At 36.7% G+C, this 72089-nt stretch overlaps 7 protein-coding genes and 5 long non-coding RNA genes across 13 annotated transcripts; 4 read left to right on the top strand and 8 right to left on the bottom strand.

Annotated features, from left to right (window-relative positions):
• Positions 1-12624: 12624 nt before the first annotated feature.
• LOC131017274 (F-box/kelch-repeat protein At3g23880-like) lies at positions 12625-13856 on the bottom strand. The gene has a single exon (XM_057946002.1). The coding sequence runs from the start codon at positions 13772-13774 to the stop codon at positions 12671-12673; it is 1104 nt and encodes a 367-aa protein (XP_057801985.1). The 5' UTR covers positions 13775-13856; the 3' UTR covers positions 12625-12670.
• Positions 13857-15372: 1516 nt separating this feature from the next.
• Positions 15373-16384, bottom strand: LOC131018230 (F-box/kelch-repeat protein At3g23880-like). The gene has a single exon (XM_057946954.1). The coding sequence runs from the start codon at positions 16372-16374 to the stop codon at positions 15373-15375; it is 1002 nt and encodes a 333-aa protein (XP_057802937.1). The 5' UTR covers positions 16375-16384.
• Positions 16385-20612: 4228 nt separating this feature from the next.
• Positions 20613-21744, top strand: LOC131017273 (F-box/kelch-repeat protein At3g23880-like). Its single transcript, XM_057946001.1, has one exon. It carries the CDS (start codon positions 20615-20617, stop codon positions 21617-21619), a length of 1005 nt encoding a protein of 334 aa, XP_057801984.1. The 5' UTR covers positions 20613-20614; the 3' UTR covers positions 21620-21744.
• Positions 21745-25235: 3491 nt separating this feature from the next.
• LOC131017272 (uncharacterized) lies at positions 25236-28794 on the bottom strand. The gene is made up of 3 exons (XR_009099520.1): positions 28458-28794; positions 26092-26155; positions 25236-25497 (listed from the first exon to the last, which is right to left on the bottom strand). It is a non-coding gene; the product is annotated as an uncharacterized LOC131017272 (long non-coding RNA).
• Positions 28795-31212: 2418 nt separating this feature from the next.
• Positions 31213-34772, bottom strand: LOC131017271 (uncharacterized). Its single transcript, XR_009099519.1, has 3 exons — positions 34434-34772; positions 32069-32132; positions 31213-31474 (listed from the first exon to the last, which is right to left on the bottom strand). It is a non-coding gene; the product is annotated as an uncharacterized LOC131017271 (long non-coding RNA).
• Positions 34773-37188: 2416 nt separating this feature from the next.
• LOC131017270 (uncharacterized) lies at positions 37189-40749 on the bottom strand. Its single transcript, XR_009099518.1, has 3 exons — positions 40411-40749; positions 38045-38108; positions 37189-37450 (listed from the first exon to the last, which is right to left on the bottom strand). It is a non-coding gene; the product is annotated as an uncharacterized LOC131017270 (long non-coding RNA).
• Positions 40750-43165: 2416 nt separating this feature from the next.
• Positions 43166-46726, bottom strand: LOC131017269 (uncharacterized). Its single transcript, XR_009099517.1, has 3 exons — positions 46387-46726; positions 44022-44085; positions 43166-43427 (listed from the first exon to the last, which is right to left on the bottom strand). It is a non-coding gene; the product is annotated as an uncharacterized LOC131017269 (long non-coding RNA).
• Positions 46727-47702: 976 nt separating this feature from the next.
• Positions 47703-48229, bottom strand: LOC131017268 (uncharacterized). Its single transcript, XR_009099516.1, has 3 exons — positions 48186-48229; positions 48005-48097; positions 47703-47911 (listed from the first exon to the last, which is right to left on the bottom strand). It is a non-coding gene; the product is annotated as an uncharacterized LOC131017268 (long non-coding RNA).
• A 748-nt stretch (positions 48230-48977) lies between these two features.
• LOC131018229 (CSC1-like protein HYP1) lies at positions 48978-49812 on the bottom strand. Its single transcript, XM_057946953.1, has 3 exons — positions 49679-49812; positions 49199-49475; positions 48978-49001 (listed from the first exon to the last, which is right to left on the bottom strand). The coding sequence occupies exons 1-3, from the start codon at positions 49768-49770 to the stop codon at positions 48978-48980; spliced, it is 393 nt and encodes a 130-aa protein (XP_057802936.1). The 5' UTR covers positions 49771-49812.
• A 6402-nt stretch (positions 49813-56214) lies between these two features.
• Positions 56215-57470, top strand: LOC131017267 (F-box/kelch-repeat protein At3g23880-like). The gene has a single exon (XM_057945999.1). It carries the CDS (start codon positions 56318-56320, stop codon positions 57317-57319), a length of 1002 nt encoding a protein of 333 aa, XP_057801982.1. The 5' UTR covers positions 56215-56317; the 3' UTR covers positions 57320-57470.
• A 1347-nt stretch (positions 57471-58817) lies between these two features.
• On the top strand, positions 58818-67149 carry LOC131017266 (F-box/kelch-repeat protein At3g23880-like). 2 transcript variants are annotated; one of them, XR_009099515.1, is made up of 2 exons: positions 58818-59040; positions 66799-67149. XR_009099515.1 is itself a non-coding variant. In XM_057945998.1 (2 exons), exon 2 carries the CDS (start codon positions 59120-59122, stop codon positions 60278-60280), a length of 1161 nt encoding a protein of 386 aa, XP_057801981.1. In that variant the 5' UTR covers positions 58818-59040; the 3' UTR covers positions 60281-60363. The 2 variants fall into 2 exon arrangements, 1 of the variants encoding a protein (XP_057801981.1); XM_057945998.1 differs by lacking the exon at positions 66799-67149 and adding an exon at positions 59120-60363.
• A 726-nt stretch (positions 67150-67875) lies between these two features.
• LOC131018228 (F-box/kelch-repeat protein At3g23880-like) lies at positions 67876-68547 on the top strand. Its single transcript, XM_057946952.1, has one exon. It carries the CDS (start codon positions 67876-67878, stop codon positions 68545-68547), a length of 672 nt encoding a protein of 223 aa, XP_057802935.1.
• The last annotated feature ends 3542 nt before the right edge of the window (positions 68548-72089 follow it).

The following is a 72089-nucleotide window of genomic DNA, read 5'->3' as shown; positions in this document are numbered from 1 at the left end:
ATCTACTGTTTTAGTCGTCCGGGAGGGGGCTAAAACTAGTGGGGAGATCGCCCTAGATAAGTAAGTCATAACAAGATTTATATTGATTTAAATTGAAGTTCATTACGATCCATCGAAATCTAGTCCCTACACTACTACAGAAAAGCTAATAGACATTTGGCATTGCCTATTGTCTATTAGAGAAAATGTCTGTTGTTGTAAGTGGTAGTGTCGTTGGTGCTTGAAAAAAGGTGCTGAAAGACCACAGGCATTGCCTGTTGTCATAGATATTTATGACGACAGACGTTGTCTGTGGTCTTTGAGAGCATAGGGTCCGTTGTTGTATCATTAATATTACTATGGTTTTCGAGTAGTGTCGTAGGTGCCGAGTTCTATGGTGTTTTTTGTATATCACACTAGCTTTTGTCTGTTGTCGTAGTAGAAAAACACCCATTTTATTTCTTATATACCACCTCAGTTTTTGAGCAGTGTCGTAGGTCCCAAAAAAATCATGCTCTTTTATAATGTTAAAATCGATTAAATCATATATTTATAAGAATTTTTTTTTCTGGAAATTCAATATTATTTAAAAGCATGAGAAAATCATTTTAATTTTATAATATAATCATTATAAAATTCCAATATTCATTACAATTAAAATTCGTCCAAATCAATTCTACCATATTCCATTACAAAATACTAATATTTAAGCTAAATTCTAACAAAAACTATAACTAAAATGAGTAAACATGATTTGTGGGTCCACTACCAAATAAATTGAATCTTAGCCTTCAAATGAGTTAACACTTGTTGCTCCTTCGTTCCTTTAAAATGTGATACATCAACCAATACATCCAATATTGTCTTCTTTGCCATCACCACTACATACCCTTCACACAATCACAATCAAAATGATCATAAACAAATTAGCCACATGTTGTCATTCTGTCAATACACAATAATTACATTAAAATAATACATGTGTTCCATACTCATCAACAACAATTAACAATTATATATATAGTACGCAAACTCATTTTCTGAAGAATATTCAAAAAGATCCATACAAAATATAACCTCATTAATTCTTCCCAACTATCACAGACAATTAAATCTAGAAAAATATATGCATTACCTTTTACTCCTTTATATATTCTTGAACACAATCTGCCCACTCTGATCGCACTACATCTATCTCTTCATTTGAATGCTTTTCATGAGCATTGAACTGTTAAGTACATATTATAATTTAGAAGATAAAACGAAGACAAATAATTATTAAGATTGTACAATTTAATATACACAATTATTACCAAATTTCGATTAACTAGCTTACCCCTATAAGAATAAAATTGAATGATCCTATTCAAAATGTTTCAATTAAATTAATATGGGAGGATGAATATATGAATCCAAACTAAATCATGAACAATAACAAAATTACAAGATTTAGCAAAATTAGCTTTATTTTGTAATTTTTTTTATAGTTCTTTACACAATGAATTGGATTTGAAATAAATCCTAAAGCATACTCCATATACTTTATCCAATATCTATACTATATTAAAAAGGGAGTTTTCAATTTGAAAACACTATCATGTCAGAAAAATTGTAGAAAGTGCGATTTTGAGAAGAAAAGAATTGTGAGTAATAAATACAATCCATTTATATGGATATTACTATCACAGTCATGGATTAAATCAATATTTGTCACTGAATTGACAGAAAAATCAACTAAACACCAACAACACATTGAGTCGAACACATAACCACGCAACTTGAAATTAATGATTTATATTTATATGACAGAAATCAAACTTGAAAAGTTACAATCCCAATTCCCAACTACTAGACCAAAAGGAGCTGAGCATCTAAAAATTAATTTAAATAAGTTAGATTATTACATACAACAAAAGAAAGATTTAGTGAAGAGTATTAAATTTGTCAACGTCTAATCACCTAAAGAAAATTTAATTCTAAAATAAGAGAAATATATTTGATGGTTAATAGATTACTAATCCTTTTCTTTTTTGAAGGTATTACTTTTCTTTTTAAGAAATACTATAATATTTTTGCGGAACAATAAATGAACGATTATTATTATTATTATTATTATTATTACTACTACTTTCGTACCTTGACAAATTTGACAACTAAGAGAAACTTAACTAAACTTTCACCACCAATTAATAAAACCTACAAACTATACTTAAGAGAAGATGTAATGTTCCAGAAAGTATAGAAGCTGAAATAAAGCTTTTACTAGAAACGAAATAAAAAACACATAACACCCCAGCCATGAGACACTTTGGTGGACAAGGACTCGTTTTTGTTCTCTGTTATAGCAAAAGAAAACTTATGCAACTAAGCTTGATGAAAAAAGATAAACAATTTAAGTGATGCTGCTAAGGCTTAAAAAACCAACATAATTCTATCAAATCTCACTAACTCTCGGTTACTTTGTAGTTTCTTTTAGTTCTACAAATCTTACCAACTCTAAATCAACATAATTTATCTACACTTAAATCAACATAATTCTATTAAATCTCACCAACTTTGATTCCCCCAAATCCCACACTACAACTTAGTAGAAGCTACTGAAGCAACTAAGGAATGTCTTCAGATAGTATCATCTGATCACAGGGGAAAGCAAGGAGATTTACAAACCTCCCTGTGTGGCGTGCTTCAGGTTATTATTCAAAAACTAAGCAGTGCTGAGGAAACTAAGCCTATAATTATGCAGGTGAACTATAATGATGAGGAGATGATAGACTATGGCAACCATCTTAGGATCTACATTTTTTAGGCTTATTCTGGAATTCTTCAAGGATTTAAAGTATATTCCAAAGATGACCTCATGTTACCTCATGCCCCTCATCTCCTGCAGTTTGGAATTGGTTGCAAAAGATGAACAGAGTGATGCTAATGTGACTAAGGCAGCAGTGGCAGCATCACAGCTAAGGATTTGATACTAAATTACAATGTTGTTCAAAGATTTGCTGCATCACAATGTTAAAAGATGAACAGAGTTAGTGACTAAGGCACTCAGCTAATGTGACTAAGGCTAATGATGCATTTGCAGCAGTGACTAAGGCACACAGCTAATGTGTATCTAAGAAGCGGCAGTTAGTGACTAAGGCACACAGCTAATGATGCATTTGCAGCATCACAGCTAAGGATTTGCTGCATCACAATGTTGTTCAAAGATACTAAATTTTGCTCAAATTTGTTATCTGAGTGCCTTCAGACAGATGACAAACAACTTAAATCAACAGCTACATGGGCCCAAGAGATGATAAGGCGAGCATTTTCTGATCGTAGCTAAGGATTTTCCTACATTGCTACTGTTGCTTATGCAATTGTGCTCTCTCTTTTATCTTTTTGATTTGGTAAGGCCATATTCTTGTCTATGGGGGAATGAAAGAAACTGAAGCAACTAAGGGGGTTTTAGGCAAATACTACAGGAGCCGAACAAATCAGGCCCTCTGCCTCAATCAGAACATTAACCTTATCGAATTGTTAGAACCATAAGAACAAAATTACACCCCATAAACTCTGTCACACAAAACCAAGAACCCTAAACGAGGAAGGGGAATAATCAAACTGACCTTCAAAGAATATCGACGGCGGCGGTAGAAGGGCACGGTGGCGGCAGAGACGGCGACTTCGTAAGGAAGGCACGTTGACGTCGCGGCGAGGAAAATGATGGCAGATATTGAGGGAAAGACAACGATTCTCGACGCCCAAGCGACTGGCGTCGAGGGAGAAGGGCGGGCAAACGAGAAGCGGCGATGGGAACAAGATTAACCGGCAGCCGTGCGGCGTGACAAGTACTCCGGCGGCGGAAGTTCACAGATTTTCACAATTGAATTACGAAAAGGGATAATTTACCTTAGGGAAAACTATTTTACTAATGTTTGACTAATTTACTTTGATTTTAGTGTGAGTTTTTTTAATAATTATTTTTAATATTTTTTTTATTGAAATTAGTTGTTTACTTGGGGTAAAATACATCACTTTCTTTGTTAAAGACTCGGTCAAAACGTTACTGATTTTTTTTTTTATAAAACATTTTTTTTTAAATAACACCATACATATGAATATGGACAATTAGGATCAGTGTTAAAAATTGTTTTTAACATCTCATCTATAACAACAGACACGTAAGTCTGGTGTCTATTAACATATTTTTATGCTAAAAGACTACAGACAAACCTAAGACAACAGACAATATATATAAGATAACAGACTTTTACAAAATCCAGTGTAGTATATGCAATGTCGTATCCAATTTCTGTAGTAGTGCTAGGATAACTTTCCTTTGAGTCATTCCCCAATTTATTAACTAAGTTTATATTTTTGTTATTTAGTTTGCTTGCTTTAATTTAACTTTGATTTAACCTTCAATACCTCTTGAACTTTGGTTGTCTAAATAGATTGAAAACAACTTATTAATAATATTTAGAAGTTTAAATTCACCAATCCTTGTGGAATACGACCTTGCTTCCCTTATATTGCAACTACACCGTATACTTGCGGCGTGGTGAAAATATTAGCGAACAAGTATTTGGCGCCGTTGCCGGGGATTGGTTGAGTTTTTACTTTTGATATTGTGAAAAGTTGTTTTTATCTAATTTAGATATTGTTTTTATGTTTGTTTATTTATATGTTTATTTGTTTTTGTTAGAGAAAATTGCTCCACAACCGTAAAAGCGGCACCAAAAATGGATGATGGAAGGAATGAGTTGGTTGAGCAACTCCAACTACAATTGGCGTTGATGCAACTTAAGTTGCGTGTTTTGGAAGCCAAAAGAAATTGTAGGCAACCAATGATCCAAAAAGCCTTCCAACCAACACCTTCCTATGGTGACTTTTATGACATGGGGTGCAATGCCATGGAGTGGCAATCACCATTGGAGTATGAGGACCATTTCAATAGTTGGAATTATGAAATTTCTTATTCCACTCAAGAAGGCTTCCAAGGCGGAAATCGATACTATCAAGAGGAGAAATCAAATTCAAAAGACGATCTCCTTCAATGCTTCATAGCTACACAAGCTTGGATAGAAAAAAGTCTAGCAAAATCGGAGGTTATGCTAGAAGAGCAAAGAAGGTCTTTGGCTACCACTATGGAAAATCAAAAGCGAATTGATGATTTGTGCATGGCCATTAGCCTTCAAAATGGAACCTTGTATGAGGAACCAATGCCAATGCTAAGTGAAGAGCCTCAAGAAGTTGAAGAAGAGTATGAAGAAGATGAGGATCAATTCTCCAAACCCCTTGAAGTCGAGAGCCCAACTTTTCCGACACAACCTCTACAATTTCAAAAAGATGAAGATTTCACAAGCTTTAAAGAAAGCAAAGTCAAAAAATTTGTCGATCCTTACCTCGCCACAGGCGATTCTATGAAGGCTTGCTTCTTTCACTTTTATTTATCTTCACTTTTGATTCTACGACCTTGCTTCCCTTATATTGCAACTACACCGTATACTTGCGGCGTGGTGAAAATATTAGCGAACAGCGGGCAGCTCTGATATGGACTATCAGTGATTTTCCAGCGTACGCTATGTTGTCTGGGTGGGGTACAGCTGGGAAATTGGCATGTCCACACTGTATGGAGAATACAGAAGCATTCACACTACCGAAGAGTGGTAAACAATCGTGGTTTGACAATCATCGAAAGTTCTTACCTCGTAACCATGTGTTTAGGAGAAATAAGACTTCATTCTTGAAGAATAAGACATGCAATGTGGGTCCACCAGAACAAAGATCAGGAATAAAAATCTTGAATCAAATTGAGGGGTTGGGCTTCGTGAAGGTTACCGAAGACTTCGATGGCAGGAACGCTCAACTCGCAAAATATAAACATGTTGGGTGGAAGAAGAAAAGCATATTTTGGGATCTTCCCTATTGGAAGGACCTTTTGATTTGACATAATCTGGATGTCATGCACATTGAAAAAAATATGTTTGATAATGTGTTTAATACGGTCCTCAATGTGAAGGGAAAGACAAAAGATACCAAAAAGTCGAGAGAATAATTGAACATCTTCTGTCGACGGCCTGAATTGAAGAAACTGGATGGATCCCGACTGTATCCAAAAGCATGTTACACGCTTGAAAGGGATGAGAAGAAGATCTTACTTCAATGGATCAAGAGTCTTAAGTTTCCCGATGGGTACGTGTCAAATATTAGCAGATGCGTTGATTTGAACGCCCTGAAGATGCACAACATGAAAAGCCACGACTGTCACGTGTTCATGCAAATACTGCTAACTGTAGCCTTTAAAGAACTTCTTCCTAAGAATGTTTGGGAGGCAATTACAGAGTTAAGTTGTTTCTTTAGAGAATTAACATCCCGCAATGTCTCAATACATGATATGGGAATACTCAGTGAGAAGATATCAGTTACTCTATGCAAACTTGAACGTATCTTCCCCCCGAGTTTCTTTGATTCAATGGAGCACCTACCAGTTCATTTGGCAGATGAAGCACGATTGGCTGGTCCAGTGCAGTATCGGTGGATGTATCCTTTTGAACGATATTTGAGGACATTGAAGAATCATATCAGAAACAAAGCCAAGGTTGAGGGATCCATCAGCAATGCATATATACTAGAGGAAATGTCCACCTTATCTTCATATTACTTTGAGGATCATGTGACTACAAAGTGGAGAAATTTACCTCGCAATATTGAAGAGTCTGTTGAAGAAAATGATGATCCTAACCAACTCTTAATCTTCAAACCAGTTGGACGTCCGATTGGGCGAATGACAAAGAGATACATGGATCCTCAAGAATACATTGCTGCACATATGTATATTTTGAGTAATTGTGCGGAGGTTGCAAACACATATATCAAGTGAGTATTCTTGACTCAATTTATGTATATAAATTTTCGACGTACATAAGTGCTGTATATATAATTTTCGACGAAATGCGATATGTAAATCCTTCACTAACTGAAGCGGAGTTAGAGGGTGCTTTCGACAATGATTTTATGGTGTGGTTTGGCCATTATGTAAGATGCGACAAATTTATATTCAATATACATTTACTTGACTAAAAATGGTCTTGCAAACCTAAATTATTGTGTGTAACAGGTGATTCGCCCTTCTAACAATGATTTGAACCCGTATATCAAGTCGCTTGCAGCAGGGCCTTTAACTGAGATTGAAACATACTCTGGGTATTTTGTGAATGGCTATAGATTTCACACGACTGATCTTGATGGAGAGCGTGCAACTGTGAACAGTTGCGTTTGCATAAAAGGCTCGGTCTATGGTAGAGATGTGCAAAACTTTTATGGGCGTCTACAAGAGGTGTGTGTGCTGGAGTATGGGGGGTATCCAATTAAGAAGACAGCCTTGTTCAAATGTGAATGGTTTGACTTGTCTGCTCGGGGAACTTCTATTGATACAAACTTCAAGTTGGTATCAGTGAACCACACAAGAAAATATCAGAAGAATGATCCGTTTGTTTTAGAGAGTCAGGCAGTTCAAGTGTTTTACTGCCCCTATCCCAGTACGAACCAATCAAAGAAAAACTGGTTGTCAGCATGCAAAGTCAACGTAAGATCAAAGGTTGAAGTCTCCACTGCCGCATCCAACTCAACATTAGATCAACCGTTTCAAGAAGAGGTTGTTACAATTATATCTACCCACACAACTGTGGACATTGACCCACCAATTCTTGTTCATCCCCTCGGTGGAATCGTTGACATTGAAGATGACGATGACCCAGAAGACGACGACCAACCGTTGACATCTGATGACGACGATAGTAATGATGATGACAGTAGTTATGATTAGAAATAATTGTAAATGTACAATTTGGAATATTTGGCAATGTATTTGTTTATGCTTGTTATTCATTTGTGATCAGAAACTTCATGCAATTCGCATACTGTCTATACTTATCTGAATCAATTTCTGTGACAGTCTTGTTATTTTATTTGATAACTGTATACAGGTTGTGTCTATACTTATTTGAATCAATTTGAAATAGGTACCATGTCTCATCGTAGAGGATTTTTGGGGTTTGGTAGTAGGTCTTCTGGGCCTGAGCAGGAGCGACAGTCCTCCTCAGGCTCTGGGCCGTACATTTCTGCGACTCCAGAGAGTTCCACTCCACAGACCGCTGCTGCATCTGGGTCTAGAAGGCCCAAAGGCCGATCAGTGGCTTCGATTAGGGCCGATTGCGCTAGGCGCGACGAGAGGATCCTCTTTCAGAGGAATACTAATGGGTAATTATTTTAATTTAAATCATTATTTGTCTATACCAAGTAATTCTTTAAATTATTTTGATATATTGGAATACACAAACAGTAACTGGATCGAGCCCCCGGGGATCTCCACCAATTGCACGAACTCGTTTAAGAGGATTCCGAACCCAGGCGGGTACACGTGGAAGTTAACTCCGCCAATGGTGCAGGACTTGTATTTTGAGGAATTCAAGGTAATTGAATTTCTACAATATATAAATTTATCATTATATATTTTTAAAATGTTATATTAATTTAACCAATATATTCAACAGAAAGAGTTTACTTGGAACCCTGATGATGAGGCTGATGTGAAAAAAATATGGTTAAAAAATGCCCGCAAAAGGTACAGTGACAACATGAGCGAGTATAAGAGACAACTCAAGGAGAAGACCGAGGCAGGGGAGATGATGGAGACACCGCTGGGCATGTCCGACATCTTTTGGACGGGACTCAAGGCATACTGGGATCAAGATGAGGTTAAGGCCGTTTCCAGGCGCGCATAGGGATGGCAACGGGCCGGATCTGGACCGGGTCTGGCCAATACCAGATCCAGATCCGTTTGCATATACCAGATCCAGATCCGGATCCAGATCCGCGGATCTGAAAATTTTGGATCCAGATCCAGATCCGTCAGATCCGCGGATCCGCGGGTCCAGATCCATGGATCTACTGTTTTCAAATTAAATTCAATTTTTTTTCTTCACAAATCAACAAGCTCATAATCTAACAATAATCAAATTTCATTCCTAAATGGCTGACCAAATCATTAATCTCCACCTTCTCACAAGCTCATAATCTATCAATAATTTTCGAACTAAATCAGCCCAAATCAGAGCATAAATTTCGAAACTAAATCAATCCAAATCAGAATTAAAATTTCAGTCATAAACATTGACAAAGTCAGAATCTAACCTAAGACAATTTCAATTTCAGAATCAAATCAAAATGAACATTTTTTTAATTTCTAACCCTTGATTCAGATCATCCCGTGGTAGACATTGATATGGCTTAACGACGGCGGCGGTGGAGTCTGGCGGCGACCGGACGGTGGTATAGGGAGGGTAGTAGCACGCAGAGTCGCAGGCGGCGACCGAAGATGGAGATGTGCAGCCCGCAACAAGCAGAGTTGCACACAGAGTCGCAGATGGCGGCCGAACTGGAGTGCTCCGAGAAGGTGGCCGGCGAGCTGGAGTGGTCCGAGAAGACGACCGGCGATGGAGGTGAGGCACGCCGACTCCAGCAGGATCCTCGCTGCAGTGCCCTCGTTGTTTTCGGCGATGGAGGTGAGATGGGAGATGGGAGTGAGTGCGGCGAGAGGGAGAGGGAGAGGAGATGGGAGATGGAGGTGGTGCGGCGATGGGAGTGAGTGCGGCGAGATGGGAGATGGAGGTGGTGCGGCGGGGGAGTGAGAAAGCGAGAGGGAGAGGAGAATCACTGAATCAGGAGATGAATTAGGTTTTCAAAACTTAATTCTATTTTTTTTTATTTTTTAATATATCTAATATTATTAATAAAATAAATATAAAAAATAAATAATATATTTTTAATTAAATCGGATCCACGGGTCGGATCTGGGTCGGATCCGGATCTCAAATGTCAAGATCCAGATCCAGATCCGTTTTAGAAAATGAGATCCAGATCCGGATCCAGATCCGCGGATCCAGAAAATTGAGATCCAGATCCGTCAAATCGGATCTGGATCCACGGATCTGGACCGGGTCCAGGATCCACTGCCATCTCTAGGCGCGCATGTGAGAACCGATACTCTGAGTCCGATGGAGTTGGTACAAGGATCAGCCGGCACGTTGGAGGGTCTCAGTCGAGTCGTATTCTGCAGCAGAGTCTGGTTAGTAATTATCAATTAAGTATTTATCTAATAAATATAAATATTAATATATATATATATATATCTATACATATATATATTATTACCTTATTTATCTTATATAAATGCATGAATAGCTCTTGGATGGTGAAGTCCCCCCGACTGCATCTAACTACAGCACTTTCCTCCGCCTACACATGCACGCAGATGGAACTTTTGTGTCAGAAAAGGATGCCAAACTTGATGTAAATGTTTAAGTTTGAACAAATATTAGTAATACATAGTAAAATGTATTTATTTTATAATAATTGTGCATTGTTATGTATGAATTAGGCGGATATTCATCGCGTTGCTGCTGAGACAGGACGAGAGGACCGACTCGATGAGGTCTACTTGGAGCTCGTACGTCCCGGTAGGTCACGACTGTACGGCACTAGAAGTGCCGGTGTGAGCCAGTTTAGTAGGGGGTCTACTAGCAGTACAGGCTCTTCTCAGATGTCTCAGTGGATGTATGAGACTCGGATCTCCACACTGGAGGAACGCCTCCAAAGGGCTGAGGAGGATAGGGCGGCCCAAGAAGCAGCATGTGAGGCCGAACGAGCAGCACGTGAGGCCCTTGAGCAGCGGATGAGTCAGTTCGAGGAGATACTGAGGCGGTTGGGTCAGCTACCTTGAGCAGCACTTCTATGTATCTATATCATGTTGAACTATATATTTTATTTATGTTATGTTTCTGAACAAACAAAATTACACTTGAACTTTGTTTAACATTTGTGTTTTGTTGAACAATTTAATTGTTTTATGTTTTCAAATCGTTCTATTTATTGTGAGTGAATTCAAGGTATGCAAATGAATTCAAAATACATTATAATTACAAAATGAAAATACTTATACTCTATAGCGTAGATTGATAAAAAAAAAATTAATAACATATTAATTAATAAATAGATATATTGTTTCGACATAAAAATAAGGACATATATGCAAATGAATTCAAAAATACATTAAAATTATCAAATTAAAATACTTATGATTAATAAACTATATTGATAAAAAAAATTCTTAAAAATAAATTAAAAAATAAATATTTATTTGCCATAAAAATAAGGGCGGCACGAGACTGGTCCGTAATTAACAACATCACTTGGATATCATCTCGTCATATTCAAATGTTATGAATATATGATATATATTGTATATTGAAATAGCCTTTAAATGATTTAATAGGTAATAGATATATCAATTATACGAGTGTTCTCTACTGGGGACAATTCAAAAGGAACTTCAAGGTTAAGCGTGCTTAATTGACTTAGAGCACAACTAAGATGGGTGACTCACTGGGAAGTTCGCCTAAGGTTTGAAATACTGTATAAATACGAAAATATTAGTGGAGATAAATAAATAAATAAGATAAATAAAATAAGATAAATAAATAAAATAAATAATTATATAATTAAAATAATTATATAATTACCGGCGGCACATTGCCGCCGGTAATTAGCGGCGGCAATGGCCCGCCGGTAATCACCCGGCATCGACGACCATCGGTGTGGTGGTGGTGATCACCGGCGGCATCTCTACCGCCGGTAAATGTCCGGCGAACCACCTGAGTTCCCCGACAAAATCTACCGGCGGCTAATCTCCGGCGAATGAGTTTTGCCGCCAGTAATCACATCTCCGACGAGATAATTGGCGGCGGCAGAGGGCCACCGGTAATTGAATCGCCGGTGGCCGCCCCTTTTTTACCGGCGGGAATTGCCGCTGGTATTTTTTTTTTTTTTGGTAGTGTATAGACCATCACACCGTCGTAGCATTAGGTACTCGAGTCTCGGGAAGTGGCTAGCTTCAGTTCTCCAAAAACGCAAATATGATCTGTCAATTAGCAAGACTCAGCTCACCGAATTCTCCCTCAAATGTTTCCCCCAAAAGAAGTGAGCCTATTGGAGTGGGACGGAGGTAGTATAATACATTAAATGGATCAGAGACCAAAGGTTCTTAGGAACATTTCTTCATACGTAGCCTACATTAATTAATTTGCTAGCAGTTTCTTGGGCTGATTGGGCACAAGCTTTCACTAAATTTTTAATTTTACAAATGAACTAAATATTCTTCTTTCAAATAAACAAATTTTTGTTATAAACTAGAGAAAAATAAGAGAATATGTATTAAGCGTATTTAATAACGGCTTCTAATTATACAAGTAGGAAGTTAGGATTTTAGGGAATATGAGGGCCAAAGGCCTCTAAATATACAAGTAGGGAGCTAGATTTTAGGGAGATTTCTTGGTCAACACTCATAATATATATCAATAAGATATATTACATCAACTTTCAATTTATTCTGATTTTTGACAATGTTGTCAATAGCCTTAGATGCCTAAAATTTTTACATGACTTGACCTATCGATGTACTAAATGATATACTATCGATGTACTAAATGAAAAAGTTTGATATGCAAGTGACTTGGTATTAACAAGCCTTTTTACAAAAAATTGATCGATTTGTGCCAAAATAAGAAACCGCAATAATTTACGAAAATAGGTGTAAACGGAATATTCAGTTCATGTGCAAAAATTAAAATTAGGTGAAAGTTCATATATCTTAGGCACAGTTACCCCTCTTGTTAGGGGTAGGAGAGACTAAACTTTCGACGTAGAGATTCACCGCAAAGAAAGGTTTAAGTTTCAACATCATCATCCTGTGCTGGATCATCCGCGAAAGCACATGATCATCCTGTGCTGGATCGTCGAGCTCAAAAGTCGAACCACGAACTAGCCCAATCTCCACATCATGGAGTGCGCTGAATGGGGCTACTGGTGGAAGAATTTCACAAGGCTCATAAACAACAACATCCCTCACTTTCACCCAACAATCTTGCTTCATTACCCACACTTCCAAGTCTATAATGTGTGCACCAGTGAACACATCAAAGGGCATTCTCTTGTTATAACAAACCACTCTAAGGCACCCCTCGTTGAGGCTCAACATCCGCGTCGACTCACATGGAATCTCCATCACTCCGAACTCCTCGCTCTTCAAGTCGAAGGTAACAATGTCGGCAGCATACCATCCACCACTCCCGCCCCTCCTCTTCCTCAGCCAGTGAAGCTTCCCGCTCACAAACTCCTCCTTACCATATATTAATTCCAAATCGAAATCAGGATACTCAGATACTATTTTCCATGAATTTGTGTTTGAGTTATAAAGTTTACCCAGTTTACCCACCAGCCGCTTACGACTACACATAACAACAAACACCTTGTGTGCATCGTTCGATTCGTCCCAACCGAACCCGTAACTGACAATGGACCAACGCATATTATCCTTTACGAATTGTGGTAATTCCTTGGAGATTCTGGTTGCAGGATTCCACAATATAAAACGCCCTTTCTCCGGATTAATGGAGCAGCAGACCAGCCCATTACAGCAACCCACGATAAAAACCGGGGCCCTCGACAGTATATTCACCCTATCATCCAACAAGTTGAGAGGCTTTTGAAGAACAAGCCTGTGATGGGAAAGAGATGCGTTTTTGGACGAAGTTTGCAAGTGGGTTTTGATGAATCGGTCGCTTCCAATCAAACAACGCCACGATTTCGAAACGCACCTAAATCTCAGGAGAGATTTCACCGCAAGTCTTGACAGTATTTCTTCGGTGAGTTCTTGGGGGAGATGGAGATATCGGCGACTGTTTGGGGTCTCCATAGCTGGCGGCGGCAGTGGTTTTCGAGGTATTTAGGATAAAAGGGTTTTGGTTGCAGAGTTATAATTGGAATAGATTGTTTGCACAAATAGTTTTCGTTCACAAGGGTTAGATATTCTCTACCATTAAAATTTCTAATATGTCTATGCTATATTAAAAAGGCAACTTCCAATTTTATTTGAAATTAATTTTAAATTAATTTTAAAATTGAATTACAATTTTGTAATTATAATAAAATTGAAGGTTTGTCTGTATACTGTATTTTTTTTTCTTTTTCTTTATCTTCTTACTTTTTGTTTATTTCTTTCTAAAACTTTAAAATTCGATTAATTATAAAATATTTAATATGCATATCAAATTGAAGATCGCGATAAGAGCTTTAATTTGATATATTTTATAGAAATATTCAATTTAAAATGTAAAAGTTATATTTATCATGATAAGAGTTTTAATTTGATGAATTTGTAGTGTAAAATTATTTTCCAAAATAGAAACATATCATTATTATTGGAAAAACACAATAGAAAAACAGACCAACAATAATGAGACGGAGGGCTTTATTTTTTTTAATATATAATCGAAGCCCATATATATCAATCAAAGTTGTTTCATCAATGAGTTACAATATGTACGGCACCTCTATATGAGAAATAGAGTTGTCAAATGGGTCGGGTCGGACCAACCCGAATTTAGTCCACTGGGCTTTCGATTTATACCGGGTCGGGCCGCCGACTTGAAATATGATTGGGCCTCAAAATAGCCCAACCCAAATATTATCGGGTTAGCGGGCGGTCAGGCCAAACCCGCCTAATAATTTTTTTTCTCTTAAATTCTATTTTTTTGCTATAAAAATGCTAAAAATAAAATAAAATAAATTAAATTGCCTAACATCAAAATCAAGTCATCAATTCACAAATATTATTAAAAATCAAATAAAAATCTTAAATCATAATATTATAAGTCAAAACACAATAATAAATAAATAAATATCCTATAATAGATAGTTTATTAAATAACACTTCAAACTATTTAAACAAATTTAAAGTTCTAATAGTATATATATTAAGCAAACTCAAAATTAATAGAATTGTATTCAAATCAAGAAAACACTCATTTTAAACTACATATTTAATTAATTTATACCAAGTATTTAATTCAAGATATAATATTTTTTATATTTAATTTAGATGCTAAAATTTCTCAATTAATGAGCTAACATTAGAGTGAAATTTGAACATGAATATTATTTTTTTTATTTTAAATTTTAAATATATAATTATATAAGTAAATATTATAAATTATATAAGTAAATATTATAAATTAATAATTAAAAAATTCGGGAGGGCCAAAAAGCCCAAAAACCCTGGGCATTTTAGCTGGGCCGTGTGGGCGGGCTTTTTAGGCCCGATTTTTTTGGGCCAGGCTAATTTTGACAGTTTTAATGAGAAACAACAAATTAAGCAAATCCAAAATCAATCAAAATAACTACATAAAAAAAAAAAGTTAATCAAAATAACTATATTAAAATGGAGCAAGACATACTCCTCTCGCTCTCAAAAAGGTATTAGAGAAATAAAACGCAATGCAACCACAAGTTTCTTCAAACCTTGTCAAAGACCGGAGATACTAAACTTTCAAAGTAGATATTCGCTTTCAATGAACGTTTGATTACGTCGAGCAGCGAAAGCACATCCTCTTCTACAAGATTAAGTTTGTGAACCAAGAAAGCCGATCCACGGATTAGCGAAATCTCTGCGTTTAGGCCTCTCAAAACTCGTTTCACGAGTGAAAATATTCGACAAGGCTCATAAACAGGAACATCCATCACTTTCACCCAAGAATCCTCTTTCATAATCCACACATCAAAGTGTGTTCCCTTGTTATAAGAGAACACGCAAAGGCATCCCTCGAGCACGCCCAAGCTCGCTATCGAATCACATGGCAGCTCGATCTCTCCAAACTCCTCACTCTTCAAATCAAATGTAACAACGTTCATTCCACCATTGCTCTTCATCCTTTGCCAATAAAGCTTTCCACTCGCAACCTGCGCCCCACCACGTACAAAACCAAAACTCCGATACTCCACCGTCTTCCATGAATTTGTCTTCGAGCTATAAACTTTGCACATACGCTCGTGAAGACCAATAGCAAAATCCACAAACACCTTGTATGCGCCACTCGATTCATCCCAACCGAACCCATATTTGATCAAGAACGAGGGTCTATCTCCATTCTCTGTCACTATTTGAGGTAATTCGTTGGAGATTTTAGTGGCTGGATTCCACAAGACAAACTGCCCTTGCTTGAGAAAGCAGACAAGTCCATTACAGCAACCCACCGGTTGAACGAACTCCGTCAGTAAACCCAATGTAAAGCTCATAGAATCATGAATATGAATGAGTCTGCGATGGGAAAGAGCTGTGTTCTTTGATGAATTTTGGAGGTGGGTTTTGATGAATCGCTCGCTCCCAATCAAAGAGCGCCATGACTTCGAAACGCACCTGAATCTCAGGAGTGATTTCACCCCAAGCCTTGATAGTATTTCTTCGATGAGTTCTTCGGGAAGAAGAAGGAAAGATAGTTTGCTGTGTTTGCTATCCATAGTTGGCGGCGGCTCCGTTTCGCAGAGTTTAATTTGTTTACGATTTGATTCTAGCTGTATTTATAGGTTTAAAATTGAAGTTTTTGTTTAAAAATCAAGATTCAAGGCACTTATTTTTATATTAAAAAAAAAAACGTTTTGCAGAGTTTAATTTGTTTACGATTTGATTCTAGCTGTATTTATAGTTTTGAAATTGAAGTTTTTGTTTAAAAATCAAGATTCAAGGCACTTATTTTTATTTAAAAAAAACAGATACAAGGCCCTTAAATCGGGCTGACCTATATACGCTCTCGTTCTTTATTTAAAAAGTATTCAGTTTGGTGTCGCACTTATATATATTTTTTTCTTTCATATCTTTCTTCAATTGATATATTACTTTAATATTAATTTATTATTTAATTAGGGTGTATAGTTATTTTTTACTATCATGCACTTATAAATTTAATTTTTATTTCATTTTTTTATTTACGAAAATATAGAAAGCACAAAAAAGGGTGAAAATGAAAACAGTACAACTTGAAGGACACAAATAAAAAATTTAAGTTCTAATTATCCTTAGGGAGTGTTTACTTCGGAGGATTAGCGTTTTTATCATTTAAGCTAGTTTTGCTTTATTATTATCCTACGAAAATGATGGGATTAGAGATATCATGCTCTTGAGGATAAAAATACTCAATCATACATATAATCAATCATGCAAGTAAACGCCCGGTAAAGGGAGATCTCACTCAAGTTACGGTTCTGTTTTAAAAATTAGCTCGAAATTAATCGATCGTTAATAATGCATCTCTAACGATCATTTATTTATTTATTTAGAATTTTTATTACTAACAATCGAAATAATGGTCGTTAGTTTAAATGTGCTAGTTTATACTCCCTCCGTTCCAGTATTGATGGCCTATTTTTTTTAGCACGGGTATTTAAGTAAATAAGATTGTAGTATAAAAGGGTGTAAAGGTGTATGGGTCTATATTGTTTATAGTGTAATATTATTACCCAAAATAGAAATTGGTCATTATATTTGGGACAATCCAATAAGAAAAATAGACCTCCAATACACAAATTCTTGTGTGCACCTGGGAGCACGGTGCTCTCGGGTCGCACTGAGAGTAAATCTGGACATATAGTGTAATATTACTACCCAAAATAGAAACTGATAATTATATTTGGGACAATCCAATAAGAAAAATAGACCTCCAATACACAAATTCTTGTGTGCACCTGGGAGCACGGTGCTCTCGGGTCGCACTGAGAGTAAATCTGGAGTATCCACTTGTATTTATGGATCTGGAGCATCCATTTGGATCTAGATATGTCCAGATTTACTCTCAGTGCGACCCGTGAGCACCGTGCTCCCAGGTGCACACAAGAATGCCTCATTTGAGTATTGATATAGCAAGACGCAAGTTATGTGATTTTTGCATATTAAGTGTTGTTTTGTTATCGATTATCAATACATATCCAGATTTAACAATTAAATAATCAAATGTGATATAATTGAGTTTGTATTGTTAGGGTGCGTTTTCTTTGGTTGTAAATTTATCATGGAAAAATGAAGGATAAACAAAATTTCACCATTTAAATCCTTCCTTTCTTTTCCCACATTTCCTACTTTACCCTTACTCATCCCTAAACCCTAATTTCCAACATTCATTTCGTCCCCTCCCCTTTTCTCTCTCTTATATCGTCCTCTCTCTCTTTCTCTCTCTCAATTTTCAGAAAACACACACACACGCTATCATCTCTCTCCATCTTTGGTTCCGGCGAATGTCGTCGAACATAATAAAGGTGAGTATTCTACACGAGACAATGGTGTTAATAGTTCCGAATCAAGTCATCAACGGTATATGATACTCTCCCCTGTCCCATTGATAATGACTCATTATTTTTGGGCACGATTATTAAGAAGAAGAGTGATGTAAGTATAAAAGTGATAGAAAGTGGTGGAGCACAACTTTTTGTGAGAGAAGGTCGTTTCCTTTTATGGAATAGACCATTATCAATGGGACAGACAAAAAAGAAAAGTGAGTCATTATCAATGGGACGGATGGAGTATTATGCAATTAACTAATTGTTATTATAGTTATCATCACCTTTTAAGCAAAATAGTCCCACGAACAGCAACACTCAAGTCAAGGAATGGCAGAGCAATCAAGCGAAGAATATTGGACTAATGAAGTGAATGATTTTATGAGACTTTGAAGCAACTTTTGTACGTACCTTGTACAATTTTCTATCTATGACTTTTGGCTCTATTACATCATGTCGACGACATTTTAGCTTTTGGTTTAATGCGCTTTGTATATGTAATGTACAATGTTTGAAAGGATACTTACATAGTTTATATATAAATTATATTGTGTACGTAGATTGTTGCTCCTAAGTGTATTACAATTGTTACCTACAAGTCATAGTATAGTATAATGTGGAAATACGAATTTGTTGAAAATTGAAATATTTTTCACATATATATATATATATACTCCCTCCGGTCCCTGAAATGGCTTCCTCTTTGGGGACGGCACAAGTTTTAAGAAAAAGTTGTAAAGTGTATTGATAGTGGAGAAAAAATGTTATGATTATTATTGGAGGTTGTGAAAATGTGTTATAATTAGCATTGGGAGTAGTGAAAAGTGAAAAGTAAAAATAAATAAAGTATTATTAGTGGTGGGGTAGTTGTCCAAAAATGAAAAGAAAAAAAGAGGAAGTTATTTGGGGGACGTTCCAAAAAGGAAAAAGATGAATTAAGTTATTTTAGGGACGGATGGAGTACAACATTAGTAAATAATCGCATAGGAATCATAAAAAATAGCCTACGAGAGGGGCAAAAACGGGTAGCGTCATCTAGTGTCCCAATATATTTTTATGTGTCATTATGTTAATACTCCCTCCGTCCCGTTAATCATGGCTCAAAACTTTTTGGCACGGGTATTTAGGAGACAAAAATTAAGGGAAATAATGTGTGAGCCATATAATTAGTGTTATCTTAAATTGATTTTAGTAGTTGTTAATCAAGTACACAATATCTACAATACCACCATTTCCCCCCAAAATCCGGTGCCGGCGCCGCCACTCTTAACACCGGCGAGGTTTCATCCACATCTACAACACCACCATTTTCCCCCAAAATCTGCAACAGAGCCAACACCACCATTTTTCCATCTCTTGCTCCGATTAACAGCAACAGCAAAAATTAAAACTCAAAACTTCAAAATCAACAAAAATCAAAAATTAAAATTTCAAAATCAAAATAACCAAAATCAGAAATCTGTTTGGATAGAGGTAGTGGAGGGTGGAGGCGGTGGAACCTCTAAAAAAAGAAATCTTAGGGTTTTGCAGTGGAGGCGGCGTGGGAGGATGGTGGAGGCGCGAGGCGGTTGAGGCACGAGGCGGGAGGGTGGTGGAGGCGGTGGAGCGCGCAAGAGGGTGCTGGATGTTGTGGAGGCGGCGCAGGAGGTGAGAGGCCTGAGGGTGGTGGAGGCGCGCAGAAGGGTGGTGGAGGCGGTGGAGCGCGCAGGAGGATGGTGGTAGCGGCGCAGGAGACAGGAGGGTTGAGGATGGTGGAGGCTCGCAGGAGGATGGTGGAGGCGGTGGAGCGCATAGGAGAATGGTGGAGGCGGCGGAGGCGAGAGGTCTGAGGATGGTTGAGGCACGAGGCGGGAGGATGATGGAGGCGCGCAGGAGGGTGGTGGAGACGGTGGAGGAGGCGAGAGGCTTGAGGGTGGTGGAGGATGGTGGAGGCGGCACATATGAGAGAGAGAGAGAGCAGAGAGCGGCGGGAGGGGGTTGGGTAGATTTAGGGTTTCTAATTATCTTTATACACTGAACTTAATTAAGTTGTTAATGGTTCCCTAATTATGGCTAAAAAAAGGAAATGAGCCAAGTAGCTTGGGACGGCTCAAAAAGGAATACGAGCCATGAATAATGGGACGGAGGGAGTAATATTTTACGGAAACACTTAAAATACTTTTTATTTCAAAAAAAATGAAAAAGAAAATTATATACTATCAACTCTGAAAGATTAATTATTAACTAATAAAAGAGAAATTAGATGATAAAAAGTAATTATATACCTTAATTAAATTACAAAAAAGAAAAAGAAAAGGAGAGGACAACAACATAGGTCAGTCCGATTTTGATCCGGGCTTTGAAACTTGATTAAAAAACAAAAACTCCAAATTACAAACCTATAAATACAGCTAGACATCAAATCGTAAGCAAAACGGAGTCGCCGCGGACAATGGATAGCAAACGCAGCAAACTATCTCTCCTTTTTCTTCCTCAAGAAATCATCGAAGAAATACTGTCAAGACTTGCGGTGAAATCACTCTTGAGATTCAGGTGCGTTTCAAAGTCATGGCGCTCTTTGATTGGCAGCGAACGATTCATCAAAACCCACCTCCAAAATTCATCAAAAAACGCAGCTCTTGCCCATCACAGGAAGATTCTTTCCTATGATTCTCCCAAATTTGTAAATTGGTGGGAGTTCGCTGATATGGTGGGGTGCTGTAATGGGCTGGTCTGTTTTCTCCAGAAACGAAGTTTTTTCTTGTGGAATCCGGCCACTGGAATCTCCAACAAATTACCGGAAATAGTGATAGAGAATGGAGATAGAACCTCGTTCGTTTACAAATATGGGTTCGGTTGGGATGAATCGAGTGGTGCATACAAGGTGTTTGCCGTTTTTGCTAGCAGACTTCACGAGAGTATGTGCAAAGTTTATAGCTCGAAGACAAATTCATGGAAGATAGTAGAGGATTGGGAGGATGATAATGTATGTGGTGCGGGGCAGTTCGCTAGTGGAAAGCTTCATTGGCATTATCATGAGGGTACTGGTGGAATGAATATTGTTACATTTGATTTGAAGAGTGAGGAGTTTGGAAAGATGGAGGTGCCATGTCCATGTGATTCAAGGGTGTGGTTGGGCGTGCTCGAGGGTCGCCTTTGTGTATTCTCTTATAATAAGAGAACACACTTTGATGCGTGGGTTATGAAAGAGGATTCTTGGGTGAAAGTGATGGCTGTTCTTGTCTATGAGCCTTATCAAAGTTACCTACTCTTTCCAACTGTTTTCAAATGCCTAGAGGTAAAGATTGGGCTAATCCGTGGATCGGTTAAATGGGTTCAAAATCTTAATCTTGTAAAAGAGGATGTGCTTTCGCTGTTCGACATAATCACAAGTTCCTTAGCAGCGAATATCTACGTTGAAAGTTTAGTCTCCCCGGTCTTTCGCAAAAAGGTTTGAAGGATCTTGTGTTTGTGTTTTGTTTCTCTGTAATATTTCTTGAGAGGTGAGAGCACGAGGGCATGTGTTGCTCCTCTTTATTTCTACAGAGTTATGTTTGATTGATCTTGGATTGTTTTTGCTATTTCTCATATATAGAGTTATGTTTGTTGGATTTATTGTCTCTCAGGGTTTTTGTCTGTGGTGTTTCTTTTGGCTGATCATTTTAGATGGATGAAAATAATATAAATTTCAGAAGCAAAATTTGAGAGTCAATATAGATAGTGAAAATTAAAAGGTTGTTGTCAACTTAATTTCAATAAATTGTAGCCAATTTTATGAAATTTGAACAAAATTGCCTCCAGTGTAAATGCGGACAAAGTTGTCAATATATGTCTTATGTTTATATAGTGTTAGTGAAGTTAATTTGTTTATGTATATATATTTTTTTATTTCATTGAAGTATATATTGGTATAGAAGGGTCTATGCAAGTAATGTTAGGATTTATTGGCACAAGTCGAAGAATTTAGTTGGATTAATTTTAGGTTGATTTCAAGAACTTAGTATTGATATATGAAGCCGTAATATTGATATAGCAAGACGCAGGTTGATATAGCAAGACGCAAGATATGTGTTTTTTGTATATTAAGTGTTGTTTTATTATCGATTATCAATAAATATCCAGATTTAACAATTAAATAATCAAATGTGATATAATCGAGTTTGTATTGTTATTGTTCTTAAATTCACAACTATTTCTAAATTAGTAATGAATTCACAATTCGAATATAGGTTAGCTGTAAATTTAAATTTTAAAATTAGAATTCATTACTTAAAAGTGTTTTAAAGCTTAAATTCACCATTGAAAATGTGAATGGGTTAAAGTGTATGAACTTCCACGGAATTCTAACTTTGCACATGAATTCTTCTCTCAAATAGACAAACTTTTAATTCATTTTGATTTTTGGCATCGTTATCAATAGCCACAAAATTAATGTTAAAATGAATGCCTAAAATTTCGATACAACTTAAATGACTTATCCCTCTGGACCGGAGAGACTAAACTTTCAACATAGAGATCCGTTGAAATTGAAGCTTCAATTTTCTGGATCACATCAACCTGTGCCGGACCGTCGAGCTCAAAAGTCGATCCACGAACTTGCTAAATCTCCGTGTGGGGGGCTTCCGCTGCTTATCGAAGAATTTTACAAGGCTCATAAACAACAACGTTCGTCGCTTGCACCCAACAATCCTGCTTCATTAACCAAACATCATAGTTTGTTCTCTTATTATAACAAACCGCGCTAAGGCACCCCTCCTTGACGTGGCAGCTCCGTCACTCCGAACTCCTCATTCTTCAAGTCGAAGGTAGCAATGTCGGCAGCATACCAACCACCACTCCCGCCCCTCCTCTTCCTCACCGTATATTAAATCGAAATCAGGATACTCATTTACTGTCTTCCATGAATTCGTGTGTCAGCTATAAAGTTTACCCATCCACATATTATCATTAGACAAAACAATAAACACCTTGTGTGCACCACTCGACGACATTTGAGATTTACTGTCTTTCAAAACATCAAACCTCCGACGCTAAACTATTCTAACACAACTAGGAAATCAAAACTAAATAGGAAAAAAAAAAAGAAAAAGAAAAAAAAGAGAGATATGCATCAGATACGCTTGGGATTCAAAGGGTGAAACAAACCCTAAACTATTCTAACACATTAAGAAACTAAAACTAAATAGGAAAAAAAGAAAAGAGAGATATGGATCAGATTCGGATTTAAAGGTTGAAACAAACCTAAACTATTCTAGCACAATTAAGAAACCAAAAGTAAATAGGAAAAAAAAGAAAAGAGAGATATGCATCAGATACGCCCCAAAAGTAAATAAGAAACCAAAAGTAAATAGGAAAAGAAAAGAAAAGAGAGATGTTGGGTATCTTCGCCTAGCCAGGGTTACACCACTTGGTTCCTGAACCTCCTGTCTCCCCCACTCGTGCTCAAGCACTTGATCTTCCCTGCTCGGGGCGACTTCCCTACTCGCCGCGAATTCTCTGCTCAGGGCGACTTCCCTGCTCGCCGCGATTTCTCTGCTTGGGGCGACTTTCCTGCTCGCCGCGAATTCTCTGCTCGGGGCGACTTCCCTGCTCGCCGCGAATTCTCTGGCGCCTCCGACTCCGCTGGACTGGACTCGGCTCCGCTGGGCTGGACTCTGCTGCGCTGGACTCCGCTGACGCCTCGATTCCTCTGGCCTCGGCTCCTCTGGCCTCGGTTCCGCTGGCGCCACTCCTTCGATCTCGCTGCTTCTTCTTCACTTCTCTGCAACACACAAAGACAAGCAGCAAGTAAAAGAGAAACAAGGGAAAGTCAGAGGAAAGAGAAACAAGGAGAGTTAGAGAAGGGGAAAATGTGTCCTCGGGACACTTTGGCTCAGATTTTCCCACAGTAGGCAGGGCCCTTCCAGCAGCTCAATGATCACGGTTCAAAGGGAACAGGAGATACAGATCAGCACCCCAATCTCGATTGCACAGCCACCAGCAGCAGGAATCCGATGGACAGGATTTCGATGGCTTGCACACTCACAAAGTATCACCAAACCAGGAAACCGATGGACAGGAATCCGGTGATACAAGCACTCAATCGAAGCGAAGTTCACAACCACAGTCACCAATCAGGAAACCACGAACAGGAATCCGGTGACACTTCAAGAAGGAATAGCAGAGCCTTCTATTTCAGACGGTGTGGAAACTTCCTTACGATTGAAAAACTTGCCGCAAGGATAAAAAGGAGTGGAGGTCATTGGGAAGGAGGGAGGACCATTGAAGTCGGAGGTGGGGATCGAGGAGACGGGCGGCGGAAAAAAGATGAAGCGGCGCAGATGGGATAGTGGGCTAGGGTTTGTTGAAATGGGCCGGGTAACAGATTTGGGCTGGGGAATTAAAGATCATTGGGCCAACTCTCCACATTCCACCTTTGGCACAATGATCATTAAGTCACCAGGGAAGAGCCTGCCTTTGATTTGAGCTTATCATCACAGCCATTTTTACTATCATCCCATCACAAAGATAAGACAATAGAGGGTGAGAAAAATATTATACATATTTAACTCAATCTCTACACTAGAGACCAACCCAGGGGTAAATCACCACATTCTCAAACCTGAAAAAGGTTATCATTGAAGACACAACAGACACAACAGAACACACACACAGAGCAGAGCCCACACAAAACTCAACACGAAGAAAAAGGAAAAACAAGGCAAGCACACACAAAACTTCAACACAAGAAACTCAAGAGAAGAGAACAACAACTGAACAACAACAGACCAGAGCACAGACACAGCACACGCAGCAAACAACAAGACAACTCAAAAAAGAAAAGATAAGAGACAAGCAACCTCAGAGGCTAAACTTGCCACACACATAAACACAGAGACTGAACTTTAACCACAATCAAAATTCACAACAGGAGCAGAAACCACATTGCAATCAAGGCCTACTTTTTGTATGAAGTCCTTACACTACAAAAAAACGCTAATAGTGTCACAGCCCACTATCCCAATGACGGGTTAACCGGGGTTATGACTTAGGGTGAACAATAAGAAAGGAAATTTAGTTGTGACTTAAAACACTTTAAGAAAAAGACGTTCCTTTAAAGCAATTAATAATATATAACTGCTTGGGTAATTACAAACGTTCATAACAAAGACTAGACCCACGTGACATCATCCGAAATAAATTGGTATTAAGTTCATGTAGAAACGATAACAAAATCAGAGTGTTGCAGCGTAATGCGTGTGAGTTATGCATATGGAGATGCATACTCAAGGTTTTGTTACTTAATCATTGAAAGGGGATCCGCTCAACACCAATCCATTACATCGCCAGCTCAACCTGCACATTTAGAAATACATGCAGGGCTGAGTATAAAAATACTCAGTGGCATAAGCCGAAAATACAACATGCATACATATATAAATTGAACTGCCATAACAGTAACACACAGGGGTTTTCTTGAAAGACCTGCGCTTACTAAAACATTTCTTTCGTTTTCATAAGATTGGCCGGCCGACCCATTTTCCTTCATATGATCCATATCTGTTCCTTTCTGTCACGCGCCGGGAAGGAGGCCTCCTTACCACGGACGCCAAGACCGGTCGCAAGCGACTCGCGGTCTCCATGAGTGTACACATTAACCCTAGCTAGCGACCTTTGTCTAGCGTAGGATCCCAATTGGATTTCCTTTAAAGTTGGCGAACCAACACAGATAGGATACATATAAAAACATAAACATTTTTGGCAGTCAATCATTTCATAAACTTTTCATTTCATTTCATAAACATTTCATTTTCATAAAGGGCATTTATCATTTGAACATTTCATAAAACTGAAATAAACAGTTAAAACATATCATGCACATATATTCGTATATGAGGCCTACGTCACGCAGGGGATCTCTATATACGTAATAGTAAAAATAATGCCCACCTCAAACGTTCTTAAGCTAGCGTGGAGTCGCTTCTTCTTCGGCTTCACTTCCTGTCGCCCGGACCTTTATTGATGAAGAGTCGGTAAGTTCGTGAAGAAAAATTGTCACAAGACAAAGTCTAAATCTACGTGTCTAGGGTATCTTTTAGTGTTTTAGGGTTCTAGCATCCATAATTCATTTCGATTAAAACAATCAAAAACCAACATAACATCGACTAACCACATAATATCACGTAACCACATAACAAACAAAATAAAAGAATTCAACATCCTTAAACTTAATATCATTTAAAAATTTCACATGTTCACATAAGAGATAATAATCATGCACCATCTTATAACATTCTATACATTTCATTTCCATGTAAATAAATACGAAATTCCATTATTCATTTATAAATGACTTAAATAAGCAATTTAAACTCCATTAAATGGAATTGATTTAAAACATTTTAATCCTTTTTAAAAAAAATCCATACTCATAAAGCCTTAACTCATGCTCTATCTCATATTCTATCTCCTTACTCAACTCTATATAAACTCTCCACTCATCTCAAATCCTTTAGTCCAAGGATAGGTTTCAAGAAAATCATGGTTCTAAGTCTCGATTTATCTCTCATATAAGGCTCGTCTAATCTCATTCAAACACATAGACAACACAATCACATAAGGCACATAAGAATCACAATCAAACATCATTAAAACATGCTCTGTTTTTACACTGATTCAACTTCAAAATTTAATCTGTTCTGACTCCGACATCTCCTGGACTCGAGACTCATACCGAAAGAAATATCTTCAAGTCTAGTTTCATATAAAAAAAAGTAGAGTCGAAAACTCCAAGTGGTTTGAGAGATATGACGTTTTTACCACGATCTACCATATTCGGCAGTTTTGGGCAATCGAAAACTTTGATTTTTGAAAAATAGTAAACGTTATCAAACTGAGCTCAAATTTTGTGGATATCTAGCCCATACAGTAAGGTTGATACCATAAAAATATGGAAAGCTAGATCACACAGGAAGCTACTGAAATGAATGACCTTGTCCCCTGTTCTCTGAAATTCCCGGTAGAAATGTGCAGATTTGGTTTTGCATTTTATAAAAATAGTAAATCAAGTCCCAATGACTTGAAATTTTACAGGGGTGCTCCAGACTCATGTAGGGACTTTCTGTAAAATTTTCAAAGCTTTTTGACATCGAAAACCCGTCGATCACAGTAGGTCAGTAGCCTACGAAAAATTACCAAAAACTCATCTCAAACTCTTAAATGCTCAATTCAACATTCCTTCAAAGAAAACCAATCAAAGCTCATTTTAAGCACATATAATACTCAAAAACATTCAAACACATTGTAATACTTATCATACTCAAATTAACTCTCCTCTTTTACATCTTAGCTCCAATCTCAAGGGAAACGTTTCAACAAACGTATCAATTCAATCCTCTTCTCAATTTCATGCTCAAAAACACTCAATCATTCAAAATGAGCTCATACTTCATATAACTCATTTTATACATATAAATCCCCTTTAATCATGTCAACTAAACTCTAATAAAAATTCATGTATCAACATAAAACTCTCAACAAAAACATGATAAACTTTCACATCATGATCATAAAACAATTAGACCTCATTTTATCATTCATTAACCTCACATCATATGAGAACTCAAAAACTCCTTCAAACTAAACTAAGTCCAAATTTTACTTAGCTTACAAAAGACCTAATCCAACATAATTAAACACCAACATCATGCTCAATTTCACATATCTTAAGCCAAATCACTTAATAAACACATAGACAAGAAAGTCCTAATTTTTATTAAACTAATTTCTTTGAAATTCTATAAACACACATGGATCTTTAATCTCATCATATATCTATCAATTTTAATCATATAAACTCACATATATTCCATCAATTTACAAATTAGAGCATAGATACACATAGCCCTAATTTTAGTAAACTAACTCATATCAAAATCATCAATTGACATCATATACTCAATTTAATCCATCAATCATCATCATATACATCTCATGGACTCATATACATCATCAATTCATCATTTAAAGCATCCACTCAAAAATTCCCAATTTTGGGTAAACTAAACTCATTCAAAATTTGAATCTCAAAGCATAGCTTTTCAAAACACACATCAATCATCACCAAACATATCATAGATCACTTTTCTCACCCCAATTCAAGGAAAGAAAAAGAATTTTTTTTTTGAAGGGTATGAGACCCATATTTTCGAAAATTGTGAAAAATAATAGAGGGGGTGATTTCTTGCTTCAATCCTTCAACTATACTCACATACAACCTCATATAAGTCATATCTATGAATTTAAAGCTCACTTACCCAAACTTACACCCAAAACCAAACTTTCTCTTTCTAACTTCAAGATTGAATCTCCATGGATCTTCTTGAATCTAAGGAGATGGAAGGTGTTTAAGGTGGATTTAGAGGGTGATTTGAGTTTTGGTATGAATTTGTGAAGCTCCGAAGGTGCATCAATGGAGGATAATGGTGGAAAGTGAAGTGAGAGATGAGGGAGAGGGAGAGAAGGTGGTGGTCGAAACTTAAGGGAGAAGGAGAGAGTGAATTGCTTTGGAAGATTGATTTTGATTTGGTAATCTTTGAGAGATTTGGCAAGATTTGAAAATCTTAAGGAATATTTGGGCATTAATTGCCTTGATCTCTCAAATCTCTACACTCTCTCACTCTCTAATCTCTACACTCTCTCACTCTCTACACTTGGCAATTTGTGGTAATTAAACACATGCTTAAGAAATTAAAATAATAGTGTGAGAAGGGTGATTAAATAATAATCACAATACTTATGGGAATGTTACTCAATAATAAAATATCATAGCATAATTATTCATGTGATCAAATTAAAATAAATATCACTAAAATTAGTGCACTCACTCAATTATAATATTCCTCATCATAGGAAAAATAATTTGAAAATATTTTGTTTGGAAAAATTTCCATAAACCGGTATTCTTTGATTTCTCGGTAAAAATAAACTGCACTTGCTTTAGAAACTTAATTAAAATTCCAAGTGCTAATATCCTCAAATAAAAATCATAATAACTTGCTCATATAAATACACTTAACTCACCGACTAAAACTTATGCACTGCATTTATAAAAATTCTTTAACTAAGCACATTAAAACACATATATAATGATTAAATCACCTCAGATAAATCAAACCAGTTTTATTATTAATGGATGCCGAACCCTAATTATTAATAATTAAGCCCTTAATCAGGGATTAAAAGTCGGGGTATGACATACTATCCCCCTTAAAAGAAATTTCGTCCCGAAATTTGTAACACAAGAAATAATTCTGGGTACTTCTCCTTCATGCTAGACTCGAGTTCCCACGTCGCCTCTTCTTGATCATGATGCTTCCAAAGTACCTTTATTAAGGGTTTCGACTTATTCCTTAGTACTTTAACTTTCCGATCTAGAATAGATCCGGATCTCTCCTCATATCAATTGGATTCCCAATTCCAATTTATATACACAAGATTTACTTGAGAATAAGTTCCCTCGTCCTTTTGCGGCGGTTCATTTTGCTCCTACCTCATTCCTAGGGCTCATCTACGGGGTATTCTATTTTCCAAAGACCAAAATGGTCATCAACCCATTTCTTGTTACCTATCAGATACACAACACTTTTCTATGAACCTATCTTAAAACTATCATAGACCAATTAACTTAAGTCCTCGTACTCGAACACTATATTACAGTCTTAGCTTGAACTCTGAATTTCTATCATAATGAGTGGTCGATATCACTTATAGGACAAAGACTAATCTCAACTAATCACAATGAGACACAATTATACGAAGCCATAGTTTAGGTAGTATACTACGTCGGTAGACTAACACTTCTTGGTCTTATCAAACAAGGGGATCTATTATGACAACTCACGAGTTGCAAGGCTCAAACTCAACACAACATCAAAGCAAGGTGTTGTAGAAATTGTTCAAGAGAATCAAAAGAATGACCAGAGGGTATGAAATGATTAACTACTAGGTCGAACAAAATGACCTTGAGTAAGAACCCATCTGGCTTTTCAACCGAAAGTTGAAACACATGGGTTTTCCAACCCAAAAGACGTCTACTGAGATTTGGATCATGTGGACTGGCCAGGTCCAACATCATCACCTCCCAGTCACACGGGAAACATCGTCCCGAACTTGGAGAGCCATGAACATACTATACATAACAAAACATAAGTTCATCATGACAACTAAACTTATCTTAAGGTTCCCTATCCTATTGATCTCAAACCCCAAACCTCTCTTAAGACATATACACACAGACATACGTACACAGGCAAAACACACTATTCTTAAAATCTATCCTGTAGCAAAAGTCGATTTGATATTCCGTCGCACTTGAACATTTGAACGTAGAGACTAAGGTTCAACCTTTGATGTAACGTTTACCTTGAATTCGTCGCGTATCGTCATTCTGTGCTTTTCCTTTACCTCGTACATATCTTTCCATTCCTCTTTGTAGTTCAAAAGAATCATTGTTTTCTTGAGGGAGCTGAAATGCTCTAAGTTCTCTTTCATTCTTCTACATCATCACTTTAAGAATCTAGATTGTAGAGATATCCTACTAATCTAGCAGTCTATATTCTTTTGAAATTGTGATCATGCAACTTATAGCAATCTATGTTCTCAGGGAAAACATATGTCAATTTTTCTATCATTCGTCTGATCATAACATCATAGACTGCGAAAATATGCCATGAAAGGCAAAACATTCAACATTTCATCATAACATGCTCTTCACATAAACATATTCATGAAGCATTTTAGAACATTAACATCTTTAAAACGTTGAAACTGCAGTTACCTTTTTCCTTGATTGAGCACGATGCAATGGAGTGTTGAGCGGTGTCGTATGAACCCATGTATGTCTGGTGAATTAAGCTAGACTCGGCTATTTAGAAAAAGGTTTCTAGGGCCAGAGCGAACGAACCGCTCTGATACCACTCTGTCACAGCCCACTATCCCAATGACGGGTTAACCGGGGTTATGACTTAGGGTGAACAATAAGAAAGGAAATTTAGTTGTGACTTAAAACACTTTAAGAAAAAGACGTTCCTTTAAAGCAATTAATAATATATAACTGCTTGGGTAATTACAAACGTTCATAACAAAGACTAGACCCACGTGACATCATCCGAAATAAATTGGTATTAAGTTCATGTAGAAACGATAACAAAATCAGAGTGTTGCATCGTAATGCGTGTGAGTTATGCATATGGAGATGCATACTCAAGGTTTTGTTACTTAATCATTGAAAGGGGATCCGCTCAACACCAATCCATTCCATCGCCAGCTCAACCTGCACATTTAGAAATACATGCAGGGCTGAGTATAAAAATACTCAGTGGCATAAGCCGAAAATACAACATGCATACATATATAAATTGAACTGCCATAACAGTAACACACAGGGGTTTTCTTGAAAGACCTGCGCTTACTAAAACATTTCTTTCGTTTTCATAAGATTGGCCGGCCGACCCATTTTCCTTCATATGATCCATATTTGTTCCTTTCTGTCACGCGCCGGGAAGGAGGCCTCCTTACCACGGACGCCAAGACCGGTCGCAAGCGACTCGCGGTCTCCATGAGTGTACACATTAACCCTAGCTAGCGACCTTTGTCTAGCGTAGGATCCCAATTGGATTTCCTTTAAAGTTGGCGAACCAACACAGATAGGATACATATAAAAACATAAACATTTTTGGCAGTCAATCATTTCATAAACTTTTCATTTCATTTCATAAACATTTCATTTTCATAAAGGGCATTTATCATTTGAACATTTCATAAAACTGAAATAAACAGTTAAAACATATCATGCACATATATTCGTATATGAGGCCTACGTCACGCAGGGGATCTCTATATACGTAATAGTAAAAATAATGCCCACCTCAAACGTTCTTAAGCTAGCGTGGAGTCGCTTCTTCTTCGGCTTCACTTCCTGTCGCCCGGACCTTTATTGATGAAGAGTCGGTAAGTTCGTGAAGAAAAATTGTCACAAGACAAAGTCTAAATCTACGTGTCTAGGGTATCTTTTAGTGTTTTAGGGTTCTAGCATCCATAATTCATTTCGATTAAAACAATCAAAAACCAACATAACATCGACTAACCACATAATATCACGTAACCACATAACAAACAAAATAAAAGAATTCAACATCCTTAAACTTAATATCATTTAAAAATTTCACATGTTCACATAAGAGATAATAATCATGCACCATCTTATAACATTCTATACATTTCATTTCCATGTAAATAAATACGAAATTCCATTATTCATTTATAAATGACTTAAATAAGCAATTTAAACTCCATTAAAATGGAATTGATTTAAAACATTTTAATCCTTTTAAAAAAAATTCATACTCATAAAGCCTTAACTCATGCTCTATCTCATATTCTATCTCCTTACTCAACTCTATATAAACTCTCCACTCATCTCAAATCCTTTAGTTCAAGGATAGGTTTCAAGAAAATCATGGTTCTAAGTCTCGATTTATCTCTCATATAAGGCTCGTCTAATCTCATTCAAACACATAGACAACACAATCACATAAGGCACATAAGAATCACAATCAAACATCATTAAAACATGCTCTGTTTTTACACTGATTCAACTTCAAAATTTAATCTGTTCTGACTCCGACATCTCCTGGACTCGAGACTCATACCGAAAGAAATATCTTCAAGTCTAGTTTCATATAAAAAAAGTAGAGTCGAAAACTCCAAGTGGTTTGAGAGATATGACGTTTTTACCACGATCTACCATATTCGGCAGTTTTGGGCAATCGAAAACTTTGATTTTTGAAAAATAGTAAACGTTATCAAACTGAGCTCAAATTTTGTGGATATCTAGCCCATACAGTAAGGTTGATACCATAAAAATATGGAAAGCTAGATCACACAGGAAGCTACTGAAATGAATGACCTTGTCCCCTGTTCTCTGAAATTCCCGGTAGAAATGTGCAGATTTGGTTTTGCATTTTATAAAAATAGTAAATCAAGTCCCAATGACTTGAAATTTTACAGGGGTGCTCCAGACTCATGTAGGGACTTTCTGTAAAATTTTCAAAGCTTTTTGACATCGAAAACCCGTCGATCACAGTAGGTCAGTAGCCTACGAAAAATTACCAAAAACTCATCTCAAACTCTTAAATGCTCAATTCAACATTCCTTCAAAGAAAACCAATCAAAGCTCATTTTAAGCACATATAATACTCAAAAACATTCAAACACATTGTAATACTTATCATACTCAAATTAACTCTCCTCTTTTACATCTTAGCTCCAATCTCAAGGGAAACGTTTCAACAAACGTATCAATTCAATCCTCTTCTCAATTTCATGCTCAAAAACACTCAATCATTCAAAATGAGCTCATACTTCATATAACTCATTTTATACATATAAATCCCCTTTAATCATGTCAACTAAACTCTAATAAAAATTCATGTATCAACATAAAACTCTCAACAAAAACATGATAAACTTTCACATCATGATCATAAAACAATTAGACCTCATTTTATCATTCATTAACCTCACATCATATGAGAACTCAAAAACTCCTTCAAACTAAACTAAGTCCAAATTTTACTTAGCTTACAAAAGACCTAATCCAACATAATTAAACACCAACATCATGCTCAATTTCACATATCTTAAGCCAAATCACTTAATAAACACATAGACAAGAAAGTCCTAATTTTTATTAAACTAATTTCTTTGAAATTCTATAAACACACATGGATCTTTAATCTCATCATATATCTATCAATTTTAATCATATAAACTCACATATATTCCATCAATTTACAAATTAGAGCATAGATACACATAGCCCTAATTTTAGTAAACTAACTCATATCAAAATCATCAATTGACATCATATACTCAATTTAATCCATCAATCATCATCATATACATCTCATGGACTCATATACATCATCAATTCATCATTTAAAGCATCCACTCAAAAATTCCCAATTTTGGGTAAACTAAACTCATTCAAAATTTGAATCTCAAAGCATAGCTTTTCAAAACACACATCAATCATCACCAAACATATCATAGATCACTTTTCTCACCCCAATTCAAGGAAAGAAAAAGAATTTTTTTTTTGAAGGGTATGAGACCCATATTTTCGAAAATTGTGAAAAATAATAGAGGGGGTGATTTCTTGCTTCAATCCTTCAACTATACTCACATACAACCTCATATAAGTCATATCTATGAATTTAAAGCTCACTTACCCAAACTTACACCCAAAACCAAACTTTCTCTTTCTAACTTCAAGATTGAATCTCCATGGATCTTCTTGAATCTAAGGAGATGGAAGGTGTTTAAGGTGGATTTAGAGGGTGATTTGAGTTTTGGTATGAATTTGTGAAGCTCCGAAGGTGCATCAATGGAGGATAATGGTGGAAAGTGAAGTGAGAGATGAGGGAGAGGGAGAGAAGGTGGTGGTCGAAACTTAAGGGAGAAGGAGAGAGTGAATTGCTTTGGAAGATTGATTTTGATTTGGTAATCTTTGAGAGATTTGGCAAGATTTGAAAATCTTAAGGAATATTTGGGCATTAATTGCCTTGATCTCTCAAATCTCTACACTCTCTCACTCTCTAATCTCTACACTCTCTCACTCTCTACACTTGGCAATTTGTGGTAATTAAACACATGCTTAAGAAATTAAAATAATAGTGTGAGAAGGGTGATTAAATAATAATCACAATACTTATGGGAATGTTACTCAATAATAAAATATCATAGCATAATTATTCATGTGATCAAATTAAAATAAATATCACTAAAATTAGTGCACTCACTCAATTATAATATTCCTCATCATAGGAAAAATAATTTGAAAATATTTTGTTTGGAAAAATTTCCATAAACCGGTATTCTTTGATTTCTCGGTAAAAATAAACTGCACTTGCTTTAGAAACTTAATTAAAATTCCAAGTGCTAATATCCTCAAATAAAAATCATAATAACTTGCTCATATAAATACACTTAACTCACCGACTAAAACTTATGCACTGCATTTATAAAAATTCTTTAACTAAGCACATTAAAACACATATATAATGATTAAATCACCTCAGATAAATCAAACCAGTTTTATTATTAATGGATGCCGAACCCTAATTATTAATAATTAAGCCCTTAATCAGGGATTAAAAGTCGGGGTATGACATACTATCCCCCTTAAAAGAAATTTCGTCCCGAAATTTGTAACACAAGAAATAATTCTGGGTACTTCTCCTTCATGCTAGACTCGAGTTCCCACGTCGCCTCTTCTTGATCATGATGCTTCCAAAGTACCTTTATTAAGGGTTTCGACTTATTCCTTAGTACTTTAACTTTCCGATCTAGAATAGATCCGGATCTCTCCTCATATCAATTGGATTCCCAATTCCAATTTATATACACAAGATTTACTTGAGAATAAGTTCCCTCGTCCTTTTGCGGCGGTTCATTTTGCTCCTACCTCATTCCTAGGGCTCATCTACGGGGTATTCTATTTTCCAAAGACCAAAATGGTCATCAACCCATTTCTTGTTACCTATCAGATACACAACACTTTTCTATGAACCTATCTTAAAACTATCATAGACCAATTAACTTAAGTCCTCGTACTCGAACACTATATTACAGTCTTAGCTTGAACTCTGAATTTCTATCATAATGAGTGGTCGATATCACTTATAGGACAAAGACTAATCTCAACTAATCACAATGAGACACAATTATACGAAGCCATAGTTTAGGTAGTATACTACGTCGGTAGACTAACACTTCTTGGTCTTATCAAACAAGGGGATCTATTATGACAACTCACGAGTTGCAAGGCTCAAACTCAACACAACATCAAAGCAAGGTGTTGTAGAAATTGTTCAAGAGAATCAAAAGAATGACCAGAGGGTATGAAATGATTAACTACTAGGTCGAACAAAATGACCTTGAGTAAGAACCCATCTGGCTTTTCAACCGAAAGTTGAAACACATGGGTTTTCCAACCCAAAAGACGTCTACTGAGATTTGGATCATGTGGACTGGCCAGGTCCAACATCATCACCTCCCAGTCACACGGGAAACATCGTCCCGAACTTGGAGAGCCATGAACATACTATACATAACAAAACATAAGTTCATCATGACAACTAAACTTATCTTAAGGTTCCCTATCCTATTGATCTCAAACCCCAAACCTCTCTTAAGACATATACACACAGACATACGTACACAGGCAAAACACACTATTCTTAAAATCTATCCTGTAGCAAAAGTCGATTTGATATTCCGTCGCACTTGAACATTTGAACGTAGAGACTAAGGTTCAACCTTTGATGTAACGTTTACCTTGAATTCGTCGCGTATCGTCATTCTGTGCTTTTCCTTTACCTCGTACATATCTTTCCATTCCTCTTTGTAGTTCAAAAGAATCATTGTTTTCTTGAGGGAGCTGAAATGCTCTAAGTTCTCTTTCATTCTTCTACATCATCACTTTAAGAATCTAGATTGTAGAGATATCCTACTAATCTAGCAGTCTATATTCTTTTGAAATTGTGATCATGCAACTTATAGCAATCTATGTTCTCAGGGAAAACATATGTCAATTTTTCTATCATTCGTCTGATCATAACATCATAGACTGCGAAAATATGCCATGAAAGGCAAAACATTCAACATTTCATCATAACATGCTCTTCACATAAACATATTCATGAAGCATTTTAGAACATTAACATCTTTAAAACGTTGAAACTGCAGTTACCTTTTTCCTTGATTGAGCACGATGCAATGGAGTGTTGAGCGGTGTCGTATGAACCCATGTATGTCTGGTGAATTAAGCTAGACTCGGCTATTTAGAAAAAGGTTTCTAGGGCCAGAGCGAACGAACCGCTCTGATACCACTCTGTCACAGCCCACTATCCCAATGACGGGTTAACCGGGGTTATGACTTAGGGTGAACAATAAGAAAGGAAATTTAGTTGTGACTTAAAACACTTTAAGAAAAAGACGTTCCTTTAAAGCAATTAATAATATATAACTGCTTGGGTAATTACAAACGTTCATAACAAAGACTAGACCCACGTGACATCATCCGAAATAAATTGGTATTAAGTTCATGTAGAAACGATAACAAAATCAGAGTGTTGCATCGTAATGCGTGTGAGTTATGCATATGGAGATGCATACTCAAGGTTTTGTTACTTAATCATTGAAAGGGGATCCGCTCAACACCAATCCATTCCATCGCCAGCTCAACCTGCACATTTAGAAATACATGCAGGGCTGAGTATAAAAATACTCAGTGGCATAAGCCGAAAATACAACATGCATACATATATAAATTGAACTGCCATAACAGTAACACACAGGGGTTTTCTTGAAAGACCTGCGCTTACTAAAACATTTCTTTCGTTTTCATAAGATTGGCCGGCCGACCCATTTTCCTTCATATGATCCATATTTGTTCCTTTCTGTCACGCGCCGGGAAGGAGGCCTCCTTACCACGGACGCCAAGACCGGTCGCAAGCGACTCGCGGTCTCCATGAGTGTACACATTAACCCTAGCTAGCGACCTTTGTCTAGCGTAGGATCCCAATTGGATTTCCTTTAAAGTTGGCGAACCAACACAGATAGGATACATATAAAAACATAAACATTTTTGGCAGTCAATCATTTCATAAACTTTTCATTTCATTTCATAAACATTTCATTTTCATAAAGGGCATTTATCATTTGAACATTTCATAAAACTGAAATAAACAGTTAAAACATATCATGCACATATATTCGTATATGAGGCCTACGTCACGCAGGGGATCTCTATATACGTAATAGTAAAAATAATGCCCACCTCAAACGTTCTTAAGCTAGCGTGGAGTCGCTTCTTCTTCGGCTTCACTTCCTGTCGCCCGGACCTTTATTGATGAAGAGTCGGTAAGTTCGTGAAGAAAAATTGTCACAAGACAAAGTCTAAATCTACGTGTCTAGGGTATCTTTTAGTGTTTTAGGGTTCTAGCATCCATAATTCATTTCGATTAAAACAATCAAAAACCAACATAACATCGACTAACCACATAATATCACGTAACCACATAACAAACAAAATAAAAGAATTCAACATCCTTAAACTTAATATCATTTAAAAATTTCACATGTTCACATAAGAGATAATAATCATGTACCATCTTATAACATTCTATACATTTCATTTCCATGTAAATAAATACGAAATTCCATTATTCATTTATAAATGACTTAAATAAGCAATTTAAACTCCATTAAATGGAATTGATTTAAAACATTTTAATCCTTTTTAAAAAAAATCCATACTCATAAAGCCTTAACTCATGCTCTATCTCATATTCTATCTCCTTACTCAACTCTATATAAACTCTCCACTCATCTCAAATCCTTTAGTCCAAGGATAGGTTTCAAGAAAATCATGGTTCTAAGTCTCGATTTATCTCTCATATAAGGCTCGTCTAATCTCATTCAAACACATAGACAACACAATCACATAAGGCACATAAGAATCACAATCAAACATCATTAAAACATGCTCTGTTTTTACACTGATTCAACTTCAAAATTTAATCTGTTCTGACTCCGACATCTCCTGGACTCGAGACTCATACCGAAAGAAATATCTTCAAGTCTAGTTTCATATAAAAAAAAGTAGAGTCGAAAACTCCAAGTGGTTTGAGAGATATGACGTTTTTACCACGATCTACCATATTCGGCAGTTTTGGGCAATCGAAAACTTTGATTTTTGAAAAATAGTAAACGTTATCAAACTGAGCTCAAATTTTGTGGATATCTAGCCCATACAGTAAGGTTGATACCATAAAAATATGGAAAGCTAGATCACACAGGAAGCTACTGAAATGAATGACCTTGTCCCCTGTTCTCTGAAATTCCCGGTAGAAATGTGCAGATTTGGTTTTGCATTTTATAAAAATAGTAAATCAAGTCCCAATGACTTGAAATTTTACAGGGGTGCTCCAGACTCATGTAGGGACTTTCTGTAAAATTTTCAAAGCTTTTTGACATCGAAAACCCGTCGATCACAGTAGGTCAGTAGCCTACGAAAAATTACCAAAAACTCATCTCAAACTCTTAAATGCTCAATTCAACATTCCTTCAAAGAAAACCAATCAAAGCTCATTTTAAGCACATATAATACTCAAAAACATTCAAACACATTGTAATACTTATCATACTCAAATTAACTCTCCTCTTTTACATCTTAGCTCCAATCTCAAGGGAAACGTTTCAACAAACGTATCAATTCAATCCTCTTCTCAATTTCATGCTCAAAAACACTCAATCATTCAAAATGAGCTCATACTTCATATAACTCATTTTATACATATAAATCCCCTTTAATCATGTCAACTAAACTCTAATAAAAATTCATGTATCAACATAAAACTCTCAACAAAAACATGATAAACTTTCACATCATGATCATAAAACAATTAGACCTCATTTTATCATTCATTAACCTCACATCATATGAGAACTCAAAAACTCCTTCAAACTAAACTAAGTCCAAATTTTACTTAGCTTACAAAAGACCTAATCCAACATAATTAAACACCAACATCATGCTCAATTTCACATATCTTAAGCCAAATCACTTAATAAACACATAGACAAGAAAGTCCTAATTTTTATTAAACTAATTTCTTTGAAATTCTATAAACACACATGGATCTTTAATCTCATCATATATCTATCAATTTTAATCATATAAACTCACATATATTCCATCAATTTACAAATTAGAGCATAGATACACATAGCCCTAATTTTAGTAAACTAACTCATATCAAAATCATCAATTGACATCATATACTCAATTTAATCCATCAATCATCATCATATACATCTCATGGACTCATATACATCATCAATTCATCATTTAAAGCATCCACTCAAAAATTCCCAATTTTGGGTAAACTAAACTCATTCAAAATTTGAATCTCAAAGCATAGCTTTTCAAAACACACATCAATCATCACCAAACATATCATAGATCACTTTTCTCACCCCAATTCAAGGAAAGAAAAAGAATTTTTTTTTTGAAGGGTATGAGACCCATATTTTCGAAAATTGTGAAAAATAATAGAGGGGGTGATTTCTTGCTTCAATCCTTCAACTATACTCACATACAACCTCATATAAGTCATATCTATGAATTTAAAGCTCACTTACCCAAACTTACACCCAAAACCAAACTTTCTCTTTCTAACTTCAAGATTGAATCTCCATGGATCTTCTTGAATCTAAGGAGATGGAAGGTGTTTAAGGTGGATTTAGAGGGTGATTTGAGTTTTGGTATGAATTTGTGAAGCTCCGAAGGTGCATCAATGGAGGATAATGGTGGAAAGTGAAGTGAGAGATGAGGGAGAGGGAGAGAAGGTGGTGGTCGAAACTTAAGGGAGAAGGAGAGAGTGAATTGCTTTGGAAGATTGATTTTGATTTGGTAATCTTTGAGAGATTTGGCAAGATTTGAAAATCTTAAGGAATATTTGGGCATTAATTGCCTTGATCTCTCAAATCTCTACACTCTCTCACTCTCTAATCTCTACACTCTCTCACTCTCTACACTTGGCAATTTGTGGTAATTAAACACATGCTTAAGAAATTAAAATAATAGTGTGAGAAGGGTGATTAAATAATAATCACAATACTTATGGGAATGTTACTCAATAATAAAATATCATAGCATAATTATTCATGTGATCAAATTAAAATAAATATCACTAAAATTAGTGCACTCACTCAATTATAATATTCCTCATCATAGGAAAAATAATTTGAAAATATTTTGTTTGGAAAAATTTCCATAAACCGGTATTCTTTGATTTCTCGGTAAAAATAAACTGCACTTGCTTTAGAAACTTAATTAAAATTCCAAGTGCTAATATCCTCAAATAAAAATCATAATAACTTGCTCATATAAATACACTTAACTCACCGACTAAAACTTATGCACTGCATTTATAAAAATTCTTTAACTAAGCACATTAAAACACATATATAATGATTAAATCACCTCAGATAAATCAAACCAGTTTTATTATTAATGGATGCCGAACCCTAATTATTAATAATTAAGCCCTTAATCAGGGATTAAAAGTCGGGGTATGACATACTATCCCCCTTAAAAGAAATTTCGTCCCGAAATTTGTAACACAAGAAATAATTCTGGGTACTTCTCCTTCATGCTAGACTCGAGTTCCCACGTCGCCTCTTCTTGATCATGATGCTTCCAAAGTACCTTTATTAAGGGTTTCGACTTATTCCTTAGTACTTTAACTTTCCGATCTAGAATAGATCCGGATCTCTCCTCATATCAATTGGATTCCCAATTCCAATTTATATACACAAGATTTACTTGAGAATAAGTTCCCTCGTCCTTTTGCGGCGGTTCATTTTGCTCCTACCTCATTCCTAGGGCTCATCTACGGGGTATTCTATTTTCCAAAGACCAAAATGGTCATCAACCCATTTCTTGTTACCTATCAGATACACAACACTTTTCTATGAACCTATCTTAAAACTATCATAGACCAATTAACTTAAGTCCTCGTACTCGAACACTATATTACAGTCTTAGCTTGAACTCTGAATTTCTATCATAATGAGTGGTCGATATCACTTATAGGACAAAGACTAATCTCAACTAATCACAATGAGACACAATTATACGAAGCCATAGTTTAGGTAGTATACTACGTCGGTAGACTAACACTTCTTGGTCTTATCAAACAAGGGGATCTATTATGACAACTCACGAGTTGCAAGGCTCAAACTCAACACAACATCAAAGCAAGGTGTTGTAGAAATTGTTCAAGAGAATCAAAAGAATGACCAGAGGGTATGAAATGATTAACTACTAGGTCGAACAAAATGACCTTGAGTAAGAACCCATCTGGCTTTTCAACCGAAAGTTGAAACACATGGGTTTTCCAACCCAAAAGACGTCTACTGAGATTTGGATCATGTGGACTGGCCAGGTCCAACATCATCACCTCCCAGTCACACGGGAAACATCGTCCCGAACTTGGAGAGCCATGAACATACTATACATAACAAAACATAAGTTCATCATGACAACTAAACTTATCTTAAGGTTCCCTATCCTATTGATCTCAAACCCCAAACCTCTCTTAAGACATATACACACAGACATACGTACACAGGCAAAACACACTATTCTTAAAATCTATCCTGTAGCAAAAGTCGATTTGATATTCCGTCGCACTTGAACATTTGAACGTAGAGACTAAGGTTCAACCTTTGATGTAACGTTTACCTTGAATTCGTCGCGTATCGTCATTCTGTGCTTTTCCTTTACCTCGTACATATCTTTCCATTCCTCTTTGTAGTTCAAAAGAATCATTGTTTTCTTGAGGGAGCTGAAATGCTCTAAGTTCTCTTTCATTCTTCTACATCATCACTTTAAGAATCTAGATTGTAGAGATATCCTACTAATCTAGCAGTCTATATTCTTTTGAAATTGTGATCATGCAACTTATAGCAATCTATGTTCTCAGGGAAAACATATGTCAATTTTTCTATCATTCGTCTGATCATAACATCATAGACTGCGAAAATATGCCATGAAAGGCAAAACATTCAACATTTCATCATAACATGCTCTTCACATAAACATATTCATGAAGCATTTTAGAACATTAACATCTTTAAAACGTTGAAACTGCAGTTACCTTTTTCCTTGATTGAGCACGATGCAATGGAGTGTTGAGCGGTGTCGTATGAACCCATGTATGTCTGGTGAATTAAGCTAGACTCGGCTATTTAGAAAAAGGTTTCTAGGGCCAGAGCGAACGAACCGCTCTGATACCACTCTGTCACAGCCCACTATCCCAATGACGGGTTAACCGGGGTTATGACTTAGGGTGAACAATAAGAAAGGAAATTTAGTTGTGACTTAAAACACTTTAAGAAAAAGACGTTCCTTTAAAGCAATTAATAATATATAACTGCTTGGGTAATTACAAACGTTCATAACAAAGACTAGACCCACGTGACATCATCCGAAATAAATTGGTATTAAGTTCATGTAGAAACGATAACAAAATCAGAGTGTTGCATCGTAATGCGTGTGAGTTATGCATATGGAGATGCATACTCAAGGTTTTGTTACTTAATCATTGAAAGGGGATCCGCTCAACACCAATCCATTCCATCGCCAGCTCAACCTGCACATTTAGAAATACATGCAGGGCTGAGTATAAAAATACTCAGTGGCATAAGCCGAAAATACAACATGCATACATATATAAATTGAACTGCCATAACAGTAACACACAGGGGTTTTCTTGAAAGACCTGCGCTTACTAAAACATTTCTTTCGTTTTCATAAGATTGGCCGGCCGACCCATTTTCCTTCATATGATCCATATTTGTTCCTTTCTGTCACGCGCCGGGAAGGAGGCCTCCTTACCACGGACGCCAAGACCGGTCGCAAGCGACTCGCGGTCTCCATGAGTGTACACATTAACCCTAGCTAGCGACCTTTGTCTAGCGTAGGATCCCAATTGGATTTCCTTTAAAGTTGGCGAACCAACACAGATAGGATACATATAAAAACATAAACATTTTTGGCAGTCAATCATTTCATAAACTTTTCATTTCATTTCATAAACATTTCATTTTCATAAAGGGCATTTATCATTTGAACATTTCATAAAACTGAAATAAACAGTTAAAACATATCATGCACATATATTCGTATATGAGGCCTACGTCACGCAGGGGATCTCTATATACGTAATAGTAAAAATAATGCCCACCTCAAACGTTCTTAAGCTAGCGTGGAGTCGCTTCTTCTTCGGCTTCACTTCCTGTCGCCCGGACCTTTATTGATGAAGAGTCGGTAAGTTCGTGAAGAAAAATTGTCACAAGACAAAGTCTAAATCTACGTGTCTAGGGTATCTTTTAGTGTTTTAGGGTTCTAGCATCCATAATTCATTTCGATTAAAACAATCAAAAACCAACATAACATCGACTAACCACATAATATCACGTAACCACATAACAAACAAAATAAAAGAATTCAACATCCTTAAACTTAATATCATTTAAAAATTTCACATGTTCACATAAGAGATAATAATCATGCACCATCTTATAACATTCTATACATTTCATTTCCATGTAAATAAATACGAAATTCCATTATTCATTTATAAATGACTTAAATAAGCAATTTAAACTCCATTAAATGGAATTGATTTAAAACATTTTAATCCTTTTTAAAAAAAATCCATACTCATAAAGCCTTAACTCATGCTCTATCTCATATTCTATCTCCTTACTCAACTCTATATAAACTCTCCACTCATCTCAAATCCTTTAGTCCAAGGATAGGTTTCAAGAAAATCATGGTTCTAAGTCTCGATTTATCTCTCATATAAGGCTCGTCTAATCTCATTCAAACACATAGACAACACAATCACATAAGGCACATAAGAATCACAATCAAACATCATTAAAACATGCTCTGTTTTTACACTGATTCAACTTCAAAATTTAATCTGTTCTGACTCCGACATCTCCTGGACTCGAGACTCATACCGAAAGAAATATCTTCAAGTCTAGTTTCATATAAAAAAAAGTAGAGTCGAAAACTCCAAGTGGTTTGAGAGATATGACGTTTTTACCACGATCTACCATATTCGGCAGTTTTGGGCAATCGAAAACTTTGATTTTTGAAAAATAGTAAACGTTATCAAACTGAGCTCAAATTTTGTGGATATCTAGCCCATACAGTAAGGTTGATACCATAAAAATATGGAAAGCTAGATCACACAGGAAGCTACTGAAATGAATGACCTTGTCCCCTGTTCTCTGAAATTCCCGGTAGAAATGTGCAGATTTGGTTTTGCATTTTATAAAAATAGTAAATCAAGTCCCAATGACTTGAAATTTTACAGGGGTGCTCCAGACTCATGTAGGGACTTTCTGTAAACTTTTCAAAGCTTTTGACATCGAAAACCCGTCGATCACAGTAGGTCAGTAGCCTACGAAAAATTACCAAAAACTCATCTCAAACTCTTAAATGCTCAATTCAACATTCCTTCAAAGAAAACCAATCAAAGCTCATTTTAAGCACATATAATACTCAAAAACATTCAAACACATTGTAATACTTATCATACTCAAATTAACTCTCCTCTTTTACATCTTAGCTCCAATCTCAAGGGAAACGTTTCAACAAACGTATCAATTCAATCCTCTTCTCAATTTCATGCTCAAAAACACTCAATCATTCAAAATGAGCTCATACTTCATATAACTCATTTTATACATATAAATCCCCTTTAATCATGTCAACTAAACTCTAATAAAAATTCATGTATCAACATAAAACTCTCAACAAAAACATGATAAACTTTCACATCATGATCATAAAACAATTAGACCTCATTTTATCATTCATTAACCTCACATCATATGAGAACTCAAAAACTCCTTCAAACTAAACTAAGTCCAAATTTTACTTAGCTTACAAAAGACCTAATCCAACATAATTAAACACCAACATCATGCTCAATTTCACATATCTTAAGCCAAATCACTTAATAAACACATAGACAAGAAAGTCCTAATTTTTATTAAACTAATTTCTTTGAAATTCTATAAACACACATGGATCTTTAATCTCATCATATATCTATCAATTTTAATCATATAAACTCACATATATTCCATCAATTTACAAATTAGAGCATAGATACACATAGCCCTAATTTTAGTAAACTAACTCATATCAAAATCATCAATTGACATCATATACTCAATTTAATCCATCAATCATCATCATATACATCTCATGGACTCATATACATCATCAATTCATCATTTAAAGCATCCACTCAAAAATTCCCAATTTTGGGTAAACTAAACTCATTCAAAATTTGAATCTCAAAGCATAGCTTTTCAAAACACACATCAATCATCACCAAACATATCATAGATCACTTTTCTCACCCCAATTCAAGGAAAGAAAAAGAATTTTTTTTTTGAAGGGTATGAGACCCATATTTTCGAAAATTGTGAAAAATAATAGAGGGGGTGATTTCTTGCTTCAATCCTTCAACTATACTCACATACAACCTCATATAAGTCATATCTATGAATTTAAAGCTCACTTACCCAAACTTACACCCAAAACCAAACTTTCTCTTTCTAACTTCAAGATTGAATCTCCATGGATCTTCTTGAATCTAAGGAGATGGAAGGTGTTTAAGGTGGATTTAGAGGGTGATTTGAGTTTTGGTATGAATTTGTGAAGCTCCGAAGGTGCATCAATGGAGGATAATGGTGGAAAGTGAAGTGAGAGATGAGGGAGAGGGAGAGAAGGTGGTGGTCGAAACTTAAGGGAGAAGGAGAGAGTGAATTGCTTTGGAAGATTGATTTTGATTTGGTAATCTTTGAGAGATTTGGCAAGATTTGAAAATCTTAAGGAATATTTGGGCATTAATTGCCTTGATCTCTCAAATCTCTACACTCTCTCACTCTCTAATCTCTACACTCTCTCACTCTCTACACTTGGCAATTTGTGGTAATTAAACACATGCTTAAGAAATTAAAATAATAGTGTGAGAAGGGTGATTAAATAATAATCACAATACTTATGGGAATGTTACTCAATAATAAAATATCATAGCATAATTATTCATGTGATCAAATTAAAATAAATATCACTAAAATTAGTGCACTCACTCAATTATAATATTCCTCATCATAGGAAAAATAATTTGAAAATATTTTGTTTGGAAAAATTTCCATAAACCGGTATTCTTTGATTTCTCGGTAAAAATAAACTGCACTTGCTTTAGAAACTTAATTAAAATTCCAAGTGCTAATATCCTCAAATAAAAATCATAATAACTTGCTCATATAAATACACTTAACTCACCGACTAAAACTTATGCACTGCATTTATAAAAATTCTTTAACTAAGCACATTAAAACACATATATAATGATTAAATCACCTCAGATAAATCAAACCAGTTTTATTATTAATGGATGCCGAACCCTAATTATTAATAATTAAGCCCTTAATCAGGGATTAAAAGTCGGGGTATGACAAATAGACAACGGACGGAACGCGTTGTCTATTACAAAATCAACTGTTGTAAATGAGAGTATTGTCTATTGAGGGGCGGTCATAGACAACGGTTTCTAGACCGTTGTCTATTCTCTCATAGACAACGTCTTAGCGTTCGTTGTCTATTCTGTGATAGACAACATGAGAAAACCCGTTGTCTATTCTCTGATAGACAACGACTGGTCATCCGTTGTCTATTCTCTTATATACAACTAGTTCTTGACCGTTGTCTATTTGAAAATACAACAGTGCAGAAAACCGTTGTCTATTCTATATTATAGTTTTTATTTTGTATTTATATTTAAAATTTCCTGCTTTTTCAATTTATATTTCAGTAAATCTAAAAATATAATATGAAAAGCTAAAAATACATAAATTAATAATAAAATTCATAGATTATAATCCAACATCATCATCCATACATTACATTAGAATCCAACATCATCATACCTACATTACATTAGAATCCAAACATCATCATCCTACATTACATTAGAATCCAAACATCATCATCCTACTAATTGAAACATAACTGCAAACACCGAAAACAAGCAAGTTACACCATCTGCAATATTAAAATATTTCAAGTATCAATTTATAAAATTTATTAACCATATATCTCAAAAATATTAAAAAATTAACTTTATATAAAACTTACCCATCATCACTCATCTGTGATTTTACATACAAATTCTGCCCACTCTATCCTTACTTCATCAATTTCCTTTTTGGAGTAGCATCCTCCTGCACACTATAAGAAAGACAAACTTGTGATCAAATATGAAATTATAGAAATTGTCTTGAAGTAAAATTTAATAAAAATTATAAATTACAATTACCAGTGTAGTTATTGGGAGAGAGTGATCAGATACAAAATAAGGGGTGCGAGGAAGAAGTACGTTATACCAAGAAGGCTGAAAAAGAGAATTCTGGGAATTTGTCTGTGATAAGGGTTGGAAAGGACCTCGAGTTCTTCATTAGTGCAGCAACACATACCTCCTTTCAAAAATCTACAAACGAGGAACTTCAGCCGAAAAAGCTCTGTAGAAAATGTAGTGGTCCATCCAGATGTTACAACATATGCAATGAAGAATGAGGCCTGGAAAAGAAACATCGAAATATTTATTGACTTAGAATATGAGGTCCAGAAATTTTTGCAATACGAATATATGCTGCTTGGGAACTACAGAGAAGGAGTGACACAATATTTTACTTATAAATGCCTGAGTGAAAGAGGGGACTTATGCAGACCATACTTGTTTATGTGTAGAGTCAATTACATCTATAATAAGATTTTGAAAAGAAAAGGTGTGTTCCCTAGTTTATACACCCACACTAAAACAGACACGAAGACATGCTGACAAACAATTATATAGTTGAAGGAACGAAAATATGGGAAATTATTATTTCCTCTCTTGGTCACTTTCACGCTGACTCCACACCACTTAAGCTACAACGATCCTTGATAGAATTCATGTACATTGACAAAAAGATTGTGTAGGTTAACTAGCATTGAAAAGTCATAAGATTTTTACATATTTGTTTCTCTGCAATGGATTTGTTTTCACATGGAATCTCTCACTCAATATACATAAGCATTTGAAGTAGGAAGATTTGATCATAGAATCTTTTCACAGAAAAAAGTTAAGAAGGGCCTACAAAGAAATTCAACTTCATCAACATGAAAGAACTCAGAACATCTCTACAAAAGTCACCTCATTAAAACGAAACAGAATTCTTACACAAAATAATCAAAACTCTAATGAATTCTTATACAAGGAATCAGAGTTTCAGAATATATGTAATTAGAAGTATGAGATGCTATCATGCTAACAGTCAAAATGAAAAATACCTGTCCAGGAACAACCACGACTAATAGTTCAGGAATTTTTTTAGGCTCCAGAAGAAGGTTAAACTTGTATAGCGCTGATCCGGATAGCACATTGGCAAAGAAGATGTTCCATACGGTGAACCATACCATTTTGATACATGCACTTTTCTCAATCTGGCTAAGGGCAACGTGTCCTTGAATGGAAGAAAGCATGATCATGACTGGTGGCACTAAAACTAAAAACATCTCAAGGATGAGACTCGGAAGAAATCCTGTAACCACTTGGGTAACGATTTTCCTGCATTCATTTGGCACATAAGATTTCATGTCATAATACTAAAAGCTTGGATAAACTGTCATTATATTCATAATCGATAGCCATCAGGCATACACATAAAAGTTTATAAGTTTGTACTGTCTGGATCAGTATTTTAACACGTTATTGATTTTGTCAAAAGATAACTCGGGTTTAAGAATTTTAATTTCGACAAAATAACTTACATCCTTAATATGCCGCTCAAAAAGGGTAGCATGGTCTCCAACTGAGCCAAATTAGCAAGCCCTTGGGCTATGAAAACAGGTACAATGAACATAATGGTTATAATAAGACATGCAAAAACAACAGCAACATTGCACATCCATCTTGTATGTAATTATAATTTCAGTTGCTTTAGAAGCGGTTTTGCCTTGTACGCCTTCTGAGATGCCGGCTGTACCAGTTGCACTTAAAAACCAGATAAAGCAAATTCCTATCTTTTGATTGCTTGTGTTCTCTATCAATTACAGCTTAAAAGGATATATATAACATGCGTGTCACTAATGATAGTGAAAGTCATCCTGAAAAGAATACAAAAAAGCTTCCAGGTGGTCTCCAGTTAAGCCAAGAACGAGCTAGAATTAGTTAAAAGAAATAGTGATCAGGCTGTACGGCTTCACAGATAATAGATGGCCAAGCTGGCTGATAAGATTTCAAGGCTTCATGTTTCAATTACTTTGCACAAGCAGCACAAGCATCAAACAAACTGCTATAATCAATCTCACAACTGAAGCGAACATTCTAATTCAATCAAGTTTCAGTTAATTAATAATGCAGGTTGAACAAGCATCAAATTGGCTAAACAGCTTGCTATCATTATTAGTATATCCATTTTCTTGATGCAACAAATAAATAAGCTTCTTCGGGTTTGCAATTCATGGGAAAAAGTGAAAGGATAAACTGCTTATCTGGCCCCAAAACAAAAACCTTGTATATTTGGTGCTAAAACCTCCATAGTTAGAGCTAGCTAAAATTACTACTTTGAATCCCCAAAACAACCAAATCACGAAAAGTCTCATCTAATCAAACCAATTTGATCAGGAATGTAAGAAATTGCTCGTACCCCTAAAACATACCCTCACATAATTTTTTTCAAAGCACAACAAAAGGAAACTCTGTCACGAATTCCCATCCCAAAATCAATGAAATTAAAAAGAGGAAAGAGTGGAAGAAGAACAGAAGTGAGAGATTCTGACCGGCAGCTCCGGCTTGGATATGGCAGCTAACTGTTAGATCGCAATTTTAGGGGAATGCGGCGGCTGTGGACGGGAATCGACGACGAGGCAAGGAAATAGGCGGCCGAGTGCAGGAATCGGCGATGACGCAAGGAAATAGGCGGCCGAAGCTAGGCGGCCGAGTGCAGGAATCGGCGACGACGCAAGGAAATAGGCGGCCGAAGCTAGGACTCTCCGTCGATGAGCAATAAACGGCCGGAATAGATTCTGGTGAGTGGCGAGAGTTTCCGCCACTCACTGGACAACGAATCTCTTCCAATATTACGCCGGTGATGAAGGATGGGGCTGAACGGTGGTGGGTGGCTTGGGGCGACGGTGGCTGGAGCTTGGGCACCGGTGGTGTCGTGGGGAAGGTGGGCTGGAGCTTCCAAACTTTGTGCAAAAAAAAGTAGAAAGAGGATTGAAATTAGGGCTAAGGAAAAAATTGTAATTTTACACAACTTAAAAATATCCGTTGTCTATTATTTCATAGACAACCTAAAAAAAAAAGGTTGTCTATTATGCCTATAGACAACGTTTCTGCAAAAACCGTTGTCTATTTGAGGCGGTCATAGACAACGGCCCAGAAACCCGTTGTCTATCAATATGATGGACAACGGTTTTCTGGGCCGTTGTCTATGACCGCCTCAAATAGACAACGGGTTTTGCAGAACAGTTGTCTATAGGCATAATAGACAACGAATTTTAAAGCCCGTCATCTAAATTCTCGCTGATAGACCCGTTGTCTATGAACGTATAGACAACAGGTTTTAAAGCATGTTGTCTATATTTTGTTGTCTATCAACTGAATTCTTGTAGTGTAAGCAATAAGTCTAGTTTTGTATCTCACAATCTCAGTTTCATGCTTGACTTTAATCAACAATTTGGACTCAACAACAGAACATTCAGTAAGCTTTACCACTAGTGTCCAAGTTTCATTATTAGTAGGTTCATTCATAACAGGCTCAAGCAAGTTTTCTGGTTCAGCATGCATGTTGGGTTGATGATCCACCTCAAAAGGAACAGTGGGGGTAAACACAAGCTCATACATGCTTTGATTAACAACATTCACATTCTCCACCTCACTTGGAGCAGCAGAATGTGAGGATTCAAGTAAGCAAGGGACTGACTCAGCACAAACAGCATATAAATCACCTTTTCTTGGTGCAGAAAACTACACCACAGAATCCTTCTCAAATTGAAATCTCAAGTGATTCACAGAGCCATTTAACATCTGGTCAGCAAGTTTAGACACAGATAGCAAGCTAAACTCCAACTTTGGCACATATCTAACATCATTCAAGGTAAGCAAACTGCCATTTTCAAACTTCAAGCAGACATCACCCTTACCCAAGATATCACAATTTTGACCATCAGCTAAAGCAATATGCCCAGACTTAACATGCTGTAAGTTATGAAACATATGCGCAAAAGGAGTGACATGGAAGGTGCAGCCGGAGTCAATTAGCCATTCATTGGAATTCACAGATTTAGACACAACATTAGAATGGTTGATGTACTAAAAATCAGGTTCATGCACCATGTAGACACCATCATCTTCAAACACATTGTTAGCATGCTGTTCAGGTTCATTAAGAACAAAGCTCTTGTTTTTCTTAGGCAGTCTACACCTATTTGAAAAATGACCAGGCTTACCACAATTCCAACAAAGCTTTTTGGGCTTTTGATCAAACCCCCTTTTTTCTTTGTTAACAAACATGACCTCACCATGCAGTGGCTTTGACTTAATCAATTTCAGTTCACTCTCTTTAGACTTAAGGCCATTCACAATCATATCACAAGTAACTTTTGACCCACCATACTTCAAAGCAGATTTTACCTCAGCAAAAGGCTCAGGTATAGAGTTTAAAAGGATTTGGGGAGCATATTTCTCAATGGAGTCATCTCCAGCAAGTTTTAAATCATGCAACAGTTTATTGAAAACATCCATGTTAGTATCAACATCCTTTGAAGAATCCATTTGAAATTACATAAATTGATTTTGCAAAGACCAAGTTGACACTTCAGTAGGTGCAGCATATATGGAGTTCAAATCATCCCACAAATCTTTAGCACTCTTATGGTGAGACACATTTCTTACCACAGAACTACTCAAGTTTAACAGAATTGTTGCCCTTGCATTATCGTTTAGATCCCTTAGTTTCTCATCAGCAGTATTTTCATCATATCTGTTCACAATAGCCTTATTAACCTTTTCTTTTACAAGAATGCACTCAATTTTGATTTTCCAATCCTGGAAATCATCCCTGCCATTAAATGGCACAATATGCATGTTGTTCATGATTATGCAGATGCAGCAAGCAAGAAAACACAACAAAAGGCACACACAGCCAATCTAGATAAACCCCTCTCTCCCTTGTTTTCCAGGATACTCGCACGAGGAGACCCACAGGGGAATCCAGACGAACTGGACCAAAACAAGGGAGATCTAACTCGGCTTGGAATGCCAAAGGTTTATCAAGATTTCAGACAACACGCGGAAGCACAAAAGAAAACAGGATCGCAAGATACCAAGATCTTCAACAAGCAAAACACAAACAACAGCAACAACACCAACCCTAGAATCTAGGTGTTTCAAGTGTTTAAGCCAATTTACCAGAGCTGCATTCCCAGGTAGGGGAAAATCCAGACTTACCACAATCCTTGCTCGTCGGGAGTGAATCGGCACAGCCAAGGGGCGGCGGGGTGGGTAAGATCTGTTCGGAGGGTGCCCTGGCTAGGTCACCGTGGCTCTGATACCACTGTTGGGTATCTTCGCCTAGCCAGGGTTACACCACTTGGTTCCTGAACCTCCTGTCTCCCCCACTCGTGCTCAAGCACTTGATCTTCCCTGCTCGGGGCGACTTCCCTGCTCGCCGCGAATTCTCTGCTCGGGGCGACTTCCCTGCTCGCCGCGATTCCTCTGCTTGGGGCGACTTCCCTGCTCGCCGCGAATTCTCTGCTCGGGGTGACTTCCCTGCTCGCCGCGAATTCTCTGGCGCCTCCGACTCCGCTGGACTGGACTCGGCTCCGCTGGGCTGGACTCCGCTCCGCTGGACTCTGCTGCACTGGACTCCGCTGCGCTGGACTCCACTGACGCCTCGATTCCTCTGGCCTCGGCTCCGCTGGCGCCATTCCTTCGATCTCGCTGCTTCTTCTTCACTTCTCTGCAACACACAAAGACAAGCAGCAAGTAAAAGAGAAATAAGGGAAAGTCAGAGGAAAGAGAAACAAGGAGAGTTAGAGAAGGGGAAAAGGTGTCCTCGGGACACTTTGGCTCAGATTTTCCCACAGTAGGCAGGGCCCTTCCAGCAGCTCAATGATCACGGTTCAAAGGAAACAGGAGATACAGATCAGCACCCCAATCTCGATTGCACAGCCACCAGCAGCAGGAATCCGATGGACAGGATTCCGATGGCTTGCACACTCACAAAGTATCACCAAACTAGGAAACCGATGGACAGGAATCCGGTGATACAAGCACTCAATCGAAGCGAAGTTCACACCCACAGTCACCAATCAGGAAACCACGAACAGGAATCCGGTGACACTTCAAGAAGGAATAGCAGAGCCTTCTATTTCAGACGGTGTGGAAACTTCCTTACGATTGAAAGACTTGCAGCATGGATAAAAAGGAGTGGAGGTCATTGGGAAGGAGGGAGGAGCATTGAAGTCGGAGGTGGGGATCGAGGAGACGGGCGGCGGAAAAAAGATGAAGCGGCGCAGATGGGATAGTGGGCTAGGGTTTGTTGAAATGGGCCGGGTAACAGATTTGGGCTGGGGAATTAAAGATCATTGGGCCAACTCTCCACAAGAGATATGCATCAGATACGCCCCGGATCCGGATGTAAAGGTCGAAACAAACCCTAAAACTATTCTATGTTCTAACACAACAAGGATACCAAAACTAAATATGATAAAATATATATTAATTAAAAATAAGAAAAGGAATATGCAAAATGATAGCATAGAAATCATCAAAAAAAATCAACGAGAGGGGAAAATACGGGTAGGATCTAGTGTCTCAAAATTATATCTATTATGTTAATAGAATTTCTTTTATAAAAATAAATTTATTATGATATTATGAATTATACTTTTTATTTGAAAAAATTAAAGAAGAAATGGAATTATATACTATCAATCATGATAATGAATTACTAACTAATAAAAAGTGAAATCAGATGATAAAAATAATTATAAACCATACTTCGATTACAGAATTAAACTAACATATAAATTCTGAAGGGGCGTTTAATTTGAAAAAATAAAAATAAAAAAATCATGGCAAATTCTTGTGTCAGACCAGTTGAATGTTTCCGACCCGCACCGATCCGCGCCCCGACCCGACCTGACACGACCCAATACACATTCTTAAGCATTAATTTCAAGCATTCATTTCGTCTCCTCCCCTTTTCTATCTCTTATATCGTCCTCTCTCTTTCTCTCTCAATTTTCAGAAAACACACACGCACGCTCTCATCTCTGGTTCCAGCGAATGTTGTCGGGCATAATAAAGGTGAGTATTCTACACGAGACAATAGTGTTAATAGTTCCGAATCAAGTCATCAACGGTACATGATACTCTCTCCGTCCCATTGATAATGACACATTATTTTTTGGCACGGTTATTAAGAAGAAGAGTGATGTAAGTATAAAAGTGATAGAAAGTGGAGGAGCACAACTTTTTGTGAGAGAAAATGGTTTCCTTTTATGGAACGGACCATTATCAATGGGACAGACAAAAAAAGAAAGTGAGTCATTATCATTGGGATGGAGGGAGTATTATGCAATTAACTAATTGTTATTATAATTACCATCACTGTTTTAAGCAAAATAGTTCCACTAACACCAACACTCAAGTCAAGGAATGACAGAACAATCAAGCGAAGAATATTGAACTAATGAAGTGAATGATTTTATGAGACTTTGAAGCAACTTTTGTACGTACTTTGTACAATTTTCTATCTATGACTTTTGGCTCTATTACACCATGTTGACGACATTTTAGCTTTTGGTTTAATGTGCGCTTTGTATATGCAACGTATAATGTCTGAAAGGATGCTTACATAGTTTTTATATAATTTGTATTGTGTAGATTGTTGCTCCTAACTATATTACAATTGTTACGTACAAGTCATAGTATAATTTCGTTGAAAATTAAAATATTTTTCATATATATATATATAAAGATATACAGCATTAGTAAATAATCGCATAGGAATCATAAAAAATATTCTACGAGAGGGGCAAAAACGGGTAGCGTCATCTAGTGTCCCAATATATTTTTATGTGTCATTATGTTAATAATATTTTATGGAAAAACTTAAAATTATACTTTTTATTTCAAAAAAATGAAAAAGGAAATTATATACTATCAACTCTGAAAAATTAATTATTAACTAATAAAACAGAAATTAGATGATAAAAAGTAATTATATACCTTAATTAAATTACAAAAAAGAAAAAGAAAAGGAGAGGACAACAACATAGGTCAGTCCGATTTTGATCGGGACTTTGAATCTTGATTGAAAAACAAAAACTCCAAATTACAAACCTATAAAATACAGCTAAAAATCAAATGGTAGCAAAATTGAGTCGCCGCGGACAATGGATAGCAAACGCAGCAAACTATCTCTCCTTTTTCTGCCTGAAGAAACCATCGAAGAAATACTGTCAAGACTTACGGTGAAATCACTCCTGAAATTTAGGTGCGTTTCGAAGTCATGGCGCTCTTTGATTGGCAGCGATCGATTCATCAAAACCCACCTCCAAAATTCATCAAAAAACGCAGCTCTTGCCCATCACAGGGGGATTCTTACCTATGATTCTCCCGAATTTGTAAATTGGTCGGAGATCGCTGATATGGTGGGGTGCTGTAATGGGCTGGTCTGTTTTCTCCAGAAACAAAGTTTTTTCTTGTGGAATCCGGCCACTGGAATCTCCAACAAATTACCGGAAATAGTGATAGAGAATGGAGATAGAACCTCGTCCGTTTACAAATATGGGTTCGGTTGGGATGAATCGAGTGGTGCATACAAGGTGTTTGCCGTTTTTGCTAGCAGACTTCACGAGAGTATGTGCAAAGTTTATAGCTCGAAGACAAATTCATGGAAGACAGTAGAGGATTGGGAGGATGATAACGTATATGGTGAGGGGCAGTTCGCTAGTGGAAAGCTTCATTGGCATTATTGGGAGAAGAATGGTGGAATGAATATTGTTACATTTGATTTGAAGAGTGAGGAGTTTGGAAAGATGGAGGTGCCATGTCCATGTGATTCATGGGTGAGGTTGGGCGTGCTCGAGGGTCGCCTTTGTGTAGTCACTTATAATAAAACACACTTTGATGCGTGGGTTATGAAAGAGGATTCTTGGGTGAAAGTGATGGATGTTCTTGTCTATGAACCTTATCAAAGTTACCTACTCTTTCCAACTGTTTTCAAATGCCTAGAGGTAAAGATTGGGCTAATCCGTGGATCGGTTATATCGGTTCAAAATCTTAATCTTGTAAAAGAGGATGTGCTTCCTCTGTTCAACATAATCACAAGTTCCTTAGCAGCGAATATCTACGTTGAAAGTTTAGTCTCCCCGGTCTTTCGCAAAAAGGTTTGAAGGATCTTGTGTTTGTGTTTTGTTTCCCTGTGATATTTCTTTGAGAGGTGAGAGCACGAGGGCATGTGTTGCTCCTCTTTATTTCTACAGAGATATGTTTGATTGATCTTGGATTGTTTTTGCTCATATATAGAGGTATGTTTGTTGGATTTATTGTCTCTCGTGGTTTTTGTCTGTGGTGTTTCTTTTGGCTGATCATTTCAAAAATAATATAAATTTCAGATGCAAAATTTGAGTCTCATTATATATATATAGTGAAAATTAAAAGGTGGTTGTCAACTTAATTTCAATAAATTGTAGCCAATTTTATGAAATTTGAACAAAATTGCCTCCAGAGTAAATGCGAACAAAGTTGTTGCCATATCGTATCTACTAGTAGCATCAGTCAATGGTTGGTACGACTCGCACGAGCCGTTTCAACTAGTAGCACTAGTCAATGATTGGTACGACTGTAATGAATAGTCCCTTCGTCCCTGAAACGAGGATTGCTCTATTTCAATTGTTGAGGAATAATACTCCCTTCGTCCCTGAAACGACTTCCTCTTTTGGGACGGCACGAGTTTTAATAAAAAGTTGTAAAGTGTATTGATAGTGGAGAAAAAGGGATATAATTATTATTGGAAGTTGTGAAAAGTGTTATAATTAGTATTGGAAGTGGTGAAAAGTGAAAAGTAAGAATAAATAAATTATTATTAGTGGTGGGGTAGGTGTCCAAAAATGGAAAGAAAGAAAGAGGAAGTTATTTGGGGACGTCACAAAATGGAAAAAGATGAATTTATTTTAGGAACGGAGGGAGTATAACTTTGTTGAATTTTAAATTTTAGTTGATGAATTTGGATATTAACTTTGGATTTAATTAAATTTTGTCAATTGTGAATTTGAACATCGATGCAAGATGTGGATTTGAACTATATGATTTGTAGTAATTTTTTTTATGTTAAATTTGTTATTAATTTATATTTAAATTATGTTTCACGGGTATCTGTTGGAGAACGGGTGGCGGATATTCGATGGGTGGCGGGTAGTGGGTATCCGACGGATAGCGGGTTTGGATAGCATTTAATATCCTCGGATAGTTTTGTGGTTGAAATCCATTATCCATTTAGTTCGTGACTATGTGTATGGATAGCCACTATCCGTGTCCGTCATACCCAATTGCCATTCCTAGGCCCATCCACCAATACCTCGACCACATAAGTCGGATCGGACTCAATCCATACTATCTTCCTATCTTAATTAGATTGAATATTATTGTTGCAAACTACATCAAAAAGTACTATATATTATCTCGATTTTAGTAAATATAAAAGTTTTTTTAATTTTCTTTTCAGGAAATAAGGATAAAAACTGTATAAAATTGACTATAAATCCGCGATTATCTCAAGCACAAAGTTAAATCACGTTTTGCTAAATCACTTTTAAAATGACGATTTTTTTTTTAAAACCGATATTATAGATTGTATAGATTGTGTCGAATAAGTTAGTTGGAAATATAAGATTGAGCCCAATCTCTCTGATTCCCCGAAAGCCATATAAAACTATTTGTTGGAAATACAAAAACCTAAAACCCTCGCCTCTTCAAATACAGAAACCCTCGAAACATATATTGAAGATTTGGCAGTGGAGATCGAAAGCAGTAGTCAACAACACCATCGCCATGTGACGCCACCACACCCGTACCATCATCTTCCTTAATTTCCGCCGGTTTTGGTCTTGCTAAGGTAACCACCAGCTCATAGTTAATTTGCTATTCTTCTTCGTTATTTTGATTTCATTATTGTCATGGAAACTTTAACATAGATGAAGAATGAGAAGAAAGTTCAACAATTTCTTTCAAGAAGTGCTAGAATAGGCAGAAGAAGAAGAAGAGTAAGAAGAAGAAGAAGAAGAGGAAGAAGAGGACGAAGAAGAAGAAGAAATCAGCAATCTCTCCATCTTCCGGAAGCAATCATTGAAGAAGTACTGTCAAGATTGCCAGTGCAATCACTGTTGAGATTGAGGTGCGTTTCGAAATCATGGGGCTCTTTAATTGGCTGCGAACGCTTCATCAAAACGCATCATCAAAATTCAATAAAAAACCCATCTTTCCCCCATCAAAGGGTCTTTTTACAGAAGGAAACATTTGGTAGGTGTGTGCAATGTTCTCTGCAGTCGTTGTTGAGTTCACGTGTCTCTCCATCTCCTTTACCTCACCCAACGAATACTACATTGATGCCATCTCTAACTTTGGGCTGCTATAATGGGCTGCTCTGCATTCTCGACGAACCAAGAAGAAGAATTGAGTTGTGGAACCCATCCACTAGAATCTCCAAGAAACTGCTAGAAATTTCTAGTCCCAGTTATGTTTTGAATTTGGGGTTCGGTTGGGTTGAATCGAGTGGTGAATATAAGGTGTTTGTGCTTTTGGTTGATATAATTGATAATGACGAGTGGGAAAGAGTTGGCAAAGTTTATAGTTCAAAGACAAAATCATGGAAAACAATTGAGTTTTGCGATGATTTACTTTCATGTTGGATAAGGGGGTGGTTTGCAGGTGGGAAGCTTTACTGGCGGAAGACGGAAGATGATCAGAAAGATATTATTTTCTTGGACTTGAAGAGTGAGGTGTTTGGAAAGATTGAGCTTCCCTTTCATCATAAAGAGATTTACAATGAAAAATATATTGTGGGTGTGCTTGATGGCTGCCTTTGCGTGATATACTATAGTCCTTTATTATATTACTATCCTGGAATTTCTAGAGTTTGGGTTATGAAGGAGGCTTGGGAGGAAGTGGCGACTCTTTCTCATCTTAATGAGCTGCTTCAACCACCATTGGTACGTCTAAATGGAAAGATTTTGGTAGATTGTGGATCCACTTTGTTGGTTTACAATGTTCATAATGTGTTCCGCATTCCCGAGGCTTCTGCGGGTTTAAGTTCATATGTCTATGTTGAAAGTTTAGTCTCGCCAGAAGATGTATGAAAGATGGAAGTATAATCTTAGAAGATGATAACATTAATGTTTACATAGTTTGATTTGATTACAAATGGTTGTGTTTTGTTTCTTAAGAATTGAAGCTTTTATTCATACCCATCATGGAGTGAATAATTCCATGTCTCTATACAAGTAAAGCACATTGGTTATTCTCTTATGTGATGAGATTATTTCTTGAGTTGGTTTTTATATATATAGAACCTCAGCTCCCTAGTGATGTAGACCATCATATAATGGTTTTATTGATGACCCAACTGGATATCACCCTCTCACATTCTTTACCTCGAAAATCTTTCATAGTTTATTCATGTAATTTATGTTGTTGTTTAATCTTATTGCTCAAGTCATTCAAGATAACAAGTAGTTTGTTGTTCATGTAATTGATGTAGTTGTTTATATATATACAATCCCTTGATACGGCTGAAGTTAGTTCTCATCAATTTTGACCGCTAAACTATATAGAATCCATTGTAAGGTTGAAAATGATTACTCGACCCGAATTCGATTTCCAGATTCGCATCCATTTCCCAATCCAAACCCTAATATCTAGTCATTTCGTTTCCTCAACCTCTCATCTCTCTTCATCTCCGTTTCCGGCGAAGGTTCCATGTCGCCGATGCGGACTCCGCCTCCTACCGCTGTATCTCCTGTTGGAATATAAACTTGATTTGAATAGATATTTTGTAAAGAGTATTCTAGATTAGTTGAGAATGAGATAGAGAAAAGAGAAAGATCTAGAATAATTGAGAATAAGTTAGAATTAAGAAGAAATAGCTAAAACTAGAAAATTCTAGAGAAGTGTTAGGAAAATAATAGGTGAGAGAACTCTAGAATCATCTATCTACTACTATGTACCACTATAAATATGTAACCATGTTTTGGGATTGTAAGGAAGGAAGGAAGTAAGGAAGTGAATTGAAGAAAAGATTGTGTTAGCAAACTCCAATCCTCCCACTCAAATTCTTAAGCACACACACGTCCACAACCAATTTCTCTAAATTTCCTCCTACCAATTAAATAAATTCTCCATTATATATACTTATATTCCAACAAAGTGGTATCCGAGCCATAAAATCCTACCTGTGGAATGGCCAACCTACAATCGTTTCAAGTCCCCATGCTCAACAAGAGCAACTTCGACAATTGGAGCATCAAGATGAAGGCGCTATTGGGAGCCCACGACGTTTGGGAGATCGTGGAGAACGGCTACGAGGAGCCGCAGGACGAGGCCGCACTATCCCAACAACAAAAGGATAGATTGCGAGACGCGAGAAAGAGAGACAAGAAGGCTCTCTGTCTCATTTATCAAGCGCTAGGGGACGATGATTTCGAGAAAATCTCGAACGCGAGCACCGCCAAGGAAGCGTGGGAGAAGCTCCAGAACGCGTGCAAAGGAGCGGAACAAGTAAAAAAGGTACGACTTCAAACTTTAAGAGGAGAGTTTGAGTCTTTACATATGAAAGAGTCCGAATCGATTTCGGATTATTTTTCAAGAGTCTTGGCGGTTTCTAATCAAATGAAAAGAAATGGTGAAAAATTGGAGGATGTAAGAATTATGGAGAAAATATTGCGGTCACTAACCCCAAAGTTTGAGCACATTGTGGTAACGATCGAAGAAACTAAAAATTTGGAGGAGATGACGATCGATCTCTTGTTGGGATCGTTGCAAGCATATGAGGAGAAGCAAAAGAAGAAGCAAGAAATTTCAGAGCAACTTTTAAAAATGCAAGTAAGCTCAAAAGATAAAGAAGAAGGTTCGAGCAATGGTCTTGGACAATTCGTGAGAGGGCGTGGCCAAGGACAAGATCGAGGCAGAGGCCGAGCACGTGGACGTGGTCGAGGACGAGGAGGCTTCGTCAACAATGGTGAAAGAAATGAGTTTACAAGTGGTCGGGGGAGGAGCAACCTGCAGTCGAGGTACGATAAATCTTCGATAAAGTGTTATAATTGCCATAAATTTGGGCACTATGCTTCCGAGTGCAGAAGTGAAAAAGTAAGGATTGAAGAGAAGGCCAATTACGCCGAAAGTACAAATCAAGATATTGGTAGTGTGCTTCTGGCATATAAAGGAGAAGCTGGAAGAGATGACACGTGGTACCTCGACACCGGTGCAAGCAACCACATGTGCGGGAAGAGAAACATGTTCGTGGAGCTCGATGAGTCGGTAAGTGGCAACGTCTCCTTTGGTGATGAATCTAAAATTCCAGTTAAAGGAAAAGGGAAAATTTTAATTCGCTTGAAGAATGGAAATCATGAATTTATTTCCAACGTTTATTACGTGCCCAATATGAAAAATAATATCTTGAGTTTGGGACAACTCTTAGAGAAAGGTTATGATATTCACATGAGAGATTATAACCTTTCAATAAGAGATGGCAAAAATAATCTTATTGCCAAGGTGCCAATGTCTAAAAATAGAATGTTCTTATTGAATATTCGAAATGACATGGCAAAATGCCTCAAAGCGTGTTACCAAGATAAGTCTTGGTTGTGGCATCTTCGGTTTGGGCACTTAAATTTTGGCGGCTTGGAGTTGCTATCAAAGAAAGAGATGGTGAGAGGTCTACCATCCATCAAACATCCCGATCAACTCTGCGAAGGTTGTCTACTCGGGAAGCAGTTCAGAAAGCCATTCCCAAAGGAGTCAAGCTCAAGAGCTCAAAAGCCACTGGAGTTGATTCATGCTGACGTGTGTGGGCCAATAAATCCAAGCTCCCTGGGTAAAAATAATTATTTTCTGCTATTCATTGATGATTTTTCTAGAAAAACGTGGGTATATTTCTTGAAGCAGAAGTCAGAAGTATTTGATGCATTCAAGAAATTCAAAGCTGCCGTCGAGAAGGAGAGCGGACAACAAATCAAGGCCCTGAGGTCCGATCGAGGCGGAGAATTCACGTCAAGGGAGTTTCAAGAATTTTGCGAAGTAAATGGAATTCGGCGACCCCTGACAGTTCCGAGATCCCCCCAACAGAACGGAGTGGCGGAAAGAAAAAACAGAACAATCATGGAGATGGCGAGGAGCATGCTAAAGACGAAGAATCTGCCTAAAGAGTTTTGGGCGGAAGCAGTGGCGTGCGCGGTGTACCTATCCAACCGATCGCCGACAAGGAGCGTGTGGGGAATGACTCCACAAGAAGCCTGGAGCGGGAGAAAGCCAGGAATTTCCCACCTAAAGGTATTTGGGAGCAAAGCCTACGTGCATGTACTGGATGAGAGAAGGAAGAAGCTCGACGATAAAAGCGAAGCATTCATCTTTATCGGGTACGACTCTAACTCTAAAGGTTATAAGTTATATAATCCAAATACCAAGAAAATAGTGATAAGTCGAGATGTGGAGTTCGACGAAGAAGGAGTGTGGGATTTTAATCCCAGTGGTGACTTCACCTTCATCCCACAATTCGAAGATGAAAGGCCTGTCGAGCATGTCGAAGAAGTCCAGCAAGAGCTAGTGACTCCACCAGCTTCACCTATACAAGTTACTGAAGACTCGCCACCATCTTTCTTAAATGAAAGAGCCACACCACGAGCAAGGAATTTGGACGAGATATATGAGGACACTGAAAGGTTAGAAGATCTCACCTTGTTTTGCCTATCTGCTGATTATGAACCTAAAGCAGCAAATAGTGAAAATTGGCGAGTTGCAATGGACGAAGAGATCAAAGCTATAAACAAGAATGATACGTGTGAGCTCGTGACACTACCGGAAAGGCACAAGGCCATTGGAGTCAAGTGGGTGCATAAGGTTAAGAAGAATCTCAAAGGTGAAGTTGAAAAATATAAAGGAAGGCTCGTCGAGAAAGGATTTCGTCAAGTTCGGAGTTTTGCTCAGAAAGACAAATCAAGTTTAAGGGGGAGTGTTGGAATATAAACTTGATTTGAATAGATATTTTGTAAAGAGTATTCTAGATTAGTTGAGAATGAGATAGAGAAAAGAGAAAGATCTAGAATAATTGAGAATAAGTTAGAATTAAGAAGAAATAGCTAAAACTAGAAAATTCTAGAGAAGTGTTAGGAAAATAATAGGTGAGAGAACTCTAGAATCATCTATCTACTACTATGTACCACTATAAATATGTAACCATGTTTTGGGATTGTAAGGAAGGAAGGAAGTAAGGAAGTGAATTGAAGAAAAGATTGTGTTAGCAAACTCCAATCCTCCCACTCAAATTCTTAAGCACACACACGTCCACAACCAATTTCTCTAAATTTCCTCCTACCAATTAAATAAATTCTCCATTATATATACTTATATTCCAACATCTCCTTCGTCCTCAAAAAGGACGGCCAGATCCTCCGCATCGCCGCCGTCAGCGACTTCGTCTACTCTGGTGGTATTGCAGGGGACGGATTTTCAAGGATGGCCATCCTTTTTTTTTTTTCTAAACTCTTGCTTCAATGCATGTAAGTAATTTGTTTGTTAATTTAACCCTATTCTATTTAAATTCGTTTTTTTTTACTCTGACTCCCACAAAATCACAAGAGGATCTTGAGGATCTTGGCAAATGTTGTGTTTCTTTAATTTTGGGGGATGACTTTTTGTTTATTTCTGAATTATTATGGTTTACAATTTTTGTTTGTGTTAAGTTTTTTTCAAGTAGTAATTATTATTATTATAATATAAAGTAACTATTAATATAAAAAAAAGTAATATTTTAAAATGATTATATTTGTTCACAATAATTAGAATTTGTACTTTTATTTATTTGATGAAGTAAATATTATCATAACAAAATGTAATTATTGATATACATAAATGTATGTTATATATATCAACTCTCTTTAGATGTAGCAGAGTGAGCAACTGGGGAATGCCGTTATCTCAGCGATGGGATTAAAATACTGCAAATTCGAAAACACACCATAAACATAATTGCCTTATAGAACAGCTGCCAAGACTGTATCAATTTCCTTTTAGAATGATTTTATTCTTATAATTCAACGTTACAAACACTAATAAAAAGCACCCTAAACTCACAATCCATTCTTATAATTCAATTTCAATACCTCATTATCCTACACGGTAAGACTATTTATCCACTAAAAAGACATCTAATATTCATTTTAGTAAAACTCAAACTGCAGATATAATACAACATTAGGAGATCACCAATTCAAGTTACTAAGACAACACAACAATATATATAGCTAACTAATACATTAGATAAAATAAGCTTAATTAGATCAAATACCACACCAAAGTTAATTAATGACTTTCTCTCTCCTACTTTATCACTTTCTCTCTCCTATTTTATCACTTTATTACCTTCTCCCCTACTTTATCACATTAATTTACATTCCCGTGCCGAAAAGAAACGTGTCATCTTACTTGGGACGGAGGGAGTATTTTGTAATCAAGCCAGCAACAACAATTACAAAAAGTGCGTATATATAGGGGAAGTTAATGATTTCTGAAAAAGTAGCAAGCTACAAGTGTTAAATAGAATGCCCTAGACTTGGTCCTATGTTGATAGATAGTAAACAGAAACGTGGGGTTTGGGAGTGGGAAATCACTATCTTTAATTAGTCTCTTCTCATCAAATACAAATAATTTCCGTCTACGGCCTCGGAGAGAAAAGAGCGGCTGCAACACTCTTCCGAGATTGCTCTCTTCTCAGATTGCTCAAGATACTTTTGCTTTGTCTTCTCTTAATAAAGCGTTTCCAATCCCGTCTTCTGCGAGTGCACGCAATTGACGGATTACTTTGTTAACGTGGGGTGCGCTTCTGCAGATTCAGCCTGCTTCTTATTCTCTTGTAGAGGAGTTGGCGTGAGTTTGCTCGAACAACAAGAATTACGAAAAATACACTCAAATTATAGGCCTTTGAAAAGGTATAACTTTTTTTTTTTTTTTTCTGGTTTTTGTGAGAAAAAGGTTAAATTGATAATTTGAATTTTTTCCATAACCGATTATATTTGTTAACAAATCTTTGTCATTATTTTACTTATGGTATATCCAATTAGATTCATAAGTTTCTTATAGTTATCTCTCCTCTTATCTTATTTTTTCCATCGTATATCTTACCGATATCTTAATTAATATCGCCAGCCTCTAAAATTTTTACCAATTTGGCAATTTTATACATTGTGTCGAATAAGTTTGTTGGAAATAATTTTAGAATAAGGTTGTTAAATCACTTCAAACGGAGCCGCGGCCTGCGCTATTGGTGTGGGGCACACGTATCCAACCATATTCCCTTTCTTATTTTTAATATTTTATTCTATTTAGTTTTGGTTTCCTGATTGGGTTAGAATAGTTTATAGCTTGTTTCGACGGAACGTATTTGATACATAGTAAATATATATTTTCAGATGCATATCTCTTTTCTTAATTTTAATATTTTTTCCTATTTAGCTTTGGTTTTGTTGAAATAGTTTAGTGCTTGTTTCAACCTTTAAATACGGAGGTTAATTTGATGTTTTAAGAGATAAGTTTTGATTAGTTTTTGAAATAATATTTGCATATTTTCCTTCCTTCGCAGGAAGAGCGCTTATCTTCTGCGTGTCAGCTATGGATACCGACGGCGGCGAGCTATCTCTCCTTTTTCCTAAAGAAATCGTCGAAGAAATACTGTCAAGACTTCCGGTGGCATCGCTCTTGAAATTCCGATGCGTTTCGAAATCATGGCGTTGTTTGATTGGAAGCGACCGATTCATCAAAACCCACCTGTAAACTTCGTCCAAAAACGCATCTTTTGCCCATCACAGGCTTGTTAAGAACAAGCCTCTGAACTTGTTCGATGATATACTGTCGAGGTCCCCGGTTCTTATCGTGGGTTGCTGTAATGGGCTGGTCTGCTGCTCCATTAATCTCCATAAAGGCAGGGACGGAGCCAGGAATCAAGTTCAGGGGGGGCTGAATTTACTACGGGGGTTCGGGGGCGGTAGCCCCTAAGAAATTTTTTTTGGACTTCCGTATATTTAAGGCATTTTTTTTTATTAAAATACGAGCATAATAATAATAATAACAAACAACATTTTTATAGATTATATAGTTTCAATATATTACAAATTAGTTTCAATACATTACAAATTTTTTTTGAACATTTCGTATATTTTAGACATTTTTTTATTAAAAGACAAGCATAATCTAAATAACAAACAAATTTTTTTTTGGGCATTTCATGCATTTTCTATTAAAAGACAAGTATAATAATAATAGTAATAATTATAATGAACAATATTTTCATAGATTATATAGTTTTAAATAAAACAATTATCCTTAAGTATATATGAGTGAATATAACAAGCAAATCAATTTTTGTATAACCAAGTTTCACTATATTTTATTAAATGAAATTTGTTTAGTTCAACTTATTAAATTGAATTTTAAGTAGAAATTATATTGGGCTCGATCATAGAATGGGCCACTAAAAAATTGTATACACATATATATTTAAATAAACATTTATATATATATTTATATATTTATGCATATATATACATAGAAAAATTTAAAATTTTGAGGGGGGCGGTGGCCACTACCAGCCACCCCCCTGTCTCCGTCTCTGCATAAAGGGCGTTTTATATTGTGGAATCCTGCTACCAGAATCTCCAAGGAATTACCACAATTCGTGAAGGATAATATGCGTTGGTCCATTGTCTCTTACGGATTCGGTTGGGACGAATCGAGCGATGCACACAAGGTGTTTGTTGTTTTGTTTAGTCCTAAAGGGATGGTGGGTAAACTTTATTGCTCAAACACAAATTCATGGAAACTAGTATCTGAGCATCCTGATTTTGATTTGGAATTAATATGCGGTAAGGCGGAGTTTGTGAGCGGGAAGCTTCACTGGCTGAGGAAGAGTGGCGGATGGTACGCTGCCAACATTGCTACCTTCGACTTGAAGAGCGAGGAGTTCGGAGTGATGGAGCTGCCATGTGAGTCGACGCTGTCGTTGAGCGTCAATGAGGGGTGCCTTAGCGTGGTTTGTTCTAATTATAAGAGAGGGCATTCGGATGTGTGGGTAAGGAAGCAGGATTCTTGGGTGAAAGCGACGGATGATGTTGTTTATGAGCCTTGTGAAATTCTTCCATCCGTAGCCCCATTTAGCGCAGTCGACGATGTGGAGATTCGGCTAGTTCGTGGTTCGACTTTTGAGCTCGACGATCCAGCACAGGATGATGATGTGCTTTCACGGATCAAGAAACTTAAACCTTCCTTTCCAACGAATCTCTACGTCGAAAGTTTAGTCTCTCCTGTCGCTAACAAGAGTGAAGAGGGGCAACGGTGCCTAGATATACCAAATTTCACCTAATTTTATTTTTTTGCACATGAACTGGAAATTCTGCTTGTTAATTGTTGTGGTTTCATATTTTTGGCACAATCGTCAATTTTCAGTGAAGAATTAAGCTAGTTAATACCAAGTCATTTATATATACATCAAACTATATCATTTAATATATCAGTTTTAGTCATGTAGAAATTTTAGGCATCTAACGCATCCATATATATTAACTTTTGGTATCTAAACCAAAATTGTGGTGTGGTGCAATGGCAATAACCACACCATCATCCACAGCATATTTTTCAAAAGTAATCCTAACTTTAAATTTGAGCTAAAATAATAAAAAGTGAGATAAGATGATCATCCAACAGATCACCTATATTAAGTTGGGCCCACAAAAAAATTTACACCCCTAAAATTTAATCATAAATTTACACACCTTAAATCTAATCCTAAATTTATAAAATAGATAATGAAAAATAGGAGAGTTGTTGCGTGCAATTTAAAAATAATTTAGGGATGACTTTAGGAGTATTTTTATGAGTAAAATTTTGAGAGATCTGCTGTGAATCCTCTTTTTTTCCTTCTTTTTCTTCTTGCTTTATTACAATGTTTTTTGCTTTTTTACAATAATAATTATTTGAAATAATTATAAATATCAATAATTATTTTCATACATATTAATAATTACTTTTGAGTTAATATATAAAACTATCCACTTTCATATTGTAAAGATAAAAATTGTGCACTAAGATAAAAATAATAAAAACTATCCGCTTTTTGATTGAAAAGACAGAAATACCCTCCTTTAAAAATATGTACTCTCTCTTTCTCTCCAAGTACTCATCTTTCTCCTCTCTCATTCTCTTCTCTTCTCTCTCCACTCCCTTCCCCCCTTTTCTCTCTCTCTCTCTCTCTCTCTCTCTCGCTCTCTCTCTCTCTCTCCCTCCATCCCTTCGAGCTCAAATCGCCGGCCAAGCGCCGCCGCCTAGGCCTCGTCATCTCCGCCATCTCCTGGTTCGCCCCCGGCCTCGTCGTCTCTGCCCCGGCCTCGTCGCCTCTGCCATCTTCTAGTTCATGCGCCGCCGCCCTGGCCTCGTCGCCTCCGCCATCTCCTGCTTAACGCCCCGCCGTGACTTTAGCCTCCGTCCGCCACCAATACCCACCACGACTTTGCCGCTGCCAACAAATCGATCAGGCTCACCCTAATTGACTCGATCGTCGACGATCGGAGCGGCGGCGGCAGCGACTGCAAATTCTCGAAGTCGATTAATCGGCTGTTGTTGTTCGGATCGATGTTGAAGGTCCAGATTCCTGAGATTAGCAGCTCAATTTCGCCGACTTTTGTTCCTTTGTCCATGTTTCATACACTGCCCTTTTTTATGAATCTTGTGGTTGAGAGTCTCCCATAATAATATTACTAGACACCGAAAATAAATACAGATACAGTACTATATCAATGAATAAAAATAAAAAATAAAAAACATCAACAAAAAACTGAAATCAACTCACATGCAATAGAAACACAGCATACAGTTGCTAACAATTTATAAAGGTACAAGATTCATGCTATAGAAAAATTGCATAATTAAAATAATATGAAGATATAAAATTTATGAAAAAATACCTGGCTAAAAGCTAATATAGAACCCTAAACTTGTCTTCTTTTTGAAGTCTATTGTAGGCGTCTGTGGAATGAGGGGAAAAAAACCGAAGAGGTGTATTTAAAAGCGTGGATGGGCTGGGCTGCCTGGGCCCAGCGACCGCGGCAACCCAGCGGCCGCTGGGAACCCAGCGCCCGCTCAAACCCAGCGCGCGCTGGACTTTCTCAACGAGTGCTGAGTTCCGGCGCTCACTGGCTTTTTGGCCGAGGGCGCTGGAACTCAGCGCTCGCTTAAAACTTCATGGATTTCAATTATCGCGGTTCTTGGCCGGATTTCGTCGTGTGTATTTTTTGGATGAAATCCATGAAAGTCATTCCGGATTTTAAGTCAATGGAATAACGAATACACCTAGATTTGTATGGATTTTAAAAAGTCTGAAACGAATACACCCAGATTTATATGGGCTTTTAAAAGTCTTGAACGAATACACCCAGATTTCTGCAGACTTTTAAAAGTCTTGAACAAATACACCCAGACTTTTAAAATCCATAGAAATCCATCAAATTCCAGAACGAATACACCCTCCTTAGTCTCTTCTCATCAAATACAAATAATTTCCGTCTACTGCCTCGGAGAGAAAAGAGCGGCTGCAACACTCTTCCGAGATTGCTCTCTTCTCAGATTGCTCAAGATACTTTTGCTTTGTCTTCTCTTAATAAAGCGTCTCCGATCCCGTCTTCTGCGAGTGCACGCAATTGACGGATTACTTTGTTAACGTGAGGTGCGCTTCTGCAGATTCAGCCTGCTTCTTATTCTCTTGTAGAGGAGTTGGCGTGAGTTTGCTCCAACAACAAGAATTACGAAAAATACACCCAAATTATAGGCCTTTGAAAAGGTATAACTTTTTTTTCTTTTTTTTTCCTGGTTTTTGAGAGAAAAAGGTTAAATTGATAATTTGAATTTTTTCCATAACCGATTATATTTGTTAACAAATCTTTGTCATTATTTTACTTATGGTATATCCAATTAGATTCATAAGTTTGTTATAGTTCTCTCTCCTCTTATCTTATTTTTTTCCATCACCGATATCTTAATTAATATCGCCAGCCTCTGTATTTTGACAGATTTCACATATATATATCTGTGTTTCTTTGAAAAACACGGTTCTTCATTATGATTGCACAAGTTTTTATTCAAATCAATGATTCAAGTTTATCAGTGAAAATTTAAAATGCCTTTATGTATGAAAAATGCTCTCTTTTATAAACATACATAAGCTTCCTATGCCTTATGTATGAAAAATGTTCTCTTATTATAACTGGAAACCAATTAAACTAGAATAATTAACTAGAATTAGAATCATTAACAGCTTTTGGTAGACGAGCTAAAGTGTGGGCTTCATTTATAGAGACACCAACACAATCAAGTACAGATAAATAGAAAACTAATTCATGGCAAACTGCATCAAAATAGTTAGTTATGGTATGAACATATATCAGCAGGGTGATGTTGCTTAAAATTAAACATACCATTCCATACCATAGCTGAGAAACAAGTAGAATAAAATAAACAACTACATTAGAGCAAATGCTAATTCCTTACTATAATAACCTCAGCAGTTGGGGAGGATCTTGGCATACTTCGCACCTTCTCTTCTACCATTAGGAAATGCTTACTTAACGGTAAAAGACAAAGCACAAGTTTGTGGAGCAAGGGAGCATTTTGCAAGATAAATTCTATAAATGGAATTATTGAGGGGTCTTCTGCAGACCAAGAAATCTCAACTGTATTTAGATGGAGCAGCGAGGGACGGGGAAATGGCGTCACAAGACTCACAACAATGGGATTAATATCCTGAAAAATATAAATTAATTTAGTATGATAAAAGACTAATCTAGCTATATCTACTCCTTAATTAGTACTCCCTCCGTCAAGGACCAAGAGTGTGGCACAATTTAAGAGTGTGCA

The sequence above is a fragment of the Salvia miltiorrhiza genome, chromosome 3 (genome assembly GCF_028751815.1).
Source record: "Salvia miltiorrhiza cultivar Shanhuang (shh) chromosome 3, IMPLAD_Smil_shh, whole genome shotgun sequence".
Classification (NCBI taxonomy): Eukaryota; Viridiplantae; Streptophyta; class Magnoliopsida; order Lamiales; family Lamiaceae; genus Salvia; species Salvia miltiorrhiza.
Note: the sequence above shows the minus strand (reverse complement) of the source record. Positions and strands in the feature narration are given on the sequence as shown.

What these genes read in the sequence shown, in the direction of transcription:
- LOC131017274 (XM_057946002.1), bottom strand. Translation starts at nt 13,774, where the DNA reads ATGGAGACCCCAAACAGTCGCCGATATCTCCATCTCCCCCAAGAACTC.
- LOC131018230 (XM_057946954.1), bottom strand. Translation starts at nt 16,374, where the DNA reads ATGGATAGCAAACACAGCAAACTATCTTTCCTTCTTCTTCCCGAAGAA.
- LOC131017273 (XM_057946001.1), top strand. Translation starts at nt 20,615, where the DNA reads ATGGATAGCAAACGCAGCAAACTATCTCTCCTTTTTCTTCCTCAAGAA.
- LOC131018229 (XM_057946953.1), bottom strand. Translation starts at nt 49,770, where the DNA reads ATGTTCATTGTACCTGTTTTCATAGCCCAAGGGCTTGCTAATTTGGCT. An exon ending in TTGAGCGGCATATTAAGGAT is followed by an intron (nt 49,476 to 49,678) that starts GTAAGTTATTTT and finishes AAATGAATGCAG; the next exon opens with GAAAATCGTTACCCAAGTGG. An exon ending in TCGTGGTTGTTCCTGGACAG is followed by an intron (nt 49,002 to 49,198) that starts GTATTTTTCATT and finishes ATTTCTTTGTAG; the next exon opens with GCCCTTCTTAACTTTTTTCT.
- LOC131017267 (XM_057945999.1), top strand. Translation starts at nt 56,318, where the DNA reads ATGGATAGCAAACGCAGCAAACTATCTCTCCTTTTTCTGCCTGAAGAA.
- LOC131017266 (XM_057945998.1), top strand. Translation starts at nt 59,120, where the DNA reads ATGAAGAATGAGAAGAAAGTTCAACAATTTCTTTCAAGAAGTGCTAGA.
- LOC131018228 (XM_057946952.1), top strand. Translation starts at nt 67,876, where the DNA reads ATGCGTTGGTCCATTGTCTCTTACGGATTCGGTTGGGACGAATCGAGC.